The 72,089-nt window shown below is 37.2% G+C and overlaps 4 protein-coding genes and 1 pseudogene across 4 annotated transcripts; 1 reads left to right on the top strand and 4 right to left on the bottom strand.

Annotated features, from left to right (window-relative positions):
* Positions 1 to 5,844: 5,844 nt before the first annotated feature.
* Positions 5,845 to 7,234, bottom strand: LOC141690245 (protein TRANSPARENT TESTA GLABRA 1). Its single transcript, XM_074494945.1, has one exon. It carries the CDS (start codon positions 6,986 to 6,988, stop codon positions 5,972 to 5,974), a length of 1,017 nt encoding a protein of 338 aa, XP_074351046.1. The 5' UTR covers positions 6,989 to 7,234; the 3' UTR covers positions 5,845 to 5,971.
* Positions 7,235 to 21,362: 14,128 nt separating this feature from the next.
* Positions 21,363 to 26,660, top strand: LOC141689040 (protein DOWNY MILDEW RESISTANCE 6). Its single transcript, XM_074493201.1, has 4 exons — positions 21,363 to 21,673; positions 21,862 to 22,109; positions 25,808 to 26,132; positions 26,329 to 26,660. Exons 1-4 carry the CDS (start codon positions 21,476 to 21,478, stop codon positions 26,572 to 26,574), a joined length of 1,017 nt encoding a protein of 338 aa, XP_074349302.1. The 5' UTR covers positions 21,363 to 21,475; the 3' UTR covers positions 26,575 to 26,660.
* A 16,467-nt stretch (positions 26,661 to 43,127) lies between these two features.
* LOC141693178 (peroxidase 5-like) lies at positions 43,128 to 44,809 on the bottom strand. Its single transcript, XM_074498196.1, has 4 exons — positions 44,579 to 44,809; positions 44,088 to 44,279; positions 43,846 to 44,011; positions 43,128 to 43,687 (listed from the first exon to the last, which is right to left on the bottom strand). Exons 1-4 carry the CDS (start codon positions 44,795 to 44,797, stop codon positions 43,278 to 43,280), a joined length of 987 nt encoding a protein of 328 aa, XP_074354297.1. The 5' UTR covers positions 44,798 to 44,809; the 3' UTR covers positions 43,128 to 43,277.
* Positions 44,810 to 45,581: 772 nt separating this feature from the next.
* Positions 45,582 to 47,133, bottom strand: LOC141691934 (peroxidase 5-like). The gene is made up of 5 exons (XM_074496683.1): positions 47,122 to 47,133; positions 46,924 to 47,079; positions 46,530 to 46,721; positions 46,296 to 46,458; positions 45,582 to 46,091 (listed from the first exon to the last, which is right to left on the bottom strand). Exons 1-5 carry the CDS (start codon positions 47,131 to 47,133, stop codon positions 45,673 to 45,675), a joined length of 942 nt encoding a protein of 313 aa, XP_074352784.1. The 3' UTR covers positions 45,582 to 45,672.
* Positions 47,134 to 55,674: 8,541 nt separating this feature from the next.
* LOC141693133 (peroxidase 5-like) lies at positions 55,675 to 71,559 on the bottom strand (annotated as a pseudogene).
* Positions 71,560 to 72,089: the final 530 nt, after the last annotated feature.

Here is a 72,089-nt window from a genome sequence, read left to right as displayed (position 1 = left end):
GTGTTACATGAAGAAGTGAGCAAACTTCATCGCAAAAATGAGGAGGCAGAAGAGTTGTTAAAGAAATTGATGAGAGCAAATTATATTTTGAAGAAGTTGTTGGCAGTTTAATATTTGTATTTATGTTTTGGTTAGTGATATAGGATGATTGTAGTTGTAGTTTTATTAGTGTAGTTGGAGTAGTTGGTTGTTGAAGCAGCAGTTTGTTGGTTGTACTGGTGATATTAAATGCAAGTGAATACAATATTTTGGTTTATTTTGATTGTTTTAGTTTGTGAAAGTTAAAAGAAAGAAAGGGTGATTTCTGTCATTGCATAACATGAAAGATTCCTTACAAGATCATAAATCCAACACCAAAAGACAGCTATGGTTCCCCACTTAGATCTTACAAAAGTAATAAAATAGGTTCCTTGACCATAGAAAAGACATAAGCTAAGTTCATAGAAGCTTACAAAAGCACTTAAACTAAGCATGACTGTCACTGAGTTTAAACTTAAACTTAGACATGATTTTGATAAAAACAAATACTACTTCTTCCTTGGGGCTTTGAATGATTTGACTGGACCCTTGCTTTTCTTCCCCTTTCTCACTCTTGTTGTTCCTGGCATGTCTGCATCTGGAGTGCCACTAGTTCCACCATTGTAAACCAAATCAGGTGTAGGCATCTGCAATAATAAGATAGTAAACATTAGTAATGCACTAATAAATTACAAAACTTGATAGAAAACTTTAAGATCTTACAAAAATAAGCCGGTTGACTTGAGTGCTTGGAGTAGCATCTTCAAGTGTGCTTTGAGTTGACTGTGCAAGCCTCTGGCTTCTCCTTGGTGTGTTAGGTTGTTGACTTGAAAACATTTCTTCATTTCTCATTGCCTCCTCCATAAGCTCATCTTCCCCTGTTTCTTTTTCAATGTCATGCCTCTCCATCTCACTTGCAATTTCTTCTTCTTCTTGAGTTTTCTTCTTCTTTTTCCCTCTCTGTTTCTTTGTTGAAGGGGTCCTCTGAGTTTCTTCAGGGCATTTGGTGATGTTATGTCCTGGTTTCTTACAATTACTGCAGTGCATCACCCTGCCTTGTCTACTTAGCTTGCTTAACTTACTATTCCCACCCTTGTTAACTGATCATTCCCAACCTTCTCTGCCTTTTAAGCCTTCTTCTCAATGTCTTCATTCTTGGAGGTGGCATAATAGTATCTCCATCAACCTCTTCCCATAGTATCTTCATGCCTCCACTTTATGTCCTTTTTCAGCTGTAGAGGGGTTAAAAGGCTCATTTACCCTTTCCCATAATGCCTCCACTTCAAATTCTTCACTCTCATCTGCACACTCATTCTCTTCACTCCAGTCACTACCCAATTTATTAAAGTCCACTTCAACAACTTTTTCTTTACCTCTAAATACTCTCTTCCTAGCAGTCAGTTTAGTCTTCCTCTTAGAAACTCCAATGTCTTCCTCAACTTCATTTTCAGCATTAACTCCACTATTTTCCTCACCTTCATTTCCTGCATTCACTCCACTACTTTTCTCAGCTTCATTCTCTGCATTCACTCCATTGCTTTCATCACCTTCATTCTCCTCATCCACATTGTAGTCACCTTCCATGTTACTACCCTCATCTTCCACAACTGGTGGTGTCGCCTTGGACCATGAATGAAACACATGTATTTTACACACTCCAGTACTATTTGACATAGCTATATTTACCAACTCTAATACATCACTATCACGTAACAACATTTTAAAACCAAGGTCAGGAGTAACCCCATCTTTGGCATAATATAGCTTATCATCATCTTTTACTCCATCATTCACCATCTCCCTAATCTTCTTCATAGACAATTCTTTAACTTCGATTCCTTTAAAACACTTTAACTTAGGTCCAACATATTGATATTCCAGGAAAGTCATAAAATGACCACCATAATATATTACTAGATCTTGAGACCTGTAAAACACATGCATATCGATTTAGGGTTCATAATTATAGTACCAATTAGGTAACGAGTACAAATTAGGGTTTCAGAATTGTAACAACTACCAATTTAGGATTTAACCTATATATCACAATAAGATCGAAACTTACATATATAAATCACATATATATACATGGGGTAAATATGAGCATAAGATCGAAGCTTGCATGATTACTAGGTTGCCTTCAATCTTTTATCACATCTGTCGTCCGCTTCGATCGATCGATCGCCCCCTTTCTCCAGTCGTATGTGTTGGTTTAGATGTAAGTAATAATAAACCCTTGATTTTCTTTAGTAAATCGGGTTAATTTGATGTGGGTGGTTAATTAGGAACGGGTCGGGTGATTACATCTGGCATAGATGTGGCACTGAAGTGGCACCGACGTGGTTAAAATTAACGACACACCGTGAAAGTCAATGACGATTTAACGGACGTGAAAATAAATTGAAATCAAGTATTACGATTGACAATATTATATGAAATTATTACGTGACTGAAAGTTTTTTTGGGTTGGTGACCCAAGTGAAAGTTTTCGAAAAGTACAATGACAAATTTGCCCATTTAACCTTAATATTAATCATGCAAGTGATCAGTAAAGGCAGTCTATAGCTGAAAACACTAACGCCCGTATAAAACTGGACTAATTTATGCAGCTGCGCAACCCATAACTTCCTTACTCGCATGTGCTTTATATTTCATAACATTCCAAGATAATAATCAAATATATGAACAGAAATTTCCTACTCATCCAGGGGAATGCAAGTTAATATATTTACCAAGAATTTCTATTGCATACTTGCATTTTCTAGAAATGAAAAAGCTAAAGTATTTATCTAAATGTGGATTAACAAAAAAAAACATGTGAAACAATGATATCTGTATCCTCTGCCATCATAAGAACCTTCCTGTTATCCAGTTTTCATTCAAAAACTTGCCATATATCATCATATATGATATGGGTTAAATATCAAAGTGGTCCCTCAACCGAAGGTCATATATCAGTTTAATCATCAAACTTAACGGGGTATCATTTGGATCACTAAAGTAATAATAAATATCAAACAGATACCTCAAAATATGTGCTCGAGAATTAAAATTTATTTTATGGAGTTCTAAACATTTTTTTTAAATTTTATTACAACCAAATGAAAAGTTATGAATTCATAGTATTTTAGATAATTTTTTGAGATTTTTAAATTTTATCTACTAATTATTTTTGTTTAAATAAAACAAATGACTACAAAATTAAAAATAAATAGTAGATAAATTTTAAAAAATCTTATTATATTATAGAAAATACTAGAATTCATACATTTTCATTTGGTTGTAATAGGATTCAAGAAAAATATATAGAACTCCATAAAATAAATTTTAATTCTCGAATACATATTTTGAGGTATACGTATGATATTTATTATGACTTTAGTGACAAATGATACCCCGTTAACTTTGATGATTAAACTGATATATGGAGTTCAGTTGAATGACCACTATGATATTTAACCCTATATGATATTCTCACCATATAAGAGACTCATATATGCTCTGGCATAAAAAAAGAAGTAAGAAGACAATCAGAAACATCAATAGATGACATTCATATCTCAAAGACTCATCCTGATTCCATGTACAAATTAAATAGTCACTACAAATACAATTGTTCTAAACACCTGTTGTGCCTGAATAAGATCCTGCCTGTCATCCAGTTCTCACTTAAGTGTTTTCTTGAATGCAAAAAGGTAGGGTGTCTAGGGCTATAAAGTAGACCAACAAATTCATCCTGCCATTATAGCCTACTGGATTCTCCTCTTCCTCTGGTAAAACGAGGTCAAAGGTTCAAGCCTCAATGGATATTGAAAAAATGAGTGTGTGTTCGTGTGAGTATTTAATTTCTTGTAATTGACAATTACCAAAAAACAAATTGGTAGTAGGTGCACTTGTACAGAACAGGAGCTTAATACCATATTCATGATTTATTATACTGACTACTGATTACCATTGTAATTTGTAGTGGAGCTTGCGGCCTGAAAATTCTAACAAAGTTCTATAATATGCAGAACCTGTCAAAAAGAAGACTAGATAGTGCATAAAGAATACTGGAGGAAGACAACGTGAAAAGAAATAAGTAATAGGGGAATCCAAGTTACACTTAAGGGCTCATATTGACCAGTCCCACGAAACCGGACTCACCATTAATCAAGAATAACTAGCTAAACTTGGGGATATTAAAAAGTAAACTAAACTGTACATTGATCAATAATTATCGAACTATAACAGCAAAAAAAAAAGCTTATATAATATACCTAGCATTAAGAATTAGTTGCTATAAATTTAAGAGCTAGATAGAGCTGTTAAAAAGTAATTTGAGAGAATGGATCATGACAAGTGACCTCACATCCAGAATGTCCTCTACGGATCTGTGAAGACATGCAACTGCAATACACAGATATCTCAATGTTCACAACCAGTCAACCATGTGAAGACTCCTTAAGAAAATTTCAGTGTGTGACAGCATAATATAATTAAAAGGTTTTTCCTTATCAAAAATGCCAGTGGCCAGTCAATGCACTAGTGTTACACCAGAAATCCATAACCAGCGTGATTCTGTGTTTTTATAAATTACAAGCACACCTACAGCAGGAACTTGTGAGTTCCCCAACACTAAGGCAAGCTCTAGAAGGATTTAGCTCTTTGCAGTTCATTCACATTTTTAAGACAAACAAATTATAGAAACCTTAAAACATTGACAACAAAAAATATAAATGTATAACATTTAGAAGACCAAGTAACATGACCTAGTTCATGTCAACTGAACATACCATTTTGCACCAAAGTCTATATGCCTGAGACTTGTATACAAAGAGAGATATAGTCATACTAGACGTAAAACACAAATTTAGTCATTCCAAAATTCAAAGGAAGACTGTTGTCTGTAGAAGCATATCCTAAGATATTTTACAGTTTGCTTCTGACCTAATGCCTTAAATCCTAAATAAGAGTTAAAAGAGAGCATCTGGAGTTACAAAATCGATGTTGATGGCCAGTTTTTTATGGTCATGCCTACCCAATGACCTTATGTTTATTTAGTATGCGATATTCAAAGATTTTGCTAATGGCTAATCAAGAAAGCAAACTTTCCTGCTTAAGACTAACGAGCAACAACTCCAATCAGATTTAACTGATTACCCAAATTACAGGATGCTAGTAATGAGATTTTGAAATTTTAATTAATGCTGCACCTGCACAATCATTTAAAGTGGCAACTGACAACAGACTTCCCTCCTTACATATCTTTTACGTATAATATTTTGATAAGAGATTTTAAAATTGGGATCCATCTGAGACCACCTGAGATAGTACATATTTATCTGCTGTAAACTTGTCAGCTTGTTAGATTTCAAAAACACAAGAGCTCTCTAGAGAAGATCTATAGCTCTGTATGGCGCGCGCACGCACAAACACACACATATATGTCAATGACCATGAGCTGACCAACAGATGAAGTATACGTAGATTTACAGGTGAATGTAATTACACTCAGCAGACATATCGTTCATAAATTCAAATATAATTTATCAACCTAAGACAAGTGTTTCAATGCAACAAAAGCTGTAAGAAGTCAAACAGAGACAACACATGTAGTATATAAATTAACACGAGACAAACAGCTGACAAGTTCATGGTCATATATCAATGACCGTGAACTGACCAACAGATGAATAGTATACGTAGATTTACAGGTGAATGTAATTAGTAATTACGCTAAGATGAATAGTATATGTAGATTTACAGGTGAATGTAATTACGCTAAGATGAATAGTATATGTAGATTTACATGTGATGTAAATGTAATTACGCTAAGAAAACATATAGCTTATAAATTCATATATAATTTAACAACCTGAGACAAATGTTTCAATGCAACACAAGCTGTAACAAATCAAACAGAGACAACACATGTAGTACATAAATTAATATGAGACAAATCAGAATGTACTTAAACTTTCAACAGCTGCAACTTGTTGGCAAAGGCAATAGCAATCCAATCAGGCTTAGCAGCTGACCACTGAAGCTGATTAATCTCGGAGCTAGCACTAAACATCGACATCGGATCAATCCCACTAGGTCCAGCAACCGTAGGCAACTCCCAAATAAGCGCTTGTCCATCATCCCCACCCGAACAAATATGCCTACAACTCAACGGAGCCCAACCAATCGCATTCACACTCCCCCTGTGCCTCTCCAATTCCGCTACTGGCATTGTAGGCGATCGAATATCCAAAATCACAACCTTATTACTATCCATCAAAATCGTAGCCATATACCTCAAATCCTGTTTATTCCAAGCTAACCTAAGTAAAGGAGTATCCGGATGAGGACTCTCGTAAATAATCGTAGAATGCTCCTTATCCCTCAAATCAAAAATCCTTACCGATCCATCGGCACTAACCGACGCAAACACTCCCGCCTCCCCCCAAGCAATGTCATGAACCTCCTTATCATGAGCAATCAACTGCGTCTCGACAACGCCTCGTTCCACATCCCAAATAGTACAAGTAGTATCAATACTAGAAGTCCCAATTCTCCGAGGCTCAACCTCATTCCAATCAAAAGACGTCAACGGAGCACAAAACTCACTACTCTTACTATTATTAAGCAACGAAATCGGCTCAATTGAATTATCCTTAACTTCCCAAAGACGAAGAAAATCGCCGGAAGAAGCTAAAATATCATTAGTTTTGCCGGAAGCTAACGGATTAGGATGAAACATGAGTTTAGTAGGCGGATAAGGATGATCGAAAGAGAGATTAGGGTTTCGATTGAGAGTTAGGGTTTGTTCGTCGAAGGAAACGACGTCGACTCGATTAGTGAATTCTTCGAGAAAACTACCGAGAGCGATGCGATTGTGAGGAGATGAGGAGATTGACATGGCGTAGAGAGTGTGGGGAGAGTCGTAGGTGACGAGTGTTTCGGATCGGAGGTGAGCATCTCGTTGTTGTGTTGAGTTGTCCATTTGGGGGAAGAAGTGTGTGTGTTTGTGTGTGTATTTGTAATGTGGGTGGATTAGAACGTGGAGTTGAATTTGAAAATTGTGGCACCAACCATTTTTGACGAGACTGACAGACGGGTTGTTTGAGATGGTCGTCGGTCGGTTGCTACTGGCTCCTACTCGTCCTCCACTTTTATTGACTGCCTACCCGGTATGAAAATGAGACTTTAATATAGTTTTAATTCTAATTCCCGGTAACCTAGTCGGAATCACGTGATCTTATATGTGTTTTATAGACGCGAAGAAACGAGCATGAGTGCGTTGTAATTTTAGCCTCAAATGAAATCAAAATTATTAGTAATCTAGTATTCCGTTTATACATACGATTTTACTTTGGTACGCCATGAACACAGATTAACTTACTCGTCATTTTTTTAAAAAAAAATGATTTGATCATGAACACATACTAAGACTTTACTCTTAAATTTTTAAATGAAAGAAATTAAGTGATCAAAAGATAAAATACTTTCATCTATTTTTGAATGGAAATTTTTGAAAGGAATATTTGTCAAACTTGCATCACCATTTATTTCAATTCACTTTTATTCCTTTTACAAACACCGTGTACAATTAGAAAAATTGAAACTATTTTACCTATTCTTCACTTGCTTTTCTTTTTTAAAAAAGAAAATCGGAGTGTAAGATATTATGTTACATTTTCTACTTGATCTTTATCTTATTAATAATGATGATCTCGTGCACAAAAATCTGTACCGGTAAAATAATAAAAATAAGACAACTCATAAAAATTATATAAAATTTAGAGTTTAGAGTGTGCTCACTTATATACCCGAACTACTATTATGGAAGAGCGAGAGTAAGCCATAAATCATTTTTAACATTTATAACTTTAATATTTTATATAAAATTTTAATAGATATTTTTCATTAGAAAGAAAATAAGATGGAGTGAACAACGAAATAAAATATGATAATATGAGATTGATGGAATTAGAATCATTACCTTTCTTTTTGTTTTCTGATTCAGTTTTTCTCCTAAAGACAGATTGCATGGAAAGAAAATCCTACCAGCCTGCTAAGAATGGGCTATCTCAATACAATCTAAATTAAAATAAATGACAAAGTTATACTATAATCAACAGGTAACGAACTGTTTGGGCCCGTAAGGAAAAAAATACTGGGCCTCTGATGTAAACTGTATTTAAAAACCCTCAAGACATTTTCAAAAAAAAAACCCTCAAGACATTTTTTTTTCCAAGAAATTACTAATAGATTGAAACGATTGAAATAAACTTTAAACTATCAAATACATGTGATACACATATTCCCAAAGTTTAATTGTTTGTCTAGAAACATTTGAAACAATTACAGTATATAAAGCTTGCAACGTTTTCAATAAAATAAAAGGATTACAATTTTTTTTTATTTAGTTTAATTTTTCTGAAAACAAAAGTTATTAAATTTAAATAAACTCCGTTTTAGAAGCTTGTAGAACGGCTATCGGTATAGCTTCCGTCAGAAAGCTAGCTTACAAGGCCAGTAGCTGACAAGGCCAGGCATCTTATTGCGTGTGAATACCTTATTTGCTTAAAAATAACACGATTTTTGAATTCTTTTTTGCAAAGTGTGGGGAAGACGATCTTGAGCCTTTAATGTTTTGATGCGATAGGGCTCTTTGTTTCAATAAAATAAAATAAAAAATCTCAATTTATATACAAAAAAATTACCATTTTGACCGACTTCATTATTTTAAAAAAAATGTGTTATTTTTTCAACAATAAATCTAGTATGTTGTACATTAGGCTTACGCAAAAATGCACAAAAAAATCCGATTCCGAAAAGTCCGTCCGATTTGAAAAAATTTTAGTAAAAATCCGATCTGAAAAAGTCTGGCCCGATCCGATCCGTCCCGCAAGCATTAACAGGCCACATATTTTTCGTAAAAATTTGGCCCCGCTCGATCCGGTAAAAGCCCGGATTTAAACACAATCCGGATTTAGGCACGACCCGGATAAAAGTCCGGCCCGATCCGATCCGTCCCGCGAGCATTAACAGGCCACATATTTTTCGTAAAAATTTGACCCCGCTCGATCCGGTAAAAGCCCGGATTTAAACACAATCCGGATTTAGGCACGATCCGAATAAAAGTCCGGCCCGACCCGATCGGGCATGTTAAAAGCCCACGTTTTAATAAATATTTGAATTGAATATTAGAAAAATTATGTCTTATCCAAATTTTTATAATTGAATATAATTTCGAATAAAAACCTTAAATTTCTAATAAACTCTTTAGTGAATTGATAGTGATACATCTTTTACTTATACGTGAATACCTTTTGTTAATATTAAGATCGAATTACCGAAATATAATTTTAAAATTCTAAACTATTTTAAGATATAATACGAATAATTTGTTATAAATTATAATTAAAAGTGTGTACGTATAAATAAAAGTATAAACTTACAAATACAATCAAAAAAATACAAAAATCTTATATTATTACTTAAAAAGTATTAAAATTATTTAAGAAAATGGCGATCGGCCCGATCTGTGGGCCTAAACGGGCCTAGTTATTTTGAACAAAATCCGGCCTGGTCCAATTTAAAAAAAAACCCGACCCATTCCTGTTTCAAAAAATCCGAATTTTGTAAAGCCTCACCCGAATCCGGCCCGATCCAGTTTTTGTACATCTCTAGGCTTATGGGTGTCAATTTCGGGTTTCGGGTCGTGTTCGTGTCTGTAAATAGGTTAATTTCCAATCAAGTTAAAATTACCTAAAATAAATGAAAATAAACTTTTTAGTGAAAATGAAGGAAATTCTTAATGACTGTCATTCGGGTCACTTTCGGATCGTGCAGGTCGTGTTCGATTCAGTTTCGGGTTTTCTTTCACTAATCGGGTTATGAATCGAGTCGGGTTCGGGTCGGGTTTCGGGTCGTGTTCGATATTGCCGCCTTGCCGCCCCTATATTAGGCTGTCAATTTTAGATGTTGACATGTCTAACGCGTCTCTCTCTCTCAAAATTAGGAAATTAGGGTTTTGAGAATCTAACTCTCAAATCCAAAATTTTATCCGCCATTTCTTCATTTTTCGATCCTTCCTCCCTATCACCCTTCGTTATTCCATACTCTCTTATTATCTGATTTTTTCAATAAAATCAAGATTTAATTTTTTGGGATGAAATCTTGTTAATTACCTTGTTATCAAGATTATTATTCGTGCCTGTCTTTTGGTATGTTAATATTCTGTTTTGATATTTTTGTGTGTCATGTTACCGGTTCAGTAGTTTTCCTGAAAAAGATTTATGTGGTATTTTAGGAGATATGTAAGATTCACATCAAATCTGGAACAATGGTGGATATTACAAAAACTTACCTTTCACTACAAAAAATTATTCATATTTATGAACATTAGGTTAAAGATGATGTTTATGTGAATGTCAATTGTAATGCCACTAGTTTCACAACTGGTATACGCTGGATTGCTCGAGATGTCATTGTAATACTTTTAGATCGAAAAATTTGCATATTCTATTTGTTAATTGATCTGAAAACAAAACAACTATTTGTTTAACTTGTTTTTTGTTTCTAAATCAGATTGTATTTGACAGTTCAGAGGTTTAGTCAAGTTGCGTTTAATGTTTAAATAAATCTTTCGCTTATTCATCAAAAAAATATAATCGACGAGAGCAATTACAACGCGGGAACTAGTTTACCAATTTTCTGACTCCACACATATTTCAAATAAGTAAAAGTAGTCCCGGAATAAGAACTGGCCGAATGACTTCAATTTTGCGGCCCGTTGTACTCTTTTCAACACAATCTTTTCATATTTTATAAATCATAATAATTTGATTCTACTAAACTTAATTTATGTATAATTCGGTAACATAAATTAATGTTATTTATTCAATTTGCTATTAAAATAATTTTAATTTTTAATTTATTCATTATATCATTACTTTTTTTTTATTTTAATTAACAAATTTATTACATCTTCAAAATAACACGGGTAATTTTATATAATTTTGGGTTAAATTAAATTTAAAAATTGTATAAGATTAAAAAATTATATTTACAACACATGGAATAGAAGCAAGTATATTAAAATTTTAAATATTAATAGAAGTTAATAAAAATGATTTAAAAATAATACTTTATAGGTCATATAATAACAAGATGCTTCGAGAAAACATGGTTAAAATGGTTCAAACCATGGACAATGGTCAAGTATTTAAACACACCACTAGAAAAAATCATAAACTAAATTTTATTACGCAAATTTTATACTATATATATATAATGAGATCAGATCAAAACTCATTGAATCGTCCTAAAAGTGTGACAACTCTGAGTAAAATCTCGAGTCTTTTTCGCAAAACGGGTTAGGCTCTGACTCCAATTTTGAAAATAAGACGAAGCTTACTGATCCAAATACACCCAACTTGTATAATCAACAAACTCATCCCAAATCCCCAAAATATCACGATTTGTTGGTGCACATAGTAGTACTTTGCCTTATAAATTTAACAGAAATCACAAATCTTATCAATGTGCGACTGAGGTGTTACAAACTCCCCTACTTAAATTCATGAAGTCATCGTCGGGCCTAAATAGATAGCCCATATGCATGAATCGTTCAACCCTAGCCATTAGGAAATATTATCTGTTGACTTTGTGTCCCCATCCTCAAATCTTTGTCCATTGTGGGATAATATCACCAACTTTTGTGTCTCCACCTCCGACAACTTGACGAATGAAGTATTTGAGAGTCGTCTCTGATACCATATGTGACAAGTTGGGTAAAATTCTGAGCCTTTATCGAAAATCGGGTCAAATCATGATCCCAAGTTCGAAAATAAGACGAAGCCTACTTGCCCATATGTACCCAAGTTGGATAATCAACAAGTCCACCACAATCTCCCAAAAAACCACATTTTTGTTGGATTTTAATCGCAGCGGGGGCATGGCAAAACACTTTTACACACATAAAATCCAAATAAAAGCATACAGATCATGAATAAAAATTCGAGGGATCGAATCTAACCTTTAAAATAATTCGGAGACAACGATCAGAGATCCTTAGCAGTTGTTCCTCAAGTGTGAAGCACTCCACTGGTATCCACCAAGAAAACGATGTTAAGGAGGAGGAAGGAGGTGGAGAGAATTGGGTTTTCCAAACTTTTTGGGTTTTTGGGGTTCAAATAAAAATAGGGTCTATAATAGTATATTTATAGGCAAAATTTTCAGCTGAAATTTTCCCATAAATATTATTATTATTATCCCATTTATTATTCTCATTAATAATTAAAACACCTTTTAATTATTAATCCTTTTTCTTATAAACACTTTAGAAATAATTCTTTCTCTTGATTTAATTTCCAAAAATTAAATCTTTTAATTAATAATATTAAGAACTTTTCTTAATAAATTTATAATGAATTAAATCTCATTTAATCAATTATTAAATTTGCCAATTAATTATTTATTTCATAAATAAATAATTATTAGCCATTATTAATTAATTTCTCCACCATTAAATCATTCTCTTTTTATGGTGTGACCCTGTAGTTCAATATTAAGCAGGTAGTAGAAATAAATAATAATAAAACTATTTTATCATTATTTATATAAATTCTCTAATTTATTAAATATGATTAATTAATTAATCACATTTATTCTACATCGTGAGGGATCCTTCTCAGCATATCGCGACTATCCGGATAATATGAATTCACTGCTTAGAATACCAAGAACCTATTCAGTGAATAGTTACCGTACAATAAACTCCTTCTACCCTACAATGTCCCGATTAAATACAAGGCATGGATCTCGTGTCAAGCCTATCTAATTTAATCACTTGCTTACCATTTACTATGCGTAGTTCTATGCAAATTAGAAACTCCTTTCTAATTTCATTCACTCTGGCCAGATATTCCTGAACTAGCATAAGTGGATCAGCCCTGAACATTCGCTTTCTTCACTGGAAGGGGTAGATCCTTTATTGATCATACACTATCTTCGTGTACAAATTCCTATACCCAGTAGAGCCCTAATAATTGTCCCTGGAGACTAAGAACTAAACCAAAGCATAGTTCAGTGTACACAAGATGACTATGATGACCTCAAGTCTAAGGATATTTGTACAACCATCACTATGTGAACAACTGCTGACACGTGAGTGAACTCCATCAGTTGTTCAGCTGGGCGAGTCACGTTCAGTGAACTTATTCTATAATAAGCACCTACATACTAGCTATAGTGTCACCACACAAATGTCTATGAAAACAGACATCCTTCATAATGAAGCAAGCATAGTATGTACCGATCTTTGCGGATTATTAATTACCAGTTAGTAATCCTACGACCATGAACTATTTAAGTTTAGAGTTATCATCTTTTAGGTCTCACTATTATGATCTCATCATAATCCATAAAAAGTTTTACTCTAAACTATGGTATATCTTATTTAAACACTTAAATAGATAAAGCTCGTAATAAAAACAAAACAAATCTTTTATTAATATCAATGAAATCAAAACAGATTACATAAAAGTTATTCCTAAATCCTCATACATGATTGGACTTAGGACATATTCCTTTCAATCTCCCACTTATACTAAAGCCAATCACTCTGGTATCTAATACCCATCTTGTCTTTATGACGATCAAAGTGACTTTCATAAAGTAGCTTTGTGAGTGGGTCTGCTATGTTGTCATGTGTGTCAACTCTAATTCAATATAATATAAGAAATGTTACCGCGCTCCCACTAACCCTTTTGTAGACGCATGGTTCATCTTCGTTTTTGATAAAATCAAACTCTTTGATTGTCTCATCAAAACGAATGTTCCATCTTTCGAGAAGCTTACTTTAAACCACATATGGTTCGCAGCAGCTTACACACTAGGTTTTCATTTCTCTTGGAAAGAAAACCATCTGGCTATTTGCCAGATCTCATAGTCGTAGTAAGCAGCAATCGCAAGCAAAATCCGAACTGATTATAACAGGGCTACAGGTAAAAGGTTTCATCAAAGTCAATCCATTGCCTTTGTTTGAATTCTTTTGCCACAAGCCTGGCCTTAAAGGTCTCCACGTGGCCATCTGCTCTAATCATTCTTTTGTATCCCGTATACATAGATTTCATTCCGGATTTCATGGCACTATGCCATTTCTCTGAGTCAACACTACTCATAGCCTCATTATTGGTTACAGGGTCGTCATCATCAATGATCGACACTCATTGTCATTCTCAATGACAAGGCCATAATACCTCTCAGGTTGGCGAGACACTCTCCCTGATCTATGAATGGGCTGTTCCACAAAAGGTTGTTCAGTCAGAACAGGTGTTTCCACTTGATCCGTAGTAGTTTGTGCTTCTTGAACTTCATCAAGTTCAATTTTGCTCCCACTGCTTCCTTCAAGGATAAACTCCTTTTCCAAGAAGGTAGCATGTCTGGAGACAAACACCCGATGATCGATGTAAAAGTAATACCCTAAAGTCTCTTTAGGATATCCCACAAAACTACATTTTACGGATCGATATTCCAGCTTATCTGGGTCAACTTACTTGACTTAAGCTGGACATCCCCAAATCTTAACGTGTTTAAGACTCGGTTTCCTTTCTTTCCATATCTCATACAGAGTTTGAGGAACAGATTTGGAAGGCACCTTATTCAGTAAATATGCTGAGGTTTCCAATGCATAACCCCATAGGAATACTGGAAGATTTGCATAGCTCATCATGGACCGAACTATGTCTAACAAAGTTCAATTTCTCCTTTCAGATACCAATCTGGAGGAGTCCACTGGGAGACTATACCATTTACTTTGAGATAATCTAGAAACACTCCATTAAAGTATTCACCACCTCGATCTAATCGAAGAATTATAATACTATGGTTTGTTTCTCCACTTCATACTTATACTCTTTGAACTTTTCAAAGGCTTCAGACTTGTATTTCATCAAACACATATCCGAATCTAGATCTATCATCTATGAAAGTAATGAAGTATGAAAATCCACCCATGGCTTGCGTAGACATTGGTCCACATATATCTGTGTGTACCATTCCTAGCAAATTTGCAGTCCTCTCTCCATGTCTACTAAATGGAGACTGCAGTGCCACAATGAAGTGAAATTTTCATCATCCCTTTTCTTTTATTAGTTTGTTCATTCTGAAGTAAATCATGTCACATTTATACAGACCATTATTTAAAGCACCACGTCCATAAAGAATATTATTTCTAAGAATAGAACATTCATTATTCTCAATAATAAATGAAAATCCATCCAAGTCTAACATGGGAATAATATTCCTCACAATCAAGGGAACAAAATAACAATTATTTCAAACAATAGTCTTGCCCGTAGGCCTATGTAAATGAAATGATTCTACATCTTCAGCAACAACTCTTGCTCCATTTCTCATCAGTAGAATCACCTCCTCTTCTTCAAGAGTCCTACTTCTCATTGGTCCCTGCAACAAATTGCAGATTTGAGAACCACAGGCGGTATCTAATACCCAAGTAGAAATTTGATTTAATGACATATTCACTTCTATCATGAACATACCTGAATCAGAAGCGGTAGTCTCACTACCCTTCTTCTTCTTCTTCTTCAATTCTGCAAGGTAAACCTTGCAGTTCCTCTTCCAGTGCCCCACCTTGTTACAGTGAAAGCAAATAATTTTGCTCTTGGGGTCTTCAGCTTTTGGTGGAACCGGCTTTTCTTCACCTACTTTCTTCTTCTTGGAAGAGTTCCTCTTCCTTTTCTTAGGATTGGAACCTTCACCAATTAGAAGAACAGAACTCTTCTTAGGGGGAAAATTCGATTCCGCAGTCTTCAACATATTGTGGAGTTCAGGCAGGCTGACATCCAACTTATTCATGTGAAAGTTCACAACAAACTGCGAGAACGAACTCGGAAGCGATTGCAAGACCAGGTCTTGGCTCAGCTCCCCATCCATGGCAAAACCAAGTTGTCCAAGACGTTCAATCAAATTGATCATCTTAAGTACATGGTCATTCACAGATGATCCCTCAGACATCCTACAACCGAACAGCTCATTCGATATCTCATATCGAGCTGTCCTCCCTGCCACATCATACAACTCTTGTAGATGCATGAGGATAGTGTGAGCATCCATATGCTCATGTTGCTTCTGTAGCTCAATGTTCATGGAAGCTAGCATGATGCATTGAGCAACATTTGCATCATCTATCCACTTACGATACACAACATGTTCATCATTATGTGCATCACTAGCAGGTTCAGTAGGCTTAGGTGAGTCAATCACGTATTCCAGCTTCTCAATCCTGAGAACAATTCTCAAGTTTCGAAGCAAGTCAGCATAATTAGGACCAGTCAATTTGTGAGCATCCAGTATGCTCCTGAATGATAGTGCAGAAGACATAACGTACAAAGTAAATCTGTAAATGATAAACACATAACAACACTTAGCAAATATTCGATTTCATTTCAAAACACTATATGAATCAGGTCTTTATTCATAAGTGGCTCCCACTAGTTTATCTAATTTATTCAACCCCCTACGTGAAAAATAAGCATTCATAATGCTAGTGGGAATAGGGATCCTACATTCCATTACACAACCCCGGCTGTGGCACGAAACGCCATGTAATGTTCAATAGGCAGACAACTCTTGTCAATTACATCTAATGTTATTCCCTAATCAAACTTTAGCCTCTTGAATAATTGAGTCACGGCTGTGGCACGACAAACTCAATATTCTAAGTCAAGTCTAACCCAACATTCCGTACAATTGAATCAGTCCCCAAAGGCCCACGGCTATGGCACGTAACGACCTTTAGATTCTTATTCAATGTACACATCTCTATGTAATAGACAAGTATTTCTTATTTCGAAATCAAAGCCCTCGGCTGTGGCACGAAACGACAATGATTCAAAAATAAGAACTACTTTTCTATCATGTTGGAAGGCTATGACCGACACAAGCCCGTTGTATCATTGGCCAATTACTACTTGATATTATTTAATTTTAGAGGGATTATATTACGTTACAATCATAATCATATTATAAAGAGATTCTTCCTTTTAAATTAAATATTTCAAATCAATAATCAATAATCAGATGATTCCCAGATCGGGTGGAGCATTGTCAAGAGGCGTCACTTAATAACCCTTTATTACAGATAGAAATCTGATGTTGACAGAATCATCCTTTCTCTTATATCGAAAATTCATATTCAATTACGTGTTTCATAAACACAAGAATCTCATGATTGTATTCATAATATTATTCTTAAGGTTATGAAACAATTTCACTATACTAGGTTGTCTAACAAACGCCTTTTATTCATTTAAGTTCACCTAAATCTATCATCGCATGATAAACTAAGCATATATCACATATATCAACATGAATAAACATCAAGGTAGACATGTTATATCATCTAGCACATTAGTCTAAGCATTATACATCTCTATGTATCACATGAAGCATTTAAAAGCAATTAAAACAGTTAAAAACAACTTTAAAACACTTTCGGAAATATAAACAGTTCAAACCTTTTATATAAACTAAAATTGATCACTCCATTAGATCCATCTCGGAAAAACGAATCCAACGGTATATTGCACGCCTAAAACGGAGTTACGAAACTCCCAGAAAATCAATTTTAATGTAAACAGTCGGGCTGTAACGCATTACAGGAACGCGTTACAAGCCCTGTAACGCATTCCGGTGATGCGTTACAACCCTTTTAACCAACTAAAAGGTGTAACGCATTTCGTGAATGCGCCACAGGGTGTAACGCATTCCCGGAATGCGCGACACCCTTTTTTTTTTCTTTCTCTCAACAGCCGCCTTTTCTCTCCTCGAACAACGTGCCGCCGTACTGACATTCTCTGCTTTTTCTCCGTGCAGCAGCAATCAACAGACAACAGCATACAACACAGACATATGCAGATGCATAATACAAACATATATATATATACACTATATATACATATATTTATACTTATTAAATTACGAATTTAATTGTAAGAACTTCAAAAATTCATAATAAAAAATCTATACATCATAAAATTATGAAAAAAATACCCAGACGATCTACAACAGTTGTAGAACCCATATCAACATTCAAAATTATTCTGAGAAACGATTTCTCATCAGACAAAATTAATCCATGATATAACTTGTAAAAATCATAACTAATTCATACAAGCACATAAAATTCTGAAATTTTTACCACAGATCTATATGCATACAACCTATGCTCTGATACCAATGTTGGACTTCAATCGCAGCGGGGGCATGACAAAACACTTTTACACACATAAAATCCAAATAAAAACATACAGATCATGAACAAAAATTCGAGGGATCGAATCTATCCTTTAAAATAATTCGGAGACAACGATCAGAGATCATTAGCAGTTGCTCCTCAAGTGTGAAGCACTCCACCGGTATCCACCAAGAAAACGATGTTAAGGAGGAGGAAGGAGGAGGAGAGAATTGGGTTTTCCAAACTTTTTGGGTTTTTGGGGTTCAAATAAAAATAGGGTCTATAATAGTATATTTATAGGCAAAATTTTCAGCTGAAATTTTCCCATAAATATTATTATTATTATCCCATTTATTATTCTCGTTAATAATTAAAGCACCTTTTAATTATTAATCCTTTTTCTAAACACTTTAGAAATAATTATCTCTCTTGATTTAATTTCCAAAAATTAAATCCTTTAATTAATAATATTAAGAACTTTTCTTAATTAATTTATAATCAATTAAATCTCATTTAATCAATTATTAAATTTGCTAATTAATTATTTATTTCATAAATAAATAATTATTAGCCATTATTAATTAATTTCTCCACCATTAAATCATTCTCTTTTTATGGTGTGACCCCGTAGATAATAATAAAACTATTTTATCATTATTTATATAAATTCTCTAATTTATTAAATATGATTAATTAATTAATCACATTTATTCTACATCGTGAGGGATACTTCTCAGCATATCGCGACTATCCGGATAATATGAATTCACTGCTTAGAATACCAAGAACCTATTCAGTGAATAGTTACCGTACAATAAACTCCTTCTACCCTACAATGTCCCGATTAAATACAAGGCATGGATCTCGTGTCAAGCCTATCTAATTTAATCACTTGCTTACCATTTATATGCGTAGTTCTATGCAAATTAGAAACTCCTTTCTAATTTCATTCACTCTGGCCAGAGATTCCTGAACTAGAATAAGTGGATCAGCCTTGAACATTCGCTTCCTTCACTGGAAGGGGTAGATCCTTTATTGATCATACACTATCTTCGTGTACAAATTCCTATACGTCCCTGGAGACTAAGAACTAAACCAAAGCATAGTTCAGTGTACACAAGATGACTATGATGACCTCAAGTCTAAGGATACTTGTACAACTATCACTATGTGAACAACTGCTGACACGTGAGTGAACTCCATCAGTTGTTCAACTGGGCGAGTCATGTTCAGTGAACTTATTCTATAATAAGCACCTACATACTAGCTATAGTGTCACCACACAAATGTCTATGAGAACAGACATCCTTCATAATGAAGCAAGCATAGTATGTACCGATCTTTGCGGATTATTAATTACCAGTTAGTAATCCTACGACCAGGAACTATTTAAGTTTAGAGTTATCATCTTTTAGGTCTCACTATTATGATCTCATCATAATCCATAAAAAGCTTTACTCTAAAATATGGTATATCTTATTTAAACACTTAAATATATAAAGCCCGTAATAAAAACAAAACAAGTCTTTTATTAATATCAATGAAATCAAAACAGATTACATAAAAGTTATTCATAAATCCTCATACATGATTGGACTTAGGACATATTCCTTTCAATTTTATTGATGCACATAGTATTAGTAGTATTTTGCCTTATAAATTTAATATAAGTCCCAAATCGTATCGATAACTCGCGTCCGAAATAAACCAAATGCAACCAACTTGAGGAAACAATAAGCCCACCATATGCCTCCAAAATATGTGACAACGCCGATCAAATCCCGAGTCCTTTTCAAAAATCGGGTCAAATCCTAATTCCAAGTCCAAAATAAGCAGAAGCCCATGAGGCGAAATGTAGCCAACTTGGGTAAACAACAAGCTCACCACAGTCCCTCAAAAGTCAAAAGATCATGATTTGTTCGTGCACATAGTAGCAGTACTTTACATTTTAAATTGAACAAAAGTTTGAAATATCCTCGATGTGTGACTGGGATTTTGCAAACTCTCCCCCTAAACTCCTGACATCTTCGTCAGGCCTGAACGGATAGCCCATGTGACCAAGATCGGACATTTCTATCCATTGTGGGATAATACCAGTAGTCTTCGTGTCCCTACCTTCGGCAACCTAATGCATCAAGATTTTGGGAGTTGGCTTTGATACCATTTGTGACAACCCGGGTCAAATCACTAGCGTTTATCGAAAATCGGGTCAAAATCCACAACTGAATTCATACCGGACCCAAAAACCCGTCACTTGTCAATTAGAAAAATTAGTGATTTAGTACCCATTAGTAGTTGACTTGTATCCGTAAAAACCTCAAACATCCTTATTGTTATCGATTTGTGATGTAACAAACACCTCATCTTATTGGATAGACGTCCTTGTCGAATCCACAAATACACATACAGAACCGGGGAAGTACCTCTGCACTTTCGGTCGAGAATATCTCTGATATCATTTATAACATCCAATTCGACAACCGAATGTATATTCTAACGATTTGGTATCGATTAATTATTGACTTGTATCCATAAAGATTCAAAATACTTTTATTTTATCGATGTGAGATGTTACAAAATACATATCCGCTCTACTTATGATCGAATTTTAAATTGAATTTTTTTACTAATATCTTATCCGTAAACAAGGTTTTGAATCAGAACGGATCTACGGTACACTGACATGCTTGTTATATTTTGAATATCATTTCCTTTTATTAATTATTCTCTAGGGAGTACATAACTTAATTTAACCTCAAATTTTAATATATTTGGAAAATATTACTATATATATAACACTTAATTTGTTTTGATACAAAAATATAATCAAAATTTTTGGGACAAATGAATATAAAATTGTGGCCAATATAAACGGAACGGAGGAAATATATTATACGTATAAACAAGTGAACCTAATAGCTCAAATAAATTATGAAAAGAAAGAACGGTGGCCAAAACTGTGATGTTGCGTAATATAATGACGTCGAAAATGTGATGGAAGCAAGATGACAATAACTGAAAGGGCTAATCAATCAATTGTATTACGTAACCATGCATGTTTTCTAGTTCTAGTTTCTATTTTATAATCACCGGATCATGATGGTAGCTAAGGCTAACTTGTATATATATACACACAGATCCTTTGAAAAGTAGAGCACCCAACGCTGTCGTCATTAAACAAAACTCTTGTGTGATCCCCCACCCTCTAGAACCAGAATAGTCATGGAGGCAAAAGTCATCTCCAGTGGACAATCTTATACTACCCTCCCTGCCAGTTACATCCGTCCTGCGTCTGATCGACCTAGTCTCTCCCAGGTCTCAGATTGCGAAAATGTTCCCTTAATTGACTTGGGCACCAAAGATAAACACCTCATCACTCGACAAATTGGCGATGCTTGCGAGCAATATGGCTTTTTCCAGGTTTTTAATTTTCTCTCCCATTACATAAAACATATAATTTTTACTAGGTTAAATTCCGCATCTGCGTTTCCATCCCCGCACTCCCGTAGCTGTGTCCTTATCGTTCGGGTGTTAAGTACAAAAAAGAATTTGTAGTTGACTAATTAATGTGTGATTATGAAGTAAAGTGAAAATGATTTTATGTTTAGGTGATTAATCATGGAGTAGCGAGAGAAACAATGGAAAAAATGCAACAAGTGTCCAAGGAGTTCTTCAAATTACCAGTAGAGGAGAAAATGAAACTGTACTCGGATGATCCAACAAAGACTACGAGACTGTCTACTAGCTTTAACGTGAAGAAAGAAACAATTAACAATTGGAGAGATTATCTCAGGCTTCATTGCTATCCTCTTCACAAATACTCCCCAGAATGGCCTGCTCATCCTCTTTCTTTCAGGTTAGCATCCTTAATTAGAGTTCTTAATTAGTCAATTTAATCGCATGTTTTTTAAAGATGGTTGAATGAAATTTACTGTATGTCCAAGTGAATAATTAGCTTAGAATGCCTTGAAATTGTGATTTGATATATGGGTTTTAATTCCTAATACAAGGGGCTGAATTATAAGTCTTATTTAATACATTGCTCAAGAATCCTTAACTCTATATTTTAAGGGACTGGATTCAATTTTTATTTTTAATGTTCTGCGGATATTTAATATTCGCGGAACGTAAAAAAAGAAGATTGAATCTGGACCCTTATATATAAATTTGATATTCCTATGTGTTAGATAAAGTTTATCTGGCCCCAGGAAACATGACCCTTTTTATTTACCTGAAATTTACAAATTTTCGTCTTATGTTAGACAGATCGTCGATATTTTCACTAATTTATATATTGTTAAATAAATAAATAAAAATAGATTTATAAGTACCATGATTCTAACAATTCCCGATTTTAATGGTTAATTCTCGATTAAATTTCTACAAAACAGGTGACCAATCCGTTTTTTGAAATGATCAAGTATTCTTCTTGATTTATATATTGCAAATAAACTATATAGTTTATAAAATAGAATTTCATTTAAATTTAAATAATTATAATTTGTATAATAGGACAAATATATATTAATTTATAAATTACTAATAAAATAAGGACATTAAAATTAAATATAATTTAAAACATTAAAATGCATTCAATTTTTCTTACAATTAATCCTAAATCAATATCTTAACTGATTTTTTTCCCAATTAATTATTTTTATAATACTGATACATAGTTACAAGTACTGTATTTTCTTCCCTTTTTTGGCCCATAATTTTAAGTAGTAAAATGCCTTTTTAGTTTTATTTCTTTTGTAAAATGTTTAGTGTTAGTGGGGGTTTAAAATATAAGTAAATATATTTATGATTTAAGTAATTCAAGCTGAGAATTTCCAACAATAATAATATAGTAGTACTTTGCGGTAGGAGGTCCTCCACCGTACTTAAAAAAGAGTTCTTTTAAAAAAAAGCAATAATTCATTTGAGGTTCCAAAATAAAGCATGATTGTTGTCAGTTAAATTTACATTACACGCTCGTATTCATAAAAATACAAGTGTGTTAATGTTAATTATATACATTTACAAAATTATCATCATAATTTTATACCAAAAAATTTGGTGAGGTTTTCAAACTCATAATCTTCTTTTCTCTCAAAATAGAGTTGTGTACTTGAGACTCGTGGGACTTCTACGAGAGCATCTTTAATAGAGGTTACTAACAAAATTGTTAAACCATGACAAATCATTAAATATATTATGTTTTAATTGTCTCTCACATCCATGTCATTTTTGAAAACATTTATTAAAATCTTACTCCAATAGTTAAGTAACTTTAAAAGTTGCTCATGTGGTATATTAATTTTATATTTAGTTCAATATAAAAGTGGGTTGAATAATATATACTTTGGATGCTTTTTATGATTTTTTGCTAATTTAGAAAGTTGCCAAGAGGTTGCCAAAGTTTTGGTAATCTTAATAGACAACTTTTTGATAACCTCTTAACTCCAATACGTTGACAACCAAGAGTGAGATGTCACATAAGTTTGGCAAACTTATTGTCCACCCCTATTGGATATACTCTGAGTGGCGTTTGGAAAAAAAAAATGAGTTTGGCTAGTACTTGAGAGTTGTGAATGTTGACACGTATCTATAGAAATATTATTATCAAGTCGGCATTATCTGAATGGGGAGGTGATCATGCAGCTTCCTAGTTCATATACAGCCGATTAGTATATTATGCAATTTTAGTTAGAGCTACGGATTTGTGGTGTGATTTGTGACCAAAAGATACTTTATGATATTTTATCCTAGCTACTTTTATTAAATTTATCAACATACAATTGACTCGGGTACAAAGACTCATAGCACTTTCATTCAAGTATGATAGTCATGTATTATAGGCACATGATCCATGTATACTAATCTATACTATATTATAATATTTAATCTATACTATATTATAATATTTAACTAACATACTAACCACTAATAAAATTTCGACCGTGTTGATTTTATTTTCATCTAATATGTGAGTTTTTAATTTTAACTAATTTTAATTTTTCTAATTAAATTATAAATTTGATCAAATGAAACCTTTAACATTAATATTTGATCGTATTTTTTTTCAAATAGCGAGTTGGTCTCAGAACATTAATTTTGACAAAGGTATTTGAAGGAGATTTTCGGTTGATGTATAACAAAAATTGATTAAAATGTTTATTTATTAAATATAATTTTATTAGAGCACGGTTGGATATTTCAATTGATTTAAAATTTATTCTCTATTGTTCCAGTACTGAATTCAACCGCGACTCATCCAAAAATTTCTTAAAAAGCTAATTCAATCTCCTACGGGCTGACGTCTAATTGCTCGACAGTACCGTCATATAACTGTAGACGAGCCCTGTACTAGTTTACCATAAGAGAGGTCTCCGTCTCTGCCCATCAATTTTATGCAGATCTTTGAAATAGAACGACGCACAAGATGACATACTGACATTGAATAGGTGTCCCATAATAAAAAAGACACCCCAACACAACTGATTGATGTTACATATATCGAATATATTCATGTTCGTTACCACATCACATGGCAGAGAGTTGGCAGAGAGTGGTGACGTTATCCCATTTCGCCATTGTTTACATCATCACACTGAGTCAATTCAAGTAAACACTACACAAACTACACAAAAATGTTATCCGGCCTGTTTGGCAAACCTATTATTCACTTATAAGTCTTGACGAGTGTTTTTCGACCCAATTTATAAGTTGAAACGTATTTTTTTTCAACTTATTTTTTATTTTTTTTTTCAATCAATTTTTGTTTTGAAATATATTTTTCAAATGTTAATCTAATTTAAAATATAAGTATTAAGATAATTATATTTAAAAATTATTTATTTTAATTTATTTAAATAAAAAAGTATGACTTATAAATTAAATTATTCAAATACTCGAATAAGTTATAAGTTTTATCAACTTATCACTTATTAATCATTTATTCAATTTAAGTTATAAATTATTTATTTTAAAATTTCCTAACGAGCACACTAGTTGGGCGTCGGGAGAACTAAAAGTAGCTACTAGTTTACTAGACTAGGTTTTTTAATATACTATACTCGTTAGCCAGTGGATGAGGAGAACTTGAAAGCCTAAAAAAAATTCTTTTTAATTAATTATACACGTCAAAAACCGAACTTCTTTCACGACACAAGAAACAAGAACTCCATTACCGAAACTTGGTCATGAAAATAACTTTTCCATCATATTAATAAATTTCTTTGTAATTTTTCACATTATATCATAGCTGAATCAAAGTCTAGTTTTCACCACATGATACATTTACATTTACAAGAGTAATATGGATGCATAATATAATTCTAATGTAATTGTAAATTTGCATAAGAATTATGCGCATCCATTTGTGATTTTGTTATATTGCAAACGTGTGTATGATTATCATGCAAACTATATTAGTTAGGTTGGTAATTTCATCAAATTAATTCGTTTCTGTCAAATGTACGGGTGTTTAATTATCATAATTTCGTCTTAATTTTGCGAGATTAAGAATCAAAGTAATGTCAAATAAATTGATTTACTCCAATGAATTTGCAGGGAGATTGTAAGCAATTACTGCAAAGAAGTAAGGGAATTAGGGTTGAGATTGGAGGAAGCAATATCAGAGAGCCTAGGCTTAGACAAGGACTGTATAAAAGAAGTATTAGGAGAACAAGGACAACATATGGCCATCAACTATTATCCAGAATGCCCACAGCCTGATCTTACTTATGGTTTGCCTGGACATACAGACCCCAATGCTCTCACCATTCTCCTTCAGGACCTCGATGTTTCAGGCCTTCAAGTCCTCAAGGACGGCCACTGGTTAGCCGTCAAACCCCATCCCAATGCATTTGTCATTAATATCGGTGATCAGCTTCAGGTATTCCATTGTTCCTTCTTATACCGTTCAATTTTTTTATTACAACATTCTACCTATGACTTCCCTCATGTTTTTACCGTGTTGAGCTAAAATCTCTGGTCTTCCCTAATAATGTTGACATGAATTTGTTTCAACATAGAGTTTTAGATAAAATGATTTGAAGGGAGGAATTGAAAAATATTCGGAAAAATTGCAGGCACTGAGCAATGGGAAGTACAAAAGTGTGTTCCACCGAGCAGTAGTGAATTCCAATAAAGCAAGGCTGTCCGTAGCATCTTTCCTTTGCCCGTATGATTGTGCCATGATAAGTGCTCCGAAGAAACTGATTGAAGATGGATTCCAAGCTATGTACAGAGGATTTACTTATGCAGAGTACTACAAGAAGTTTTGGAGCAGGAACCTTGACAGTAAATATTGTTTAGAAAATTTCATAGCTAGTTAGAAAAAGTTGTCTTATTCCTAGATATCTGTCACCATGAATAAAATGAAACGCCTATGTTTATATTATATAACTTCTAGTTTTGATCAGTTTTTTTTTGTTATTCTATAAATTTTTAAAAAATCATTTGAACTAGTGGAAAAATCATTTAAACGCTTAAATTGTTTCAATAATGTTTAATAAATTTATCGTATTTTCGAATTAATCATTACTGATGCAATGCGATTGTTGTGTTACATGTAATCAGCTTTATTTACTGCTCTGCTTCTTGCCAAATATTTTGTGTAAACTAAGAAATACTAAAATGTTTTTCAGGTTCACAATGATATTGGCACCAGCAAGTAACTTGGTCTGCTTTCTCTAATTGACAAATCCAAAAGATCAGTCTTTAATTACTTTAGAGACAGGGTTTGGTCAAAAATCAAGATTTGGAATACCAAGCTTTTATGTAGAGCAGTGTTATGGATAAAAAACTAAGATTATTATTTGTTGTATTTAGTACTAAGATTCGGGGGCTCAAGGCCTTTAATGGCTGCTCTCGTGTTTCGTGGCTCGATCTGTCTTTACGAGATGCCTACGTATCTCTGTGAATTAGAGAATCAAGCCAAAAAACGTAGTTCTGATCTGTGGGGTGAGGCCCCTTATATAGATGTTGGGAGTCCTTGAATTGGACTTGGTATAGGAGACTTGATGGGCAAGTCTCATAATTAGAATGAACTTTGGAGTCCTAGATAGTAGGAAACTGATTTCTTATCCTTTTAAGTCCCCTTGAGGCTAATCTATAAGGATTTATATCCTTATCGGGACTCTTCTCAATAGCTGATTTTTCTCTAATTTCCTGGGATTTATCCTTAATTTTCTGGATTTTTCCCTAATTTTATGGGATTTATCCTTAATTTCTGGATTTTTCCCTAATTTCCTGGGATTTATCCTTAATTTCTGGATTTTTCCCTAATTTCCTGGGATTTATCATTAATTTCTGAATTTTTCCCTAATTTTCTGAAAATATTAGTATTTTTCAGAAATTATTTAAGGAATTTCCTTATTTTTCTGTAATTTTCCAGGAATTTTTCCCTCCTTTTTTCTTCTTTTTTCTTCCTCTTCTCTTTTTTTTTTATGCAGATTTCGACCAGGAATCCATTCGACCAGGATCCTGGTCGAATTAACCTCCATATTGCCCTGGTCGACAGGATTTCGGGTAGGATGGTTTCGATCAGGAATCTTGGTCGAATTTCGGCCAGGATTTTTTCCTCTTTTTTTTTTATATATATATATATATATATATATATATTTCGAGCAGAATTTTTCGACCAGGAATCCATTCCGGTCAGAATTTCATGCTTTTTGACCGAATTAGCCATCTTTCTTGCCTTGGTCGAAGCAATTTCGAGCAGGATCCATTCGACTAGGATCTTGCCTTGCTTTCTGGTCGACAGTTTTTCTGGTTTATTTGTTCTCGATCAGAATTCTGACCCTTTCGGTCAGGAACTAATATTTTGACCGATTTACGCATCATTTCGTGCCTTGATCGAAGCAATTTCGACCTCCAGTATTTCGATCAGGATTTCCTCATGATTCCTGGTCGAATGGGGTCATATTCCTGATCTTTTTATCCACTTTTCCCTGGGCTTTATTTTTGGGCCACCTTCACTTAGCTGGGCCTTTATTCTTTTGGCCCGTTATGACTGGATTTTGGCTTATGGGCTTTTAACCTCAAATATTTGGGCCCTTTTCTGGCCTTTTGTTTTTATTGGGCCCATATTTATTCAACTGGGCTTTTATTTTAAGCCCAAGCTCCAAATTCTTCTGAATTTTTCTGGATTCTTCCAGATTCTTCAAAAAAAAACTCAAGTTTTCTTCTGATTTTTGCTAGAATTCTCTTGAATTTTCCAGGAATTTCCTGGATAATTCCAGAACCTTCCAAGTTTTGGGCCCAAATGGGCTTTTTAAGGCCCATTATCCACTTATTCTTCCTATATATAGGTGGGGGGAGTGTGCATTCTCTTCACACTCTTCACTCTTCACTCTTCCCTCTTATCTCAAAATTTCTAACCTTCTCATCTCTCAAATCCCCTCCTTTAGCTTTCCAGGCCTTTTCTAGCTTTACTAAATGGCTGATAAGAGTTCCGAGAGGGCGGCCAAGATAGCCTCGGCTTCAAAACGAGGTAAGGATATCGAGATCCGTTCTTCGTATATGTCTTTATTCGATATGATTAACACTAGGGGGGATGAATATCCCTCCACTGCACATCTCGATTCTTTTAATCATTGTAATACTTGGCACACCATAGATTTCAATAAACTAAATGCTCGTTATAACGTCCTTCCTCCTTTTAGATTAGTTCCAGTCTCTGGTGGTGACCGTACTTGCCACTGGAGACCCGACACTCTCTTCATTTACACAGATGCCCTTAATGCTGGGCTTAGGTTTTCTTTTCACCCTTTTATTCCTCATCTTTTGGCTGATTTACAAATCAACCCGTGTCAGCTTCCTCCAAACGCCTGGAGGAACATTCTATGTTTTATGGTTTGCTGTCTTAGGGAGGGCTTTCCTCTTTTTGTAGCTGTTTTTAGGAAGGTCTTTCAGTGTTATAATAGTTCTTCCAGTATCTGTGGCTGGGTCTATGTCAAGCAAAGGCCCAAAAGCAAACATATCTTTAACAGCGCCTCTATTCCTGATAATAATCAAAATTGGAGGAATAGTTTCGTTGGGTTACGTTGGGAGAATGGTGACTGGGGCACACTTTTTCGATCTTCCTTCGGGAAGGTCAGTGATGGTAGCCTCAAATCCATTCACTTAACTCCTGAAGAAACTATTATTTATAATGGGCTTACTCAGGATGATGGCACCACCACCAGCTGGAGTCTCTTAGAGGAGTTTTCCCTGATTCATGTGGGACTATCCTCTGTTTCTCAACAGGGTATTTTTCTTCCCTTCTCAATTTTACTTCATTTCATGCATTATTAACATCACTTATTTTGTCCTTTGCTTTGTTTCAGCTGCTAAGGAGATTAACGAGGACAATGTTCCTTTGGTTGAGGAGACATCTAGGATGAAGAAAGCTCGGCTCGCAGGCCTAGACACCCGGGGAAAGGCCACGGAGCCTAGCTTTTTGAAGAAGCACAAAGAGACTATAGGGGAGGCTTCAACTGAAGGAGCTGGGGGCCATAGTGCTCCTATCACTGCTGCTGCCCCTACTGCTGCTGCCACAGGCGCCTTTCAGCCTCTCTGGGGATTCCGCCGAGGGGACACCGTAGTTGGTTCCACGAAACATGCTTGGGATTGGTCCTACCATAGCGTGACTCCCAAGGACTTTACTGATGTGGTGGCCATCCCTGATCTTGAGAGGATTAAGCTCATGGGAGCTCAGTCTCTGGCTTCGGTATGCCTTCTCTTTTTTGAACTTATCTTTCGTTCTTGTAGCATTTTCTTGCCTTATACTTTGTTAATTGCTTTGTTTCAGTCTAACGCCTACTTTCAAGGCGCTGTGAGGCAAGCTGAATCATGGAAGCGGGCTTCTGATAAGGCCGATAATGCCCTCAGGAGGCAACAGAAGAAGTATGCTACCCTGGAGAAGAAGCTCAAGCGCAAGGAGGAAGAACTCGGAGAGTCTAACGCCGAGCTGGTGGTACTTCGGGCGGAGAAGGATAAAGCTATAGACAACTATCTGGACTCGGAGGAGTTTGCCCAATCCATGAGGATTAAGGATGATTCAGTCTTTCCCGGGTTTTTTAGGACTGGTTGGGACACGGCCCTTGGGACCGTGAACGAGGCTTGTCCTGATATTAACCCGGCGGACTATATCTGCCCTGATGACGAGGCTTTGCTATAGAGGTTTCGTACCCGAGTAGTTGTCTCGGACCATGTTCCTCAGGATCCACTCCTTCCTCCTTCCGAGTCTTCTTCCAGACATGCTGAGGACGACAGCTCTTCCTCCTCCTCCGAGATGACAGAGACATCCAGCGAGAGTGGAGAGGACGATGATATGGATGCTGAGGGCACCTCAGCTCCTTAGAGCTTTTTCAGCCCTGCGTGGCTTGTCTTATTTTCGAGACTTTATTTATCAAATTTCTTGTAATATTTATCTGATCTTATTTTATCACCTTATATGCTTGCATCCATGCATTTGGTTTTTATTCGTTAGGCCACAAACATACTTTGAAGAATTCATGAATTTCATAAAATTGTCCGAGATTCGTCCCTTACACAAGTCTTAATAAACTTCGTAATAAAACTAAAACATATAAATCCTAAGCAAGCAAAGCTTCAAGGTGCTTTTCAACCTACTCGCCATCCTGACGAGTGAGAATCGTATCCGGCTGCCCTATACATGGTAAACCTTCAGGTTTTGTGCATGCCAAGTTCTCGGGACTTCAAAACCATCCATAGTCTCTAGCTTGTAGGTTCCTCTACCTTGAACACTCTTGACTCTGTACGGTCCTTCCCAATTCGGGGCAAGCTTCCCTTTTTGTCCTACACCAGATGCTTCTATCTTCCTCAAGACTAGATCGCCTTGTTTAAAAAACCTTTCTTTGACCCTTAGGTTATAGTAGAATGAAGCCTTTTTCTGATATTCTACTATCTTTGCATGTGCCCTATCTCGCACTTCATCGATCAGATCCAGGGCTAACCTCTGCCCTTCCTCATTTTCTTCTGTATTGAAAGCCTGAATCCTTGGAGAGGAATGTGATATCTCTACTGGAACTACTGCTTCTGCCCCATATGCCAACATGAAGGGAGTTGCTCCTGTCGTGACTCTACAGGTAGTCCTATAGGCCCATAATATGGGAAGTATCTCGTCCACCCAATTATTTCTTGACTTCTCGATCCTCTTCTTTAATCCATCCAGGATTATTCGATTTGCAACTTCTGCTTGCCCATTAGCTTGTGGATGAGCCACAGAGGTGAACCGTAACTTAATTTCATTTTCTTCACAATACTTCTTGAATTCCTCGTTGTTGAATTGTGTTCCATTGTCAGTGACGAGGATACGGGGAATTCCATATCGGCACATAATGTTTTCCCACAGGAATTGTGCAACCTGCTTAGTTGTGATTTTGGCCAAAGGTTTGGCTTCGATCCACTTGGTGAAATAATCAATGGCTACAATCAGAAACTTCCTTTGTGCCGTGGCCATAGGAAAAGGCCCTAGAATATCCATCCCCCACATAGCAAAGGGAATAGGTGAGTTGATAGAGGTCAGCATCTCGGGGGGTTGTCTAACAACTGGTGCATGTTTCTGACAGCGATCACACTTCTTTACATATTGTTTGGCATCAGCCATCATTTCTGGCCAATAAAAGCCTAAACGGGTTATCTTATGAGCTAAGGCCCTGCCCCCCAAGTGTTGTCCACAAATACCTTCATGCACTTCCTCAAGAGCCAAGCGTGCCTCATCGGGCCTGAGACACCTTAAGTAAGGAACCACGAAAGATCTTTTATACAGAATCCCATCTATCAAAGAGTACCTTAGTGCTCGAACAGTTAACTTTCGTGCTTCAGTTGCATCGCTTGGCAACCATCCGGTTTGAATGTGAGCCTTAATGGGATCGATCCATGACGTCCCCAGGCCTATGGGAGCCACAAGCTTAACATCTATGCTTCGCGTCTTTAAAACACGGAAGTATACACTTCCTGAACTTTCTTCTATCTCAGATGAAGCAAACTTTGATAGCGCATCTGCCTTAACATTTTCTTCCCTTGGAATGTGTTCAACATGACATTCATTAAATTGGGTCATCACAGCCCTTACTAGGCGGACATACTTAGCCATCGTATCATCCCTTGCTTCAAATTCTCCCTTTACCTGGGATATGATCAGCTTCGAGTCTCCACGGACCTTTAAGTTTTTGACTCTAAGTGTCCCAGCTAGACTAAGGCCAGCTATCAGGGCTTCATATTCTGCCTCATTATTTGTGGTTGGGAAGTCTAGCTTCATAGCATACTCAATCAAGAACCCATCAGGGCTTTGCAAAACCAACCCTGCTCCACTGGAGTTTGTTTTTGATGCTCCATCAAAATAGAGAACCCAATATTCTTTCTTATCCTTCTCTTTGCCCCCATTATCGACTCCCTTGTCTTGAGGTATGACATCTTCCTGCCCCCCGACTTCTTGGTTGGGTATAGTACACTCCACCACGAAGTCAGCTAGTGCCTGGGCTTTTATTGCCGTACGTGGCTTATACTTGAGATCGAACTCTCCTAGCTCTATTGCCCACTTAATCAGTCTCCCACTTGCCTTGGGACTGTGAATGATATTTCTCAAGGGCTGATTTGTTAGTACCTCAATCTGGTGAGCCTGAAAATAAGGACGCAACTTTCTTGAAGCCATTACCAAAGCTAAAGCGAATTTCTCAATAGTTGAATAATTCAACTCAGCACCATGCAAAATTTTGCTGACATAGTATACGGGTTTCTGGACTTTCAGTTCCTCCTTAACCAACACCGCGCTCAAGGCGCTCTCTGAAACAGCCAAGTACAAGAATAAAACTTCATTCAGAACTGGCTTGGCCAACAACGGGGCCTGGCCCATATACTTCTTTAACTCTTCAAATGCCTTCTGATTTTCCTCACTCCATACAAAGTCTTTGATGTTCTTTAGTGACTTGAAGAATGACAAGCACTTGTCTCCTGACTTGGAGATGAATCGTCCTAGCGCAGCAACCCTTCCTGTGAGCTTCTGAACATCCTTGACAGTTTTTGGGGGTTCCATGTCCAGGATTGCCTTTATTTTATCGGGGTTAGCCTCAATTCCCCTCTTTGAGACCATCAATCCCAAGAATTTTCCAGTTCCTACTCCGAAAGCACACTTCGTAGGATTCAACATCATCTTGTGGTATCTCAGGACCTCAAAAGCTTCCCTCAAATGGGTTATGTGATCAGTCTTTACTAGACTCTTGACTAACATGTCATCAACATAGACTTCCATAGTCTTACCAATAAGATCCTTAAAAATTTTGTTTACCAACCTTTGATAGGTGGCTCCTGCATTCTTGAGACCAAACGCCATAACAAGATAACAATAAATACCAAAGTCAGTGATAAATGATACCTTTGGAATGTCATCCTTATGCATTGTGATCTGGTTGTATCCGCTAAATCCATCCATGAAACTCAGCATCTCATGTCCAGCAATGGCATCAATCAAAGTATCAATTCTCGGCAGCGGAAAACAGTCTTTGGGGCATGCATCATTCAGGTCAGTGAAGTCTATACACATCCTCCACTTTCCATTAGCCTTCTTCACCATTACAGGGTTGACTAACCACTCCGGAAATTGGATCTCCTCAACGAAACCAGCTTCTAAGAGCTTTTCTACTTCCTGTTTTATAGCCTCTTGTCTTTCCGGGGCAAAATTTCTTTTCTTTTGTTTCACTGTCTTCCGGCTTGGATCCACGTTTAGCTTGTGAGTAATTAACTCCGGGTCTATGCCTGGCATATCAGCTGCTGACCATGCAAACACATCACTATTTTCTTGCAAAAATTTCACCAACTTCCCTCTAAGGGGTTCCTCTAACGTGGCTCCAATGAAAGTCATCCTCTCAGACTTCTCGGGGTCTAAAGGAATAGAAACCAAGTCTTCTGCTGGCTTTCCTCTCTTCTCATCATTTTCTCGGACATCCATATCTTCAATAGGAAGAACCTGCCCCCCGACTCCATCCGCCCTCAAAGAGGCCACATAACAGCTTCTAGCCATTTTTTGATCTCCTCTCTCTTCTCCAATCCCGTTTCGGGTGGGAAACTTCATGACTGAATGGTAGGAAGAGGGGACTGCCTTGAAAGCATGTATCCCTGTTCTACCCATGATAGCATTATAAGTTGAACTAGCCTTTACTACTATGAAATCCAGCATCTGCGTTGCTTGCCTTGGTTCCGTACCTATGGTGGTTGGCAACTTGATTATCCCTTCTACAGGACACTCTACTCCAGCAAATCCATATATCGGCATGTCGGTAGGTGTTAACTGGGAATCGTTATACCCCATCCTTAGAAAGGCATCATGGAGCAAGATATCCACAAAAGCACCATTATCAACAAGAACCCTCTTGACCGGGCTGTTTCCTATTATAGGTGTTATGACCAGCGGGTCGTCATGAGGAAACTTGACTCCCTCTAGGTCAGAATCATCAAAAGCCAATGTTACTTCTGTCCTGGCCCTTTTCGGGGCTTCTCCTACAATATGCATAACCTCTCTAGTATATGCCTTTCTGGAATTTTTGGACAATCCAGCAGCAGTTGGACCTCCAAAGATCGTGTTTATCACATGCCCTCGAGGTCTCGGCCCTCCATAAATGGTGTTTATAACTGGTCCTCTAGGCTGGGGATTTCGCCCCTGATCGTCTTGGTCCCTCCTACGATCTTCAAAGTTCTTCCTTCCACTATTATTCCTGTCCCCTCCTTCTCCAGTGTATTTGTTCAATCTTCCTTTTCGAATGAGGAACTCAATTTCATCCTTCAATTGCCTACACTCATCGGTGTCATGGCCAACATCTTTTTGAAACCTGCAGTACTTGCTTTTATCTAGCTTGGCGGGATCAGCCTTCAAGGGCTTAGGCCAGCGAATATCTCTGTCTTTCTCAATCTCCATCAAAATATGACTTCTAGGAGCATTCAACTTAGCGTATTCAGTGAACTTTTGCCCAGGTCCTCCCTTCTTGGGGGTTGAATCAGGATTTTGTTCGGTTCTAGGATACTTGTCCTTAGCGATATACTCCAGATCAATTTTTCGTTTCTTGCCTCCAGTGGGCTCATTACTTACTACGGTCTTCCTCATGCTTTCTTCAACCTTGATATACTTCTCTGCCCTCTCTTGGAGTTGCAACATGTTTTCAGGGGGACGTTTGGCCAAGGACATCTTGAAAAACTCATCCATAGTTCCTTGTTGCAGTGCTATCATGGCTACCTTATCATCAAGGTCCGGGACTTTTAAAGCCTCCTTTGTGAAACGATTCAGGTAATCTCTCAAGGATTCCTTAGCTCCCTGCACAAGACTCATAAGAGATGCTGAACTTTTCTCATGGACTCTTCCACTGATGAATTGCTTAATAAAAGCCTGACTTAATTCTCTGAACGATCCAATAGAATTTGGGGGCAGGCGACTATACCATCTTTGAGCCATACCCGACAGGGTTTGAAGGAAGGCCCGACACTTTATAGCATCATTCACGGGTTGCAGCAGCAGTGCATTAGAGAATGTCCTAACATGATTAGCGGGGTCTCCCGTGCCATCATAGGCTTTGATAGTGGGCATCTTGAATTTCCTTGAGATATGGGCATTCATTATCTCTCCTGTGAAGGGTGGATTTGGATCATCAGGATCTCCAAGGGGAAGGAGATTGCTTGGATCAGTTCTTGGGACAGCAGCCCTTCTTCGTACCGGACCATCCAGGTCTATGACAGGAGGAGGATTTCTCCCCCTAGGAGGTATCTGGGGTCTGGTGGCCTGGTGAGCCTCCAAATCACGCCTCAGCCTTTGGATTTCAGCCTCATGAGCCCTGATCCTTTCCTGCACTTCTTGGGGATTCGCCCCTGGGGTGCTTTGGGGGCGTTGCCTTCCATTGGCCATTGGCTCTTTTCCAGGACGCCTACTTCTCGGGGCCACTTCATCATCCGAAGATTCGGAGTCTCTCTCAGTGTAAGGACCAGAAAATTCCCGATCCTCAGGGATAGGACCCAAACCTCGTATATAGGGGGGCGACTGCCCTCGTGCTTCGCTTCGCCCAGCATATCCGCTTCCTCCAACCTCAGGGTGAAGGGGCATCCCATAAGGGGGGTTAGTAGTAACAATAGTTGAATATTCATACCCGACGGGTCGAGAATTCACAGGTATATGTACTTGTTGAACTTGAGGATTCGTACCTTGAATAGTCGGGGGAGTTGTCCCTTGTAGCTGAGGTTGAGTTGCCCCTGTCTGGGCTTCCCCCTGAGTAGATGCATAAGTTGAATGGGGAGGAACCTCCATGGTTGATGAAATCACCTGGGTTGTCTCTGATGGTGTTCCTTCCTCTAGAGCTCCAATTGTTCTCCGTGTTCTCGCCATGGTTGTTGTTGTGCTTTTCCACAGACGGCGCCAAATGTTATGGATAAAAAACTAAGGTTATTATTTGCTGTATTTAGTACTAAGATTCGGGGGCTCAAGGCCTTTAATGGCTGCTCTCGTGTTTCGTGGCTCGATCTGCCTTTACGAGATGCCTACGTATCTCTGTGAATTAGAGAATCAAGCCAAAAAACGTAGTTCTGATCTGTGGGGTGAGGCCCCTTATATAGATGTTGGGAGTCCTTGAATTGGACTTGGTATAGGAGACTTGACGGGCAAGTCTCATAATTAGAATGGACTATGGAGTCCTAGATAGTAGGAAACTGATTCCTTATCCTTTTAGGTCCCCTTGAGGCTAATCTATAAGGATTTATATCCTTATCGGGACTCTTCTCAATAGCTGATTTTTTCCTTATTAATTAACTACGAAATTAATTAATAATCAGGGCTTTTGGGCCTTCTTTATTCCATCAGGCCTGATCTGGTCCATCAGGCTTAACCTTTCCGGTCTGAGTATCATATATCTTTTTATTGGGCCTAGCAGCCCATACCTTGCAGTATTTAATTATACTATCATAATTTATTTATCCCTATCAAGCAGGGAAGGCTGTTTACTCCGTAAAGTATTCCTTCTTATACGATGTCAAGTTTCTTAATTCCTAAATCACTGTGTCAAGAAATAGAGAGAATGATGAATGCCTTGTGGTGGAGCTCTAACTCTTCTAACAACAAAGGTATCAAATGACTTTCATGGTCTCGAATGAGCATGGCTAAGAAAAAAGGTGGAATGGGCTTCCGTGAGTTACATGGTTTTAATCTGGCGTTGCTTGGCAAACAATGTTGGAATCTGTTAAAAAATCCGGATGCTCTAGTGTCAAGGTTATTGAAGGCCAGTTATACCCAAATTGCAGTTTACTTCAATCTGGCAGAACGGGGGGATCGAGTTACACGTGGTCTGGTAATGGGAAGCTAAAGAGAACATGAAAACAGGCTTAAGGTGGGTTGTAGGAGATGGTAAATCAATTAATATTTACCCTGACAGATGGCTGCGAGGGAAAGACAATTTCTGTGTTGATCAAGCAACTAATGATATCTCTACAAGAGAAGGAAGGGTCTGTGATTTTTTTTATGAGGGGTATGAAAGGCTTGGGATGAAACCAAAGTCATAAATACATTCAACAACATGGATGCTAAAGTGAAACAACCCGCACATCCGGACTATTAATTTTAAATTAAACTTAATATAAAATACAATTTACTAATCGAAATTCAATTACAAAGGTCACTGTTATAAACGCGCAGCTAAAAGCAGAAGTCCAAAAATCAATCTACGTCAAACCTATGGTTCTCAAACTCCAATGATACCCAGCTCGAAATCGACAAAACCTGAAATTATAATAATCTATACGATACGATATACGACACAAACACTTTCCATACATATTCTAATTCTTATTTGATACATACGATACACATAGCACGTAAACAACAATAATTCAAAATTCATAATTCATGTCACGACCACTACAACCCGTTGATAACGGTCCTAAATTTTCTGAAAACTGTCACTACAATCCGTTGTACAATCCGTTGACTGCGGTCCTAAATTCTTATTCGATATTTTCACAAACCATAGCACAAATCAGAGATTCGAAATTATCGTTGACACACCACACACACACACACACATATATAGGGAGTTGCTCAAATGAGAACCCTACTATTGTGAGAACTGAGATCTAATCTCAGCCCTCTATTTTAATTTTTTTTTATATATTTTTTTAATCCACACCATACATATTCCCTCCTACTCATTTACCCAACCCTATCCCATCTCTCTAATCTTCATCCCCCACCCCTGCCCGTATTTCTCCACCCCACACCGCCTGTGCTCCGCTGCACCGCCGGTTAACCACCACCTACCTGCACGTTCCTCTTTCTTGACACTCACCATTCACCATCAGATCTCTCTCTCTCTCTCTCCCCCCTACACTACCACCATCCCCCTACTTTCACCATCAATAACCACAATATGCTACAGCCCCACCTCACAATCTTACGCTGCTCTGCCTACGGCGCTGCGTCTCCTTCCTCCGCCCCCTCGTCACCACTTCCTCGTCCATAAGCTTTCTTTCTCCTCCTCTCTTTTTGAACCACCATCTCCGACGATTTCACTCTTTTCGTACTGAGATTTGTTGAAATATTTGGTGGTGGTGATGATGTGGTTATAATTTTATCGTTGTATTTTGTAATTAGATCTAGTGATTTTTGTGATGATATTGGTGATCATAGTTGATGAACAAAGTTGGTGGCCGGATCTGGTGGATAAAAGTGGTGACCAGTTGTGGTGATTTTTTTTGTTCCGGTGGTGATTTTTTGTTTGCTGGTGGCCGGATGTGGTGATTTTAATGTTTCTGGTGGTGATTTTATATTTTGACGGTGGTGATTTTATGTTTGACGGCGGTGATTTTCTAGAGGTCGCCGGAAAAGATGGTCGCATGTGGTTGGAGGTGGTGGGTTGGTTTAGAAAGAAGATGGAGAAGGTGATGGTTGGAGAAGATGATGTTAAGATTTAAAATGAGTGGTGTAGATTAAAAGTAACTTTAAATTTGTGTGGTGTAGATTAGATCTCATATCTCATTTTAAAATGAGTTCTCAATTGAGTGAGACCATATATATATATATATTTATTTATTTATATATTTATTTATTGTGAGAACTGAGATCTAATCTCAGCCCTCCATTTTAAAATATTTTTATATTTTACTTTTAATCCAAACCATAAATTTTCTCTCCTGCTCATTTACCCAACCCTATCTCATCTCTCTAATCTTCATCCCCCACCCCTGCCCGTATTTCCCCATCCCACACCGCCTTTGCTCCGCTGCACCGCCAATAACCACCATCTACCTGCACTTTCCTCTTTCTTGACACTCACCACTCACCCACCAGATCTCTCTCTCTCTCTCTACACCACCACCATCCCCCTACTTTCACCACCGGCAACCACAATATGCTACAGCCCCACCCCACAACCTTACGCCGCCCTGCCTACGCCGCTGCTCTGTAGAAAACATCAAGATGATATTTGAACACAGACACTATTTGTATATATGTTAACCGGGAAAAAATAAATGATGGATTTTATCCCATACATTAAAGCTAATACATGCAAATTATATATAGGCTGACTACTAGTGAATGGATGCTAAAAACCAGCAACTACATTCCTATTTTGACTCCACTACTCCCACACTCCTGAAAACTCTAAACAACCAAATGACTCAGTCCTATGCATTACAATGAACTGATTACAATGTTTATTTTAAAATAAAACAATCAAACAATTAAATAAATAAAACAATTAAAACAAGTTTAAGATTATTTTTTCAACAATCACCCCCATAATCATAAACTTATGAAGCACTTCTTTTCATTTTGTGATGCACTTCTCACCACCATATCTTCATTTTGTGATGCACTTCTCACCACTATCAAATTTGATGCACTTCTCATCAAAAACAATTTTGGAGTACTTCTCTCCAGGGTGCACTTCTCACCCACACTTCTAAAATAAAATTTCTTTCATGGCCACTTGTGTCATGATATTTTTCTCATTATTTTCACCGCTCATGTTTCTCCTTGATTTTTGTTCTTGCTTCTCTTTTCTTTTTCCACGTACAATTTCATCTTGATACTTCACTAAATATATATGGAGAAATTTTTAATGTCATTTGAAATCACAGGCCCTTTAGATCTATGCTCTGATGCCAATTGTAGAAAACATCAAGATGATATTTGAACACGGACACTATTTGTATATATGTTAACCGGAAAAAAACAAATAATGGATTTTATCCCATACATTAAAGCTAGTACATGCAAATTATATATAGGCTGACTACTATTGAATGGATGCTAAAAACCAGCAACTACATTCCTATTTTGACTCCATTACTCCCACACTCCTGAAAACTCTAAACAACCAAATGACTAAGTCATATGCATTATAATGAACTGATTACAATGTTTATTTTAAAACAAAACAATCAAACAATTAAATAAATAAAACAATTAAAATAAGTTTAAGATTATTTTTCCAACATACTCCTCCTTCCTCCGCCCCTTCGTCACCACTTCCTCGCCCATAAACTTTCTTTCTCATCCTTTCTTTTTGAACCACCATCTCCGACGATTTCACTCTTTTCGTGCTTAGATTTGTTGAAATATTTGGTGGTGGTGATGTGGTAGTTATAAGTTTATCGTTGTATTTTGTAATTAGATCTAGTGATTTTTGTGATGATATCGGTGATCATAGTTGATGAACGGAGTTGGTGGCCAGATCTGATGGATAAAAGTGGTGACCAGTTGTGATGATTTTTTTTCTCCGGTGGTGATTTGTTGTTTACAGGTGGCCGGAGGGGTGATTTTTGTGTTTCCGGTGGTGATTTCTTATTTTGACGGTGGTGATTTTCTGGAGGTCGCCGGAGGTAGTGGTTGCCGGAAATGATGATGTCCGGTGGTTGGAGGTGGTGGTGGTTGATTGGTCTAGAAAGAAGATGGAAGAAGTGATAGTTGGAGAAGATGATGTTGAGATTTAAAATGAGTATTGTAGATTAAAAGTGGCTTTAAATTGGTGTGGTGTAATTTAGATCTCATTTCTCATTTTAAAATGGGTTCTCATTTGAGTAAGACCCTATATATATATATATGATAATACATATACTATAACACACATTATCAAATATACACGCATAACATACAATTTGGAAAAACACTAGAAATACCGATCGAAAACTTACCTCAAAACCTGACCATATATGAATTTACTCTTTTTATCCATCTAAACGACGTTTTCTTGGAAAACACGAAATACGAAAGTTGTAGAGAACGAAAAGAACTTTCCAAAAAGTCCAGGATCACTGAATTCCGACTTGCGATGAATTTTTTACGAATTTTACAAGATTGCTGATTTACAAATTTTATGAATAAAAAAGAGGAAGACGAATATGATGTATTTATAACGATACAAAGCCCTATTTCTTAACCTACAAGTTATCCATATTAGAATTTTATCCAAATTTTAGGTCCAATAGTCTAATTTAATTTTAAATCCTAATCCTTATCCAATTTTAATCCTTTTTATTCTATTATTAATCTAATTCTAAAAATGACGAGATATTACATAAAACCATTTTAGCCGTTGGCATTCCACAAAGTAGTAATAGTGATAATCTAATCAAAATAGCTATGGTGATTTGGGGAGTGTGGTGGGAAGAAAACCAACGTGTTTGGGAAGGGAAGGTGAAAGTGAGTCTTTGTTAAGTGTTCAGGCGATAAATAAGGCAAAGCAAAATCAATTGGAAGTAGGAGATTTAATAGCTCAGTGTCGATCTATTCTTGGTAGTAAAGCCCGTGCCTCAGTTGTTTTTTTTAAGAAGCATGCAAACAAGGTAGCGCATTCTCTAGCTAGATTACCTTGTACGCTTGATAGCTTCATTGATCTCTCGTCTCCTCCATTGTGTGAGTTGGAGACACTATTGTCGGATGTTTGATTTAATGAAATCTTCCTTTGTTTCAAAAAGAAGTACTGCATATCTTATGCTGATATAAAGCTACAAATTTATCATTAATGACTATACTACTGATTATAATAGCTAAAATTGAAAGATGTTTTTACTACTAGTTGAATATCCATATCTCTGTTTGCTGATACCCAATTCTACAATTTCTGCGTTATATGTGTATAATCTGCATAGTATTGTATAAAATCATGAAGCGTAAAAGTTAGAAGATATTAGCTTCCGTTCGTGAGTGGAAAATTTGTCATGTATCAGATATTGTTTTTCATCTCAAAACCTGATGCCTTCAAAGCCCGAATTCTGAGACTTATATAATATTTGGAGAAGCCAAGATAGAAGATTTGAGCTCTCAGTTACGAACACAGGCTGCCCAACAGTTTAAGATGCCAGACACGGGATCTGTTATGACAAAGCCAGACCCTCCTGCTTCAAGTCAAGTAAATGAGGAACAGAAAGAGATTGATGAAACTGATGTAAATGCCCGTGATATTGAACTGCTAATGACACAAGCAGGGGTGTCAAGAAAGCATGTATCTGGATTCTGAAATAGAATGAGTAATATTTAACTTTTTGAATGTTTACAGTTATAATCAATAGGCGGTCTCAGTAATTTTTAATATTGTAAGACATCAGAGCAGAGACTACGATTGAGTCATTGTAAACTTGTAGAGCAGAGACTATGATTTATGGAGCATCATTGATGGCAAATAATGAAATGACAAAGATTTACTGAGATCTGGTTTGAGATCTGCATAAAATTCTCCATATACTATAGATGTGAATAAGTGATGTGCAGTGTCTGTTGCGTACATATATGAATGTGATGTGTGTGCAAATTTTAAGAGAATTTACACTTGTCTTAATATTTTTGCTTTAGACAAAAACTTAAAAGTTTTTAAATTTTAACTTTTTATTAATGTCATTTGGATCCTAGAATGTAATTGATCTTAGTTTTGAACTTGTAGTTTATTTCATTTAAACAGCTGAAGATATTACAAGAGCTAATGCGTTACACAATCCAGTACTGCCCGGTGCTTAGATCATTGCTTACGCGGAACTTGATTTTTTTAAGTACTCCACTGTCCTCTTAGTTAATGACCCTACAATTTGCTCTAATCTCGCCAGCAGCACCTGTGAGTACACCAATTTGACCCATTTTTACCATAGCAGCAGCAAACTTGCTCCTCCAAAGCATGGGGTTCCCTGCATTTTGGGAAACCTGGTTTGCTGTTGCTGCATTTGTCAACAGAGTTTGGTCTGAGGTAAACAATCCACGGTTAGCAAGAACATCTGTGTAGTAATTCACGTCAGTTGTGTTAGGGCTGGATGGGTTCATTTGTACAACCAAATTTACATCTGTACTTCCCTGTGGACATTGCTGCTTTAGCTGCCCTGCATAAGTCATATCTAAGCTCGGGTCCTGCATTGTCGTCGTGTTGAAACTGTACAGTCTGTTACTAAAAGAAGTGCAATGAGACCGTCCAATCGTGTGTGCACCTGTGATTTTTAAAAAATAATTAGTAAATAACCAATTTTAATTAATTAGTCTGGTTCCTGGTAGATTGATAGCTGTACTTTTTTTCAGGACTTTTTTTGGGACGTCATACTAATCTTGTCTATCATAGGAAAGATTTACACTGTTTGAAAAGTCTCACCAGATAGTGTAACCATTTCTTCTTGTGTAAGTCCTTTGTTTATAAAGGTTTGGGTGAGTTGGCTGACGTTATTCGTAGGGGGAGGTAGGCTAGCTGTTGCCTCTGAAGCTTTTGAAATTCTACCATCCTTTCTTCCTGCTGGGACATCATAGCCAAGTCCTCCGGTCTGCAGCAATAGAGAGCTCGTGATATAAATATAGGCAGTTTGCGGATGTGTAAGTACCCTAAGAGGCTGTGCTTACCATCTCGATGCTATCCCTAGCTGCAAATGCAAGTATATCTGCACATGAGACCACCCCTCTACATGCAGCTTCAACCATGGTCTTTGCTCTGTCAATGACTTCGAATCCTCGAAGACCAGGATTATTGGCTGGAGAATCCTTCTCTGCTGAGTTTGCAGAGGTGGAGTCTATGAGGACAGAGGCATCACATCCCTAGTGATAAAAATTTAAAAGTTATGCTTCTGCTAAAGACTGTAATCAGGTTATCCACATTTAAATAGGCTTTCTTGCAGCTATCAGTTAAAACTCCTAATCAAAATTGCTTCTTGTGATAAATCTACATAAATATGGAAGATGCAATAGTTTGTAAACACATGGTGATGTCTAGATACCTTCAACTGAAAGTAACTGACAATAATTAGTATGACACCTTGATAAAAGGAGATAACTAATACTCTTGTCCAAATTAACAATAATTTGCATATGACTTATAGTTTCAGGCATTAACTTACCCTAACAAAACAATCATGAAAATGCATTCTGACTAAACCAGCAGCAAGTCCTTTATCCCTCATAAACGCATTTCGAACTTCATTTTTGACAATGAATTCTGCCAGCCAGCATGACTGCGTATAGAACCCTACTTGAAGTTGAGCTTTTAACTCAATAAAACTACATGAAAGCAAAACCAAAGTAACAAGTAAAAAGTTATAAAGCATTCCTGAGCTCATCTTAGAGCTAAAGAAAATTAGTCCTGAATGGTTTATAACATACTGTCAATATATTTATAGTAACATGTGGAGATTTTAATTATATATAATATGGTCCACTCAGTTTTATTTGTGATTGCTGAGTGCTATTTGCGGAGGCAAAAATTAGGTTAAAGGCTGCGGAATGTTTCTTTAAGAGGAAAAAAACACAAGTGCCTCAAGAAGGGAGGAAAAGACAACTACAGTGGGTTTGACAGATATGCGAATTTTGGAATATGGTTTTTTTATAGCTAAACTCACGCACGCACACGACAGGAATTGAACTCTGACGAACATGTTACTAAATTATCTAAAAATAGCACTACCCATATATAGTCATGGGAATCGTTTTGTAGCTGTAATGCCAGATGCATAGGATGATAGGACCAGTTCACTCAAATCCTATTTATATGGTGCCGATTTAAGATTTGCATCACATAAAATTTTCAAATATACACTTTATAATTCTCAATGAGATTTGAGTTCATGTACCCTGCATCCAACTCAGTATGCAGCATTCTGTTCTTTCCCAGCTATATGCTTCTAAAATTGAATAATTGTCATTTGTCTTAACCCATTTGCATTTATATCTTAATTTCGTAATGTTATCTGTGGTGTTTAAGGGTTATCGTTCTTGATTTCTTCAACAACCTCATATACTTGAACTTACATACTGCAGTTTTAGATACATTTATAGAGTACTAAACAGCACGTTGCAAGCTGGCCTTATCTTTATCAATTATTATGCTTGTGAAATGTCGTATCTTTCGACCCTATTTGATAGTAGTAGCACAGTTTTTTGCAACTTGCAAAAGCTTATTGCATTGTAAGTTATTACATATATAGAGCTTTCTGCCCTATGGATTGATGACCCTACAGTTGGATCGTATTTCTCCTGCAGTGCCTGTAAGAACACCTATCATACTCATTTTCACCATTGCTTCTGCAAAATCGACTAGCCAATCCGTATTGTTTGATGCATACTCATTCACTAGTGACACTGTTTCTGAGTTGCTATTCAGAGTCTCATCTGAGGTAAACACCACGCGATGAGCTAGTACATCTTCATAGTAGCTGTTCTCTAGAAGATTTGGGCTTCTGTTCATCTGAACTACCAAATTTGGATTAATGTTCTCCTGTCTATCTCGAGGACATAGGGCCTTCAAAAATCGTGCAAACCATGGATCTAATCTGGGATCCTGACTTGTTGTTTGGCTAAAATTGTATAACCTGTTACTGAATGATGTGCAATGTGAGCGACCAACTGTATGTGATCCTGCAGAGTACAAAGGTTCATTTTGCACATGTTATTTCAAAATAAGTTGTGTATAAAATACGAGAACTAATATTAGGACCTTTTAAGTTATGATGAAGCCTTTTATTAAAGAAAATGATTACATCTCTAAGAATCGGGGAATGACTGTACGCATGTCATATTTATTGAAACATCTTCGAGACCAGAAAGTACCAAGGCAATCACCTAGTAGTATGACCATGTCTTTTTGTGATAGTCCCTTTGCAACAAATAATTGAGTAGCTTGATCTACGTTAGACGTAGGTGGAGGTATGTCGACTGTCTCTGCAGCAAGAGAAACTCTGCCATCCCGTCTCCCTGCTGGCACAGGCCATCCCATTCCTCTAGTCTACAAAATGCTGAGAAGTTAAAACTTTAAAGAATTTAAGTTTGTGCAAATTCATGGTGTGCCTGTCTTACGAGTTCAGTAGCATCTCTTGCAGCAAATGCTAGGATATCAGCACAAGAGACTATGCCTTCACATGTAGCTTCAAGTCTGGCCTTGGCCCTGTCAATGACTTCGAGGCCTCGAAGAGAGATGCCATTGGCAGGACTATCCTTCTCTGCAACATTAGTTGGCGTAGAATCTATAAGGATTGATCCATCACAACCCTGCCAACCATAGCATTTGTCAGTACTACATCATATCCTTGCCTAAACATACCACTACAAGAAAATTTGAACAACTTAACTGCATGCATGTTTTAATGCAGATTAAACATCCCATTTACTTCAATATACTGTATAATCTGTGTTATGAAATTAATTTATAAATTTTCCCCAGAAATAAGATATTTTATAGATTAATACTGACCCTGACAAAACAATCATGGAAATGCAGTCTGATGAGACCAGCAGCAATACCCCTGTTGAAGAAAAAGGCCCTTTCAACCTCTTGTCTAACAAAAGATTCAGCATTAATGCATGTACTGCTGTAGAATCCCACTTGAAGCTGCTGTGTTTCCAATACCTGAAAACACATCATATATAACATAACCAAACCAAACAATACAGATAAATTCATCTCTTTAGAGTAGTGCAATGTTGTAGTTGCAGTTCTTTAGAATACTTTATTTGTTGTTGTAGAAATTTGAATCAACCAAGAGCGCTATATATATGACTTAATTCTCCACTTGTGTCAACTTGTAGTTCAGCATGCTATAATGCTTTCAAATATATTATACTCTGATATGTAAAATAATAATAATGGTAACAGATTGTAACAAACATTTACGAAAATCTGGATGTCCATTAGTTTTCAGATTATTTACTCAGATTTTTATATAACCGATTATCTATTTCGATATTATAACCTGAAATACCCATTCCCTATCAGTCTATCACTCCAGAGTCCAGACCACCATGCAAACTGGAAAAAGAAAAAATATGATGCTCAAACTTCTGACATCAAGTGTACCCAGTTTGAATGCTAGTTTGTTGTTACAATAATCATGCACGACTCTCCTTTGCTAGGCATGTGTAATTGCACATACAAGTTTTTTTACTTTTGTTAATTAATCTTCACCGGAGTAACATTGGGAGAAATGGCATACAATCAGACTTCAGAGCATGACTTGTTGATTGAGTAGGAACTTGTTGTTGTAAATCTCACTAACAAATATAGCAACATAGAAGCAAGTGTATAAAGAATTTAACAAGTTTAGGCCAAGACCACAGTTAACAAAACAAAACATGCAGGTAAACAAAATCAGTAACTGAAATAACGTAGAGAGAAAGAAAGATATACCCGAAACCATAGCTTTTAACAGTGAATGAAATACAGGTTCACAGATACAAAATGCCAAGAAAAATGATCACAGCTGAGTCACCAGGCCTTGCTCGAAGTCCTGGCTGCTCTTGAAGAGAATATTGCCCCTACCTGCTGCGTTTGGGATGCGCACAATATCTCCACCAGGATAAAACAGCTCGGAGTTTATGTTAACAGCAGCAACAAAAGCTCCACTTCGACCAGCACCTCAGTTGCCGGAAAATATCAGCACTTCAGGACTTGTGGGAGAGAAATGCAGAGAGGTTGAAGAGAAGAGAAGAGAATGTAGTGTGTTCTCATTTTATTCATTCAGTTTAGCCTCTATTTATAGGAGAGGAAAAATGAAACTGTCCACACACTTAATGTCTGAATGAAACTGCTTCATTAATGAAAAAATCAAAACTGATCAGATTTTATCAGTACTTAAGTTCTGATTCTGATATCAGAACTTGTTAAGTTCTGATTTTATTCATCAGTTCTTAATATTAGAACTTGTTACAGATCAGATTATTTGCAGGTTCAATATACTTAGACTAAACCCACTAACAAAGTGACTTAGCCTAATCAGTACCCTGCCCAATAATCCAGTCACCGATAAATAAATTCGAATTAAAATAATTCTCAAATAAATAAAATCCTCGCCCAGGTCGCCTCGCGTACGCGAGACGCCGAGACATTCGCCCAAATCGCCCCGGTCCGGTCCGGTCCGGTCCGGTCCGGTCCGGTCCGGTCCGGTCCGGTCCGGTCCGGTGTGTGGCGGGGCGGGGCGCGCGTGTGTGTGTGCGCGTGAAGCACACAACAATACAATGGACCATCACACACCTTAGTAGTTGTATACTACTCATGTAGGTAATACCATATAAAGCACACACCCTCCTTTATTTATTTCAATGTGGGACAAACATTCTCAAATTTTTCCAAGCTTTTCCAAGCTACTTTCAACTCTCATTTCATATGGATTTCATTAAGAAAATTCTTAAAACCATACATGAAAATTTAAGTTCAAATATCATTGAACAATTTCCAATCATTAGATTTTAGGATTAACATCAAGAACATAATTAAATTAAGCTCTAAAATCCTAATTTTCTAACAATCCCCCACAAATCCATACAGAAATGTGATCAATTTCCCATCATGACTTGTTTTTTCAGAGTCGGTACCCTTCCGGGTTTGAACCCTCCTAATTCCTCTACTTCAATGGCTATCGGACTCAGATGGAATGTTTCACCTTGAATCTTAATCCGTTTAGTATAACCATATTCCATAGACGACGACAAGTCAAAGGTTATGGTGCCAATCTACGGCTTTGAGACATTAATGGTCATGTCTCGATCCTGTTCGTCGAATGCTTCAAGGATTAACCCTATCCTCTAATTGCGACCACACAATTACATTCGCTTAGCTGGGCATCTCCAGAGATATACTGCCTCTATCTCGTCAAATGACTTGATCCCATTCAGAGTTTTAACACTATTGCTTTTCTGGCAGTGTCAGTACCTTCTAGGTTTACAGGGGATAGACTCAGATACTATAGTATCATCTATGTAGCAAAGGTACTACCAACTCATCCTTACAGCTTGTTATTACCCATTGAATACACTTCGAGGGATCTCCTCTCATGTGTATTGGGTTCCCACTGTTGATGAATTATGATGGGTTGACAGTCCCATCCCCAACCTTGACTTAAGGACCACTGCAGGTTCCAGTCCTTTAGTAAGAGGATCAGCTATATTATTCTGAGTTCCTATGAACTCTATAGCTATGATCCTATCAGTCACTAAACCCCTTATAGACTTGAGTCTAACTTGGATGTGTCTCTTAGTTTTAGCATTATGCTTTTTACTGCTAATCTAGTCGATAGTTGTTCGACTATCACAGTGAATAGCAATAGCAGGAAGCGGTCTGCTTACTACAGGTATTGCAGACATAAGTCCGTGTAACCATTCAGCCTCCGTCCCTGTGGCATCAAGTGCACGCAACTCAGCCTCAAAAGTAGACCGAGTAACTATAGTCTGTCTGCTTGACTTCCAGGATATTGCTCCACCAGCCAAGGTGAACACGTATCCAGTCACTCCATTGGAACCAGACTTCTTAGCTATCCAACTTGCATCACTGTACCCTTCAAGCACACCAGGAAATCTCCTGTAGTGTAAACTAAGGTACATTGTGCCTTTTAGATATCTAAGTACTCTATCAAGAGCATCCCAATGAGTTCTGTTTGGACAGCTTGTATATCTAGCCAATTTAGACACAGAATATGAAATATCTGGTCTAGTACAGTTAGCAAGATACTGCAAGCTCCCAATAATCTGAGAATACCTTAACTGAGACACAGGCACTCCTGAAGTGTTCTTGACAAGGGAAACTTTCGAATCATAAGGTGTACTAGCGATTCTACACTGTGAATAACCATATTTCTCAAGTATAGATTTCTCTATATAATGAGATTGAGTCAAGGTTATTCCTTCAGTGGACTGAACCAGTTTGATTCCAAGAATCACACTTGCCTCACCCATATCCTTCATTTCAAAATGTCTTTTCAAGAATTCTTTAGTCTCGTTAATAATCTCAATATTAGTTCCAAACAATAAAATGTCATCCACATATAGGCACAAAATAACACACTCATTACCTTTAACTTTAGTGTAGACACACTTATCACTTTCATTAATCTTATAACTGAAAGGCAATATAGTTTCATCAAACTTTTTATGCCAATCTCTGGGAGCTTGTTTCAAGCCATAGATGGACTTGATCAACTTACATACTTTCCTTTCATTGCCTGATGCAACAAATCCATCAGGCTGATCCAAATAAATCTCTTCTTCAAGTTCACCATGAAGAAAAGCCGTCTTTACATCCATCTGATGGATGATAAGACCATGGACTGAAGCCAATGCTATAAGCATTCGGATTGTTACCATTCTTGCAACCGGAGAGTATGTATCAAAATAATCAATTCCTTCCTTTTGCTTAAAACCCTTAGCTACCAGTCTAGCTTTGTACTTATCTATTGAGCCGTCAGGGTTTAACTTTCTTTTAAAGACCCATTTGCACCCAATAGTAGAACACCCAGGAGGGAGATCAACCAACTCCCATGTTCCATTAGAAACAATAGAGTCAATTTCACTCTTAACAGCGCCCTTCCAGTGCCTTGACTCAGAAGAATCCATAGCTTGCCGGAAAGTTAAAGGTTCGTCCTCGATATTGTAAGTGATGAAATCACTCCAAAATCCTTGACTACCTTTGCACGCTTACTTCTCCTTGGTTCCTCTAGTTCCTTAGGAATAGAGCTACTACTAGGTTCCGCCCCCACATTTGTCATCTTTTCCACATGATCAGGAATAGAACTTGATGTATGAGTAGGATCTTCCTCAGAAGTCGTTTCAGGTATTCCAGTCTTCATAGGGTAGACATCCTCAAAGAATGTCGCATCTCGAAATTCAACTATCGTGTTTGCCACTATACCATCTATGTCAGATTTTAACACTAAAAATCTCATAGCTGTAGTGGTTTCAAGATAGCCCAGAAAGATACAGTCAACAGTCTTTGGACCTAGTTTCTTTCTCTTGTGTTCAGGAACAAGCACCTTAGCAAGGCACCCCCACACACGAAGATACTTAAGACTAGTCATCCTGCCTTTCCATAACTCCAAGGGTGTTTTATCCATGTGTTTCAGAGGGACTTTATTCAAAATATGGCAAGCCGTATTTAGAGCCTCTCCCCACATATATTTAGGCAACCCAGAGTTAATAAGCATACTATTAATCATATCTTTAAATGTTCTGTTCTTTCGCTCAGCAACCCCATTAGACTCAGGTGTGTATGGTGGAGTAACTTCATGAATTATACCATTGTTTGCACAAAATTCATTAAAAGCATTACTCGTATACTCACCACCTCTATCAGATCTCAACCTTTTAAGTAACTTACTAGTTTGTTTTTCTACTTCAATTTTATATATAATGAATTTACTAAGTGCTTCATCCTTATGTCTTAGTAAATAAACATAACAGTATCTACTACTATCATCTATAAAAGTAATGAAGTATCTAAACTGGTCCTTGGTCAACACACCACCAAATTCACAAATATCAGTGTGTACTAAATCTAACAAGTCTGAATCCCTAACAACGTTATGAAAAGGTTTCCTTATCTGTTTAGCAGACACACATACTTGACATTTAGAATTCTTTTCTATGGTATATTTTGGAATCAACTCTAAGTTCATCATGTTCTTAAGAGCACCAAAGTTTAAATGACCTAGTCTAGCATGCCATATATTTGAGGACTCAATACAGTTAACAGTAGGAATAACATTATTATTCAAATTTCCCAAAACGGGATCCGCATTAATAACAAATAAACCATTTGACAAGTAACCCTTGCCAAAGAATGTACCAGTGTGAATAAGAACTACTTTATTACACTTGAACGAAATTTCAAAACCACTAGAAACTAAACAGCTTCCACTTATTATATTTCTATGCATGTTGGGAACATGATGCACTCTCGTCAGAGATAGAATACGTCCTGAAGGGAACTTCAGATCCACGTTTCCAACTCCATGTACTTGAGCAACACTAGCATTCCCCATCTTCACAGTCAGGCTATGACTCTGTTGATAAGATACAAATAAACTAATATCAGCACAAATATGTACATTAGCTCCAGTATCTATCAACCATTCATTTGACAGATAGGTAGAAAATATCACAGGGTTGTAGGATACATACCGGTCAACGTCGGTTTCAGAAGCCGTAGCCTCACCAACGACCATGTTCACTACAGGCCCACTTGCGGTTCCAAGCACAACATTTGCTTGCGCTACCACGGTTTTCTTCGCTTTCTTCGTAGGGCAGTCCTTACTCCAGTGCCCAACCTGCCCACAAGACCAGCATGGTTTGTTTGCCTTGGGTTTCTTGGCCTTGTCCTTGTCACTCTTAGGTTTATTACTATTAGCTTTCTTAGCAAAAGCCTTCCTCTTTTGTCCTACAATTGCTATGTTTACCTTCGAGGTACCGTGTTCAGTTGGCATCACATGTCCCTGTTTGGACTTGTGTTGTTCTTGTACCGAGATGTCCAGCATAAGGTTGGTCCAGGTGATCTCTCCTTTTTGTCTTTTCAGGGAGAGAGAGAACTCTTCCCAAGACTTCGGGAGTTTTTCAATCACACTCATCACCTTGAACTTCTCCGGGAGATTCATTCCAGACTCCTTCAAAGCATGCACTATCATCTCGAACTCATGCACCTGCTCAGTCATGGACTTATTGTCCACCAGCTTGAACTCGAGGAACCTTGCCACAGAATACTTTTCTAGACCTTGTGAGTCAGTATTATGTGTCTGGTCCAGCTTCTCCCATAAGAGTTTTGCGGAGTAGGCATCAGAAGAATAGACATCAAACAAAGTGTTTGTTAGTGCCGCCAGAATGGCCGCTCTAGCCACTCCATCCTTCTCAGCCCACTTCGCAAAAGCCTTAACTGTGTCAGCCTTCTCTTGATCCACTACTGGTTTCTCATATTCCACAACCGGCCACAGACCCTTTATAGTCAACCACAACTTCATCCTTTTCTGCCAGCGAGAAAAGCCAATGCCACCGTTGAATTTCTCCGGTAAACCGGTTAGTTCAACAGCTTGTGGGAAACTATAGGTGGTCCAATCAATGGCCCCAGCAGTTGCACCCGAACTGCTACCACCACCAACGATAACCTCACTTTCGTTAACCATTATGCTAAATTCTATATAACTAATATTCTCTTCAAGAATGTTGTAAATCTCACTAACAAATATAGCAACATAGAAGCAAGTGTATAAAGAATTTAACAAGTTTAGGCCAAGACCACAGTTAACAAAACAAAACATGCAGGTAAACAAAATCAGTAACTGAAATAACGTAGAGAGAAAGAAAGATGTACCCGAAACCATAGCTTTTAACAGTGAATGAAATACAGGTTCACAGATACAAAATGCCAAGAAAAATGATCACAGCTGAGTCACCAGGCCTTGCTCGAAGTCCTGGCTGCTCTTGAAGAGAATATTGCCCCTACCTGCTGCGTTTGGGATGCGCACAATATCTCCACCAGGATAAAACAGCTCGGAGTTTATGTTAACAGCAGCAACAAAAGCTCCACTTCGACCAGCACCTCAGTTGCCGGAAAATATCAGCACTTCAGGACTTGTGGGAGAGAAATGCAGAGAGGTTGAAGAGAAGAGAAGAGAATGTAGTGTGTTCTCATTTTATTCATTCAGTTTAGCCTCTATTTATAGGAGAGGAAAAATGAAACTGTCCACACACTTAATGTCTGAATGAAACTGCTTCATTAATGAAAAAATCAAAACTGATTAGATTTTGAATTCATTAATGAAAAAAAAACAAAACTGATCAGCTTTTGAATTTAAATTATTTGTAACAGCTTTTCACATTAACACCCACATTATTATCAGAACTTAAGTTAAGTTCTGATTTGATTCATCAGTACTTAAGTTCTGATTCTGATATCAGAACTTGTTAATTTCTGATTTTATTCATCAGTTCTTAAGTTCTGATTCTGATATCAGAACTTGTTACAGATCAAATTATTTGCAGGTTCAATATACTTAGACTAAGCCCACTAACAAAGTGACTTAGCCTAATCAGTACCCTGCCCAATAATCCAGTCACCGATAAATAAATTCGAATTAAAATAATTCTCAAATAAATAAAATCCTCGCCCAGGTCACCTCGCGTACGCGAGACGCCGAGACATTCGCCCAAATCGCCCTCCGGTCCGGTCCGGTCCGGTCCGGTCCGGGGCGGGGCGGGGCGGGGCGGGGCGCACGTGAAGCACACAACAACATAATGGACCATCACACACCTTAGTAGTTGTATACTACTCATGTGGGTAATACCATATAAAGCACACACCCTCCTTTATTTATTTCAATGTGGGACAAACATTCTCAAATTTTTCCAAGCTTTTTCAAGCTACTTTCAACTCTCATTTCATATGGATTTCATTAAGAAAATTCTTAAAACCATACATGAAAATTTAAGTTCAAATATCATTGAACAATTTCCAATCATTAGATTTTAGGATTAACATCAAGAACATAATTAAATTAAGCTCTAAAATCCTAATTTTCTAACACTTGTTAATCAATATACCACATAATGGTTCAAAATTCAGAAAATTCTAACAAAGATGAAAATGCAGCATCTTAATCATGCTGGACGAGTGTGAGGTTACAAATTGCACTTTAACTCCAACTGATTGAAAAATATTTCAAATTATACAAAATTTTAATATAATGATCTATACAATAATTCTACAAAACCGGTTCAGGTCTTCTCCTCAGAGTGCCTGGAAAACCAACAATCCTGCTGAGCTTGTTCATAAAGACACCTTTCGCGTGAAAGTAAGAATTTCAGTAAAGATAGGAGAAGGTAAAATCTTGATTGAAAAAAGTTGTTAGATATGTATTTGACGATATGCATGTTGCCTTGATGGTATTGTGGCGCTTGGACCTTGGCTTATTCAGTCATTGCTGCTAGTTCTTAAAGCTTTCAATGTTCGTATCAGATGCACATTTAGTCTTCGCTCAGAAAATTACTTCTGAAGAAATATTTTATTTGAGTTTTAGGAACATTCAGAGTTTTGCTTAACAAAACATAGTAAGCCCTGCCATGACCTTGTCAACAATTTGGCTTGTAAAAGTTTGAGTCATTCATTATTGATAATAGTAGTACAGTTTGGTTAAAATTGCAACAAGCTTACTGCTTTGTTACTTATTAATTAATTAATATTTAGGGCTTTTTGCTCTATGGATTGATGACCCTACAATTGGATCTTATCTCTCCTGCAGTACCTGTAAGCACCCCTATCATACTCATTTTTAGCATTGCTTCTGCAAAATCGACTAGCCACTCTGTATTGTTTGATGCATACTCATTCACTAGTGTCAGAGTTTCTGAGTTGCTATTGAGAGTTTCATCCGAGGTGAACAACACACGATGCGCTAGTATATCTGCATAGTAGCTGTTCTCTAGAAGATTTGGGCTTCCGTTCATTGGAACCACCAAATTCGGATCAATGTTTCCCTGTCTATCTGAGGACAGAGTGCCTTCAGAAATCTTGCAAACCAAGGATCTAAGCTGGGATCTTGACTTGTTGTTTGGTTAAAATTGTACAGTCTGTCGCTGAATGATGTGCAATGTGAGCGACCAACTGTATGTGATCCTGTGGAGTACAAATGTTTATTTTGCACGTATTAGTGGCAAATAAGCTGTGTCATAAAAACAAGAAATAATCTTAGACCTTCAAAAAAATTGTGGAAGTCTTTTCTTGACAACATCATTCCCATCTCAGAGATTTATGTTAATCCGTGATTTCTGATGATGCATTGAAGAAGTCTACAGCAAATCAGATTGTTAGTTAGTTAGATAAGTATTAGAGTTTTGTTTAATGTTAACTTAGTTAACTGGATAACCTTTGACTTATCTTTTCAAAACAAACTCTATCTTAGATAAACCTAACATATTTCAAATTCCTTATCTCTCTCAGGTTTATCTCTTTCAAGAAACAATACTAACGGATTACTTGTTTTATACATTCAAATATTTCAAACCTAATCTTATCTTTTATTATCTTTAAAAGAGTTTGAAATACATTATATCCGTTACATGTTTTCTATATAAACCGACTTGATATTTTTCAGAAACATACAACTCTCTGCACTTTCCATCTTATATCTTTCTGAGAAAAACATCCTCTTAATTACATTCATTGATTATCCAGTTAATTAAGAGTTTATAGTCGAGTTGTAATCTTTCACATTATTATCTTTGTATTTGAAAGAAAGGTGTATTGTATCACTTGTCCCGGGTTGTGGGAATATTGATTACAAGATCAAGGCCAAGTAGTTGTGTGCTAGGTAGCTGTGTGCTAGGGAAAAGGTTCTTTCATTCAGGGCCAAGATTGTAATCAAGGAAAGTTTGTAAGTACTTTATTTAAGTGGATATAATACATTCTCTATGCTAGTTGACATGGGGACTTGGATGTAGGCCATAGACTAGGTATAGGGGCCGAACCAAGTGAAAAGATTTGGTGTTCTTGCATTAACATATTTCCAGCATTGCATGTTTATATTTCTGCAACTTACATTCTGCTGAATATATAGTATCTGTCTCATTCAGTTACAGCCTGTCTCATTTGCTAAGACAAAAGAGACTGTCTCATTTGTGAACAGTTGCACTTTAACTAATTCTGTTGAGCCTACGAATTTCATTTGGTATCAGAGCAGGTGCATTTAATTCTCTTTTTAGTGTTTATTTTGCTAGCGATCCATGGCTCAACCAGATAGGTATTCAAACAATTATCCACCACTGCTTCATGGTGCTAAAAACTACAATGATTGGAAGTTTCGTATGAAGATCTTTCTCCAGCATGATGCATTCGAATGGGATGCTGTAGAAAATGGTTTTACAATTCCCATGAAAGAAGGGAAGCCAAAATCTCTCAAGGATCTTTCTCCTGAAGAAGTGAATGCAATGAACTCCAATGCTAAAGCGATGAACTCACTTCTCAATGGCATGGTAGCTACAGAATTAAGAAAAGTTTCAGCATGTACTACTGCCAAGCAGATTTGGGATACGATCAAAGTCAGCCACGAAGGCACGTCTAAGGTACGTGAAGTAAAATTAAGTATGCTAATGAGTGACTATGAAGGTTTCAGGTTGGAAAGAGATGAAAGCGTTCGAGATGCTCAAGGGAGGTTTCTGACATTAATGAACTCCATCTCACTTCTGGAAAGGATCATTCCTCAATCTGAGATTAATAGGAAAATCCTCAGAGCAATGCCAAAGAAATTTGCTCCAAAGGTGACAATTCTGCAGGATTCGACACTACTTTCGACTATGAATACTCTAACACTGTTCAGTGAATTGGAAGAATTCGAGAACCAACTACGCAGATATGATGAAGAAGATGAAGCTCCTCGCAAGAAAACTCTGGCTCTTAATGCAGATGCAGGTGATTCTTCTGAAGATTCTGATGAGGAGATTGCACTTCTCACTAAGAAGTTCCACAAATTTCTGGCCAAAAAGAATACATCTAAACGACCCATGAAGTCTTCATTTCCAAAGAAAGAATTCAGACCTAGTTCAAACAAGGAAGGCAAAAATAATCAAAACAAGGATGCATGCTTTGAGTGGGGAAAGAAAGGTCACTTCAAGAAGGACTGCTACAAGCTCAAAGCCAAAAAGAAAGCTTTACTCACATGGAGTGATGATGATTCTGAAGTGGAAATTGACTCAGACGATGAATTAGCTCAACTATGCTTTGCTGGACTTGAATCTGACTCTAGTGACAATGATGAGGTACATACTGTTCAAGTTAATAGAAATTCATATATATCTCAGGATGTACTAACCTTGCAGGCTCAAAATAAAAAATTAAAAGAAAAGAATGCTTATCTTAAACAAGCATTGAGTGAGGTTCTTAATGAGGTTGATGATTCCATCAAAGATGAATCCTTAGTAGAAGAAAATAAGCTACTATCTGAGAAGGTCTCTAAGCTGAAAGAAGAAGTCAACTACCTCAAAAATGAGATCGAGATGAAAGATGCATGTCTTGATGCATTAAAGAAGGAAACTTTTTCTGCTGAAGCAAATGCATCTTCTGATTCTATAGTTCCTGAACTCAAGCAAAAGGTTGCCCAGCTGGAAACTGATCTAGCCAAATGTTTTCATGGAGAAGGAACCTTGAATGCTTTACTTGCCCAACAGAAATCTTCTCTTGACAAAGAAGGTTTGGGGTATGGATCAGCCAACAAAAAGAAGGTTTTTCAAAGTGGCTACAAAAGAACTCCTATGAAATACAAGATGCCTTATGAAAAATGTCAAGACTGTGGCAAATCTGGTCACACCAATTCTGCATCTCGGTTATGTGGTATTAAGGGCCACGATACTAACTCAGCAACTAGATCTAAATCTGTACATAAATATGTTAATATTGTTCAAATGTGGATTAAGAAATCTGACAGGCATTTGTATAAGATTTATGATACTAACATTCAAGGACCCAAAGTCACATGGGTACCTAAGAGATAAAGGATCTTTTGCAGGTCTGTTTTAAAGTCCATGTTCCTCGAAACAAGTGGATTATTGATAGCGGTTGCTCTCGTCACATGACTGGAGATAAATCAAAGTTTCTCTCATTAATCACTAAAGAGGGAGGCTTAGTTACTCTTGGAGATTCCACTACCGTACGTATTGTAGGTAAAGGTACCATAGGTAACGACAAGTTTGCTATTAACAATGTTCGTTTAGTTGACGGTCTTAAATATAATCTTATTAGCATAAGTCAGTTAACTGATGCTGGTCATAGTGTTAAGTTTGATAAAGATTTTTGCTAGATCGGTAATAAAGCTAACGAGTTTGCTTTAGTAGCCAAAAGAAAGGGAAACATCTTTGTGTTAGATTTTGATGAGCAACAAGAAGAAATCTGTACCATTCAAGAACAACATAATCTTTGGCATAGGCATCTTGGTCATGTTCACATGGATCTACTTCGAAAGATATCTTCACATGAGTTAGTTCGAGGTTTACCAAAGCTGAAATTCAAGAAGTTAGAACCATGTTCAGCTTGCCAGCTTGGAAAACAGGTGAAAACTTCCTTTACTGCGAAGAATAAAGTATCAACTTCTGTTCCTCTGCAGTTGTTACATCTAGATCTTTTTGGTCCAGAAAGATATGTAAGTTTGGGAGGTAAGAATTATGCTTTTGTTATAGTAGATGATTACTCTCGTTTTACTTGGGTGTTATTCTTGCGTACTAAAGATGAAGCTTTTAGTGAATTCAAAGATCTTATTACTAACCTTGAGACTAAGTATTCCTTAAAGCTCAAGACTATTCGTAGTGATCATGGAGGAGAATTCGAGAAAGATTTCGTGACTTTCTGCAAATCTAGAGGCATTACTCATGAATTCTCTGCCCCACGTACACCTCAACAAAACGGAGTTGTTGAACGCAAGAACAGAACTCTACAGGAAACTGCTCGTACTCTTCTTCATGAAAGTAATCTGCCGCGTAAATTCTGGGCAGAAGCGGTAAACACTTCCTGTTATGTATTAAATAGAGTGCTTATTCGTCCTATTTTGCTTAAAACTCCTTATGAATTGCTTAAGAATAAAACGCCTAACATCAGTTATTTTCGAGTATTTGGTTCAAAATGTTTTATCTTAGATACACAGAACACTAGAGGAAAATTTGATGCTAAGTCTACGGAAGGAATTTTCTTGGGATATTCTACTACAAGCAAGGCCTATAGAGTTTATAATTCTATCAAGCTCAAAGTTGAAGAATCTATCAACATTACATTTAATGAATCTGCCTTGAAGATATCTCAAATTGAAGAAGATGTTGCGGATCTATCGTCTCATTCCCAAATGAGTCAGTCTCATTCTGAAAAGAGTCAGTCTCATTTTGACAAATCAAGCAGTCAAGACTCTCCAGGTCCATCTCAGTCTTCTAATAATTCTTTGAGATCTACTCAAGCTTCAGATGAATCTTCTGGCTCTCCAAAGACTCCCGATAGTGTTTCAAATGTGGATTCTGTTACTCCTCCGAATAAATCTTCACAAGCGGAAATGAGGCAGTCTCTTTTGAATGAGACAACTCCGATTCATTTCCAGGCAGACAATTCTAATGAGGAAGAGATGAGTAATATTCAACTTCCTAAATCTTCTAGGACTGTGAAGAATCATCCACCAGATAATCTTCTTACTGATTTAGATCAAGGGATTTCTACGCGAAGCAGGCTTCATAACTTATGTGCATTCTGTGCTTTTGTTGCTGAATTTGAACCGAAAAATGCTCAAGAAGCTGTTGCAAATGAATGTTGGTCGGTTGCCATGCAAGAAGAATTGAACTAGTTTGAACGTTGTCAAGTCTGGGAACTTGTCTCTCCTCCTTCTAATGCAAAAGTCATCGGTACTCGTTGGGTTTTCAAGAACAAGAAGGATGAAGATGGTAACATTATTCGGAATAAAGCTCGCTTGGTGGCTCAGGGATACAACCAACAGGAAGGAATTGATTTCGACGAGACATATGCCCCTGTAGCACGTCTCGAAGCTATTCGGATTCTAATGGCATTTGCAGCTCACAAAGGATTCAAGCTTTACCAAATGGATGTTAAAAGCGCATTTTTAAATGGTCATCTTAAGGAAGAAGTTTATTTGAAGCAGCCTCCAGGTTTCATTCATGAAAAATATCCACACTATGTCTACAAGCTCAAAAAGTCTGTTTATGGATTGAGACAGTCCCCTCGATGTTGGTATGAGCGTCTCAGTCAGTTTTTGCTAAAGAATGGCTTCACTTGTGGTACACTCGATCCAACTCTTTTTATTTTTCATAAACGCCATCATTTTCTATTAGTACAGGTTTATGTAGATGATATTATGTTTGGATCAACTGATGAATCTTTGTGTAAGTGGTTTTCTAACTGCATGCATAAAGAATTTGATATGAGTTTAATGGGTGAATTGCAATATTTTCTAGGCTTGCAAATTAACCAATCTGCTGCAGGTATTTTCATACATCAAAGTAAGTATGTGAATGATTTGCTTAAGAGATTTGCATTAGAAAATATTTCTGCTAAAGCTACTCCGATGAGTACATCTGTCAAGCTCACTAAAGATGAACAAGGTACACCTGTAGACATTACTAAATATTGAGGTATGATCGGCTCGTTATTATATTTAACTGCTTCTCGTCCTGATATTATGTATAGTGTTTGTCTTTGTGCTCGTTTTCAATCTCAACCGAAAGAATCTCATCTGAATGCAGTTAAACGGATTTTTAAGTATCTTAAGGGAACTAGAGATCTTGGAATATTTTATCCTAGTTCTACTTCTTTTAACTTAATTGGTTTTTCAAATGCTGACTATGCAGGGTCACAGGTTGATAGAAAAGGTACAAGTGGTGCGTGTGAATATTTAGGTGATTGTTTGGTTGCATGGCACAGTAAAAAGCAAACATCTGTAGCTCTTTCTACTGCTGAAGGAGAATACATTGCAGCTGGTAGTTGCTGTGCTCAAATTTTGTGGATGCAACAAACATTGCAGGATTTTGGTATTTCTTATACAAATATTCCAATTTATTGTGATAATACCTCTGCTATTAATATTTCTAAAAATCCTGTTATGCATTCTCGTACTAAACATATTGATGTTCGTCACCATTTTCTGCGAGATAATGTCTCAAAAGGTAATATTGAGTTAATTTATATCTCAACTGATAAGTAAAGAGCAGATATTTTCACCAAACCTTTAGGTGAAGACCGTTTTTGTCTTATGAGACGTGAACTTGGTATGTGCACTATTTCTCATTAATTCATTTTTACATCCCTGCATGCATTCTATTTAGCTTATTTGTGTCAATTATTTGCATAATTCATCTTTATGACTGAAATTGTATAATCGAGTGTTTAATTAATTGATTAATTTAATGCTGATTTATCTATGGAATTTATTGATGAATTTTTGTGAATTAATTACCGTTTTTGGTTTAATTAGTTTGCGTGTTTCAGTCTTAATTATATATTTTATATGTAATTATTTGATGGGACTCTTGAACTTTGGAACTGAACCGAGTTGCATGCATTTTTCCTTCAAGTCTTTAACTTTGATTTGACTACTCCATCTGTTTCTTCTCAATCTCTGTGTGTCTCCTCGTTTTTCGAGATAAACTCCACCTTTCTACTTCTATCTCACTTCTAACTCTTCATATTCTTCTCTTGTCTTATTTAATCTCAACTTCTTTTTCTTTTCCTCTTTCCAAACGTTTCTCTTCTTCTTCAACAATGTCGACCCCTCATACTCGATCCAAATCTAAACCCGCTAAAACCCCTAACCCATCATCTTCTTCTCTTAAACGCCAAAGAACTAATCCTGATACCTCTACTCCAATATCACCGGAAAAATCTTCTCAGCCTAAAATCGTGTCAAAACCCATTCTTAAAGAACGAATTTGTGATCTTGCTCTGCTTCAGCGAGTGGGTGTTGTTGATTTATTCTCCGCTCTCGGTTGTGAACCGCTTTTATCCCCACCAGATGTTATTTACCCTTCTTTGGTTCGGGAATTTTATTCTAATTTCTCAATGATGAAGGAGGATATGGTTTATTCTGAGGTTCAAGGTGTTCCGATTGTGTTCAATGCTAATCTGTTGTCTCGAGTTTTTGGTATCTCGTGCTCTGGTGTCTGTCCGTATACCACGCATGCAGCATTCATGGAGTTTCCAGGATTACAGTATGAAGAACAACTGAAAGTGATTCTTGGTGAGAACTTTATCGGTACCTCTCTTAAGCCCATGGTACATGATCTTACTCCACTTGCTTTATTGCTTTTTAAATTGTTTCATACAAATCTTTTGCCTCGTAAGAGCGGTCGTGACCGTGTCACTTATCAAGATGTTGTTTTAATTTCGGTTTTCATGACTAAAACTCCTTGTGATATTGCTTCGTTGATTATCAAATACATGAGTCATTGTGCGTCTCATGAGTCTATGAACTTGTCCTTTCCTGCTTTGTTGACAAAGATCTTTAGACATTTTTCTATTATTTCTGATGATGATAGCACTGAGCCAGTGTCTACTATGTTTGATCTGTCTGTCCTGTCTGCTAATAATATTGAGATTATTGAGTCTGGTGTTCTTATTTTTGGTGAGGGTCATAAGTCGTTTGGTTCGTTTCCTGAGTCTCCTCACTATATGTCTGATCCTGATCAAGAGGACTCTGTTTTATTGAAATCGTTGTTGTCAAAAGTTTCTGAAAACAACCATCTCTTGTAGTTTCTTAAAACTCAGTTTGCTTCTATCGAGTCCTTGGCATCCCTGACTTCACAAGTCAGTATGATGCGTGCCTCCTATGAGATGTTTAATAAATCTGTTACTGCTTCTCTTGAATCAATAAATGCTAAGTTGGAGATTTTACATGTCCATGATAAGAAGGTGAGTAGGGCTATAGATTTTGAATTTGGTGTGCTTCATGAGGGGATGGTTACCACTGCCAAGGCGTGGGAGGAAGAATTTGTCAAGCTCTTCTATAAACTTGGTACAGAAACCAAGTACATATCTCAGCAGGTCTCTACCCGTAGCATGCCATGGCACCAGAAAAAGGACTGGCTTGGTGATATGACTCTGGCCGAGATTACTTCCCCTTTGCCCCTGCCTGCAGTTCCTCCACCTGAAGCTTTTGGGATGACTCGTGCTGAATATCGTTCGTATATTCTGGAATGGCTTCGCAAGAGGGATGGGAAAGCTCCAGATGAAGGCAAGTTAGACAAACTGTTCTCCGAGTATGGTGCTTCTCCAGTTTACCACAACAAGGGAAAGCGAAAGACTCGAGAATCTGCTCCTGTCGATGTTGATGATTCTGACTAGTTTCTTTACCCGCCTTTTATGATGTTGAGGGGGAGAATTTTTTAATGTGTTTGTGTTTGTTTGATTAAGACGATTGCTTCTTGGTTTATTTATCTGTTGATTGGATGATTTTGGTTGGATAGCACTGGTTTATGTGCTGGATTAAATATTTAAGGTTTTATAACTTTAAGTACTGCTGAGTGCTTGGTTTTTAATCTTGGTTTTTAATCTTATTTGCTGTCCCATTCGTTTACCTGTCTCATTTGATTAGTCATATGTTTCATTTGCATATTCTCATGATTGTCAACTGATTGTTGCATATATACACTGTTTCTATCTAACATATTGCAACAGGAGATTAAAGTGTTTTTGATAGGGGGAGCATAACACTTCTTTACCCTTGGCATCATCATAAAAGGGGGAGAATGTTAATCCGTGATTTCTGATGATGCATTGAAGAAGTCTACAGCAAATCAGATTGTTAGTTAGTTAGATAAGTATTAGAGTTTTGTTTAATGTTAACTTAGTTAACTGGATAACCTTTGACTTATATTTTCAAAACAAACTCTATCTTAGATAAACCTAACATATTTCAAATTCCTTATCTCTCTCAGGTTTATCTCTTTCAAGAAACAATACTAACGGATTACTTGTTTTATACATTCAAATATTTCAAACCTAATCTTATCTTTTATTATCTTTAAAAGAGTTTGAAATACATTATATCCGTTACATGTTTTCTATATAAACCGATTTGATGTTTTTCAGAAACATACAACTCTCTGCACTTTCCATCTTATATCTTTCTGAGAAAAACATCCTCTTAATTACATTCATTGATTATCCAGTTAATTAAGAGTTTATAGTCGAGTTGTAATCTTTCACATTATTATCTTTGTATTTGAAAGAAAGGTGTATTGTATCACTTGTCCCGGGTTGTGGGAATATTGATTACAAGATCAAGGCCAAGTACCTGTGTGCTAGGTAGCTGTGTGCTAGGTAGCTGTGTGCTAGGGAAATGGTTCTTTCATTCAGGGCCAAGATTGTAATCAAGGAAAGTTTGTAAGTACTTTATTTAAGTGGATATAATACATTCTCTATGCTAGTTGGCATGGGGACTTGGATGTAGGCCATAGACTAGGTATAGGGGCCGAACCAAGTGAAAAGATTTGGTGTTCTTGCATTAACATATTTCCAGCATTGCATGTTTATATTTCTGCAACTTACATTCTGCTGAATATATAGTATCTGTCTCATTCAGTTACAGTCTGTCTCATTTGCTAAGACAAAAGAGACTGTCTCATTTGTGAACAGTTGCACTTTAACTAATTCTGTTGAGCCTACGAATTTCAATTTATACGGAATTGAATCTACAGATGTCATATTTAATCTCATGTAAAATCTTTGAACCTATTAAAAACTAGGGTCAATCACCTAGTAGTATGACCATGTCTTTTTGCGATAGTCCCTTTGCAAAAAATAATTGAGTAGCTTGATCCACGTTAGAGGTAGGTGGAGGTAAGTCGACTGTCTCTGCAGCAAGAGAAACTCTGCCATCTCGTCTCCCTGCTGGTACAGGCCATCCCATTCCTCTAGTCTACAAAATGCTGAGAAGTTAAAACTTTAAAGAATTTAAGTTTGTGCAAATTCATGGTGTGCCTGTCTTACGAGTTCAGTAGCATCTCTTGCAGCAAATGCAAGGATATCAGCACAAGAGACTATGCCTTTGCATGTAGCTTCAAGTCTGGCCTTGGCCCTGTCAATGACTTCGAGGCCTCGAAGAGAGATGCCATTGGCAGGACTATCCTTCTCTGCAACATTAGTTGGCGTAGAATCTATAAGGATTGATCCATCACAACCCTGCCAACCATAGCATTTGTCAGTACTACATCATATCCTTGCCTAAACATACCACTACAAGAAAATTTGAACAACTTAACTGCATGCATGTTTTAATGCAGATTATGTTGGATTATATATTAATCTAAACATATTATTTTATTAATTGTATTTTGCATTAGAATAAGTCAGCTACACCTGTACGTAGTTGCATAAGAATAGGTCTCTGGTAGTTGAGTTTGGGTAGGAGAGTCGTGTGGCACTAACGGGAGTATGCTCCTGGTTTTTAGCTGTGACACTTAGCTTGATAGTTTAAATATCACTGTGTAATTTCTTTTCAAATTAAGAGAGTAATCCACCAGCCTTTGAGTTGAGTATCCAAGTTAGCTAATTACTTGTGTCATTTGCATATTCATTTTATCTAATATCTGGTATCAGAGCTTCAGTAAGTAACCCTGGTGAATGCCCAAGTATATGCCAAAATTAGTAACCATGGAACCCAGCAAAACAAAAGAAAACACAGTTGGCCTAACCTACCCAATGCTCACAAAAACCAATTACACAACATGGGCACTAAAGATGAGAGTTTTCATGCAAGCGCATGGCGTGTGGGGAGCAATCGAGCAGAAGGATCCAAATGCAGCAGTAGAGGAGAGAATAGACAAGATCGCAATGGCAGCAATTTATCAAGCAATTCCTGAGGAGACATTGTTATCTGTTGCAGAGAAGAAAACGGCGAGAGAAGCTTGGGATGCCATAAAAACCATGTGCTTAGGAGCTGATAAGGTGAAGAAGGCAAAAGCTCAAACTCTTAAAGTTGAGTTTGAGTCAATGACCATGAAGGAGACAGAGCAACTTGATGACTTTTGTGCGAGATTAAATGGTGTGGTGACGAACATTCGAGCACTAGGCGAAGTAATTGAAGAAACATACGTGGTCAAGAAATTACTGAGAGCAGTGCCAACAAAGTTCCTGCAAATTGTTTCAGCAATTGAACAGTTTGGAAATCTGGATACTATGTCTGTGGAAGAAATCGTGGGCTCACTCAAGGCTCACGAGGAGAGGTTAAAGGGACATACAGAGACCAATGGAGGGCAACAACTGTTACTTACTGAAGAGGAGTGGGCAAAGCGAGAAGCCAGTGAAGGACAGTTGCTGTTGTCACGAGAGGAATGGCTGAAAAAGGCAAACAAAGGAGTGGCTCGAACCAGTAATGAGAATCGTGGTAGAGATTATGGACGTGGACCACGTGACAGAAACAAATTGAGGTGTTACAACTGTCATGCCTTCGGACACTATGCAGTAGAGTGCAGAAAACCAAAGAGAAATAGAGAACAAAATTCTGAGGTGAACCTGACCCAGACAACAGATGATGAGCCTGCACTTCTTGTACTGGAGTGTGGAAGCGAAGAAAAGGGTACGGTTCTGTTGAATGAAAGTGGAGTGAACCCAAAGATGGAGTCGAATATTGGCAGCCAAACTGGAGAATCAAATGTTTGGTACTTAGATAACGGGGCGAGTAATCATATGTCCGGGCAACGATCGAAGTTTCGAGACTTGGACGAAGGAATAACTGGCAAGGTGCGGTTCGGGGACGGATCCACAGTTGATATAAAAGGAAAAGGGACAGTGCACTTCACTTGCAAGAATGGAGAGGAACGAGCCCTGCAAGAGGTATACTTTATCCCTACACTTTGTAATAACATAATTAGTTTGGGCCAATTATCTGAGAGTGGTAACAAAGTAATTTTAAGCGGTGAATATTTGTGGATATATGATGAGAATGGAAAGTTATTTATAAAAGTAAAGAAGTCTCATAATCGTTTGTATAAACTGGTTATCGAGGAAAACAGAAATGCTTGCTTGTTGTCAAAAACAGAAGAAAAATCATGGCTCTGGCATCTACGCCTAGGCCATGTAAACTTTCAGGCAATGGGTCTTATGTCCAGAAGTGGAATGGTACATGGCTTGCCAAACATTGTTTACCCAAAGGAAAGCTGTCATGGATGTTTATTGTCAAAACAAGCCCGACGCCCATTCCCATCTAAAACTGGGTTCATTGCTACAAAGCGTTTGGAACTGATTTACGGAGATATTTGTGGCCCAATATTGCCATCAACTCCAGCTGGGAATAGATACTTCTTGCTACTGGTTGATGACTTCAGCCGCGCCATGTGGGTGTTTATGATAAAGACAAAAGATGAGGCTTTGAGTATGTTCAAAAAATTCAAAGCATTGGTCGAAAATGAGTCAAAGGAGGTGATACAGGTGCTGAGAACGGACAGAGGGGGTGAATTTTGCTCTAAAGAATTCTCAGCGTTCTGTGAAAATGTTGGAATAACCAGGCACTTCACGGCTCCCTATTCCCCACAGCAGAACGGAGTTGTGGAGAGACGCAATAGAACCGTGGTGGCAATGGCCAGGAGCTTATTAAAAGAACGAGATATGCCTTCATGGATGTGGGGTGAAGCAGTCAGACATGCTGTGTTTCTGCTAAACAGGTTGCCAACGAGAGCTTTAACAGAATTAACTCCATACGAAGCATGGTCGAAGAAGAAACCACAGATCGAGTACTTGAAGGTGTTCGGGTGCATTGCTCATATGAAAGTGCCAAGTGTGCACGTAAAAAAATTAGACGACAGAAGTAAAATGGTTGTTCATTTGGGAAGAGAACCCGGGACAAAAGCATACAGATTGTTCGATCCAAACACAAAGGCCATACATGTTAGTAGGGACGTTATCTTCGAAGAGGCAAAAGGTTGGCAGTGGAAGGGAAAGGAAAAAGAAAGCCAGCAACAAGGAAGCATGTTTACAGTGACTGGGTATCAAGCCGAAACAGGTTCAGGAGATGGGGGGAATGAAGTTGCAGATCTCAGTGAAAATCATGAAACAGGGAGCACAGAAAGTGGTTTGCCGAGTACACCAGTTTCGCAGAATGAAGTTGCAGATCTCAGTGAAAGTCATGAAATAGGGAGCACAGAAAGTGGTTTGCCAAGCAGATCAGTCTCGATTGAATCAGGCTCACAAACTCTACAGACAATGTCCAGTGAAAGCAGCGAGCCAACAAAATTCAGGAGACTCAATGAAATATACAACTGCACGGAAGAAGTGGAGCTTGCTGATGAACTGTTACTGCTGGAAATGGATGAACCAGTGAAGTATAGTCAAGCGGTAAAAGAAAAGGTTTGGCGAGGTGCTATGAAGGCTGAACTTGATGCCATCGAGAAAAATGGAACGTGGAAGCTGACAGAATTACCACCAGGAAAAAGGGCCATAGACTTAAAATGGGTCTTCAAACTTAAAAGGGATACCAACGGAGACATTGTAAAACACAAGGCCCGCTTAGTCGCAAAAGGTTATGTGCAGAAGTGTGGCATCGACTATGAGGAGGTCTTTGCTCCGGTTACTAGATTAGAGACAGTGCGTTTGTTGATAGCACTTGCTGCAAGGAATGCATGGGAAATTCACCATCTTGACGTGAAAACAGCGTTTTTAAACGGAGAATTGCAAGAGGAAGTCTACGTGAATCAACCGGAGGGATATGTGATAGAAGGTCATGAAAGGAAGGTTTACAGATTGTTCAAGGCGCTATATGGCTTACGACAAGCCCCACGGGCTTGGTATGCTAAATTGAATAAATGTCTTGAAAAATTAGGCTTTGTCAAGTGTCCTTTTGAGCAGGCTGTTTATACAAGGCGTGAAGGAAATGAGTCACTTATAATCGGGGTGTATGTCGACGATTTGCTCATCACCGGTTCAAGCGTAACAAGTATCACAAAATTCAAGAAACAGATGAACAATGAATTCGAGATGAGTGATCTCGGAAAATTGTCATACTATCTTGGCCTGGAAGTAGCTCAGGGAAGTGGTTTTATTGAGTTGAAGCAAATGTCTTATGCAAAGAAAATTCTTGAAAAATCTGGTATGACTGAGTGTAGTCCAGTTAGGTACCCAATGGACCCAAAGTTTCAGCTGCACAAGGATGAACATGGCAGTCCAGTTGACTCAACAGAGTTTAAGAGCATGGTAGGAGGGCTGAGGTACTTGGTTCACACCAGACCGGACATAGCCTACGCAGTTGGTGTGGTAAGCAGGTATATGGAGAGACCCACGACGTTACATATGAGTGCTGCAAAACGAATTCTGCGTAACGTCAAAGGCACACTAGAATATGGGTTAACATATGTGAAGGGTCGTGGAAATTATCTACTGTCAGGATTCTCAGATAGTGATTTAGCAGGAAATTTAGATGATAGGAAGAGCACGGGGGGCATGGCGTTTTACTTGGATGAGTCACTGATTACATGGGTGTCACAGAAGCAGCGGTGCGTAGCTCTATCTTCATGCGAAGCTGAGTTTATGGCTGCCACTGCAGCAGCTTGTCAGGGAATCTGGCTACAGAGAGTTCTCAGCAACATTGCAGATGCACCAGTTGGACCTGTAACAATTTATATAGATAACAGGTCAGCCATTGACCTGGCTAAGAACCCTGTTTTCCATGGTCGTAGTAAGCACATAGACGTGCGTTATCACTTTATTAGAGAGTGCGTAGAGAAGGGCTCAATTATTATCAAATACATCAGTACCAACGAGCAGAGAGCCGACGTTTTAACGAAGCCAATGTCCATTGCCAAGTTCGAAAAGATGCGCGAGTTACTTGGAGTTAAAAACCTCAAACACGTTTAGATTAAGGGGGAATATGTTGGATTATATATTAATCTAAACATATTATTTTATTAATTGTATTTTGCATTAGAATAAGTCAGCTACACCTGTACGTAGTTGCATAAGAATAGGTCTCTGGTAGTTGAGTTTGGGTAGGAGAGTCGTGTGGCACTAACGGGAGTATGCTCCTGGTTTTTAGCTGTGACACTTAGCTTGATAGTTTAAATATCACTGTGTAATTTCTTTTCAAATTAAGAGAGTAATCCACCAGCCTTTGAGTTGAGTATCCAAGTTAGCTAATTACTTGTGTCATTTGCATATTCATTTTATCTAATAGATTAAACATCCCATTTACTTCAATATACTGTATAATCTGTGTTATGAAATTAATTTATAAATTTTCCCCAGAAATAAGATATTTTATAGATTAATACTGACCCTGACAAAACAATCATGGAAATGCAGTCTGATGAGACCAGCAGCAATACCCCTGTTGAAGAAAAAGGCCCTTTCAACCTCTTGTCTAACAACATATTCTGCATTAATGCATGTAGTCCTGTAGAATCCCACTTGAAGCTGCTGTGTTTCCAATACCTGAAAACACATCATATATAACATAACCAAACCAAACGATACAGATAAATTCATCTCTTTAGAGTGCTGCAATGTAGTAGTTGCAGTTAAGTTTTAGGATGCTTAGCATACAAATTTTTGGTTCAATTTATAGCAAAAACTATGCATGACTTGGTTCTCAACTTGTGTCAACTTGCAGTTCAGCATGCTAAAAACTTGAAGGACGAGATAGATGCTCAAACCTCTGACTTGAGTGTATACTTTGAATGCTACTTTTGTTGTTAAAATTTCGGTATGTCGGCCTGCTTGGTGACATGCAGACAACATCAATTGGTCGAATTTAAAAACGTATAAACGAGATATTTATTATTTTTCTGTATCCATATATATATAGCAAAAGTTCTGTATCCATATTATATATATGAGTAAAGTTCTATGGAGTTCACCTTTAATTGGAGTCCTCGGAGTCCATATATGTTCTGTAAGTAAAATATAGCTTAAAATATTGTAAAACATATTATTTTTCGACAAACATCACTATTCTATCAAAAATCTTGTAGATTGCATACATTTTACAAGCAGAACATTGCAAAAATATATATTCTACAAAACATGTTTAGTTTGCAGAACATAAATGTTCATGTTGCAGAACATATTGCAGAACATACATATTGTACCGTAAATATATGAGATTTGCATGATTCTGTTGAAGTTATGCTATTTGTGTAACATGTTTT

The sequence above is a fragment of the Apium graveolens genome, chromosome 10 (genome assembly GCF_009905375.1).
Source record: "Apium graveolens cultivar Ventura chromosome 10, ASM990537v1, whole genome shotgun sequence".
In the NCBI taxonomy this organism is placed as follows: domain Eukaryota; kingdom Viridiplantae; phylum Streptophyta; class Magnoliopsida; order Apiales; family Apiaceae; genus Apium; species Apium graveolens.
This window is presented reverse-complemented; position numbering and strand designations above follow the sequence as displayed.

Coding starts and splice junctions, on each gene's coding strand:
- LOC141690245 (XM_074494945.1), bottom strand. CDS start 6,988: ATGGACAACTCAACACAACAACGAGATGCTCACCTCCGATCCGAAACA.
- LOC141689040 (XM_074493201.1), top strand. CDS start 21,476: ATGGAGGCAAAAGTCATCTCCAGTGGACAATCTTATACTACCCTCCCT. Junction 21,674..21,861: donor AGCAATATGGCTTTTTCCAG/GTTTTTAATTTT, acceptor TTTTATGTTTAG/GTGATTAATCATGGAGTAGC. Junction 22,110..25,807: donor GCTCATCCTCTTTCTTTCAG/GTTAGCATCCTT, acceptor ATGAATTTGCAG/GGAGATTGTAAGCAATTACT.
- LOC141693178 (XM_074498196.1), bottom strand. CDS start 44,797: ATGAGCTCAGGAATGCTTTATAACTTTTTACTTGTTACTTTGGTTTTG. Junction 44,280..44,578: donor TTCATGATTGTTTTGTTAGG/GTAAGTTAATGC, acceptor TTTTATCACTAG/GGATGTGATGCCTCTGTCCT. Junction 43,688..43,845: donor AGAAATGGTTACACTATCTG/GTGAGACTTTTC, acceptor TAAAAATCACAG/GTGCACACACGATTGGACGG.
- LOC141691934 (XM_074496683.1), bottom strand. Junction 46,722..46,923: donor TCCATGATTGTTTTGTCAGG/GTCAGTATTAAT, acceptor TATGGTTGGCAG/GGTTGTGATGGATCAATCCT. Junction 46,092..46,295: donor AGACATGGTCATACTACTAG/GTGATTGCCTTG, acceptor TGTACTCTGCAG/GATCACATACAGTTGGTCGC.